The sequence below is a fragment of the Prunus mume genome, linkage group LG2 (genome assembly GCF_029339155.1).
Source record: "Prunus mume cultivar Tortuosa linkage group LG2, ASM2933915v1, whole genome shotgun sequence".
Taxonomy (NCBI): Eukaryota; Viridiplantae; Streptophyta; class Magnoliopsida; order Rosales; family Rosaceae; genus Prunus; species Prunus mume.
The window spans coordinates 16,963,020-17,030,707 of record NC_142699.1 but is presented as its reverse complement, the minus strand read 5'-3'; the positions used below and the strand labels follow the sequence as shown (position 1 = coordinate 17,030,707).

The window sequence follows — 67,688 nt, the reverse complement described above, 5'->3', positions numbered from 1 at the left end:
GAATGATATTTTTCTACAAAAGAGTACTGCTTAAGAAGGAAATTATGGAACCTTCCAGCGACAGATAAAAACAAAAAGAAGGAAATTTCGGAATAAAAAACAGGGATTTGAGTTTTGTTTAAACTAGAGTCAAGGAGAGAAAGAAAAGAGGAGGTGATAAATAGTACTACTTTTTTCTTCTTCTTTTTTTGGGTGTTGTTAAACCAACTTTAAAATTAACTAAATACAATTTATTATTTAAATTAAAATGTAAAATTAATTAAGATACACAATATTTAATTACCAAAAACATCTCTAGTACACTTTGATCACACAACACCAAACATTTCTTCTTGGTGTTCGGCGTCGCCCCACCGAATACCTCCTTGGACTTTCGGTAGTGAACTGTCTAACATTGATTTATTAATTAGAACCTAGCCAGAGTCAGTAGTGTTTGTTCTTTTTGTATCCGAAATATGCACGTCAGCACAACCACATTGAATGGATTGTTTTTAAGGACTTTGGAATTTTTCTACCACACCATCTCCATATAAATTGGTTTCTTTGGATTAAACAGCTTCAAATAATTTAAAATTATCAAGAAAAACCCTTGCAAGCTTAAGCCTCTTGTTTCTATCCTCTTCTTTTTTCTTTGTGGATGGATTTCCTTGGCCATGACGCAAAACAAAACTATTATGGGGGATTCACTATTATACCCAATATAGAGGCCCAAATTATATATATATATATATATATAACCCTTATATGTAATGGACCTAAGAAACACACCTAAAACTCATTTACAACATAACTAAGAGGCTTTTAATTTCTTATAAATTACAAACTGCCGTCGATTTCTTAAAAGAAGCCCGACCCTAAAATTTCATAAAAATAAACCCAAAACACTCAATAGGGTATCAAAGTAATTTAATAATCAAAATTAAATTCAATAGGGCCAACTGTCATTTTTTGGGTTTGTTTATAGAAATTAAATGGTGTAGAGTTTATCTATATCATTAGTGCTAAGAATAGATATATGACTAAATATCTCAAAATAATGTCCATGTGTTTGGTGAAGTTCTCTAATCATTGCACTTTGTAATTTGTTTGTAAATTTTAGTCACTAATTACACCCCCGGTGTTTGTGAAAATTCCTGACCGGATGGGCTTATAATAAGGGCTGCATCAGGTTAATTATAGTTGAATTGGAAAGTCATAAGAAAAAAGCTTCGAAACAATCCATAGTTTTGTCGTGAGGCCGTCGATTTTTCAGGCAGTAACTGTAATTATAGCAGAAGAGGAGACCCATGGAATTGAAATCGCAGATTTGATTTGGTGCAATACAAAATTAAAATGATAATGAGTTCTCGTGAACTTTATGCCATTCGTCTCTTTGGGACAAGGATAGTGATATTTCTGTCTTTTAGCTATGGAACTATTTCATACAAACACTTGTTTGTTTTTTTCATTTCACGTGATGTTCTATTTCGTGATGTCTCTCGGCTAAATCCCAAATCCTTTTTACAACCTGCCAAACAATCCGTCTCCACATTATGCTTCCCATCGCTCTCCCTCCCCCTTTTCACACCAATTAATATTGAATATGATTATGGCCTTCATTTTCAGGTTTTGTTGTGTGTTACGTATACATATATACCATCATATTGTTGAGACATCCAGACCTCATGCTCTCAGCTCCAACATATGGTTCCCAACAAACACTCAATCAACCCTTCATTGCGACCTTTACTGGTAACCAGAAGCCCCTCGGCCCATCCTCGTTAAATAACCCTAAGTTGCAATCATGTCATAAGATTTGTTTGCCCGCGTGCACTTCCAAATTCCAATTCAAGCCACTCCATGCAAACCGATACATGCCGGCCCTAGGGAGGAGTAAGAACCCTAATCTTATATGACGTTAAGAAAATATGTAACAGATGTAACCTAATCGAGCATATGTAGCAGACAGATGAGTCTATATCTTTGTTCCAAGGTGAGACAAAGAATCACGTGTGTGTATTCGAGTAAAGAAGAAGAATAGATTAATTTCTCTTTCTTTGACAGGGCGACGGGCCATTGGCTAATGGCTGCTATAGTCAAACCAGCCAACAACATGTTCTGATATGCCTAGATTTAGTTAGTGTTATGTTATTAACTTAATCAAATAATTAGCAGGTACTAATAATACATTATGTTAATGTACTATGAAAATTGCTGCGTTTTGTTTGTTGTTAACAACAAACAACACCTGTTAAGTGGGGGATTAGTGTGGCCTCTCCTCGTTTATTATTCTTCAAATCGTATTAACAAAGACAGTGAAATTAATGTTGGTTCCGCAAAATACAAAACCCAGAACCAAGTGACAGAAATTCATGCTGGTATAGGCATAGCTTTACCGTAAAAAATATAATATATAATTGAGAAATCTTTTCTCGTTTTCTGTGTCTCTGGTGGCTTTGAACCAAACATAAAGAAAAATTCTGATCGATGACAATGTTGAAGGATTAATTTGTATTGTTGATGTTAGTTTTAAGTGGTAAACGACCTAACGGCTATTTCAACGGTAATCGATAATTTGTACCGATTGTCAAATTCACGCATGTATCTGTTATGATGGGCCAAGTTGCTAATCAACTCTGTTTTTCCTCAATTTTTTTGAACTTGCATTTAAAAACCACAACCTCCACAAGAGAATGAAAGGCCAAAAATATTACAAAACTATTAACTCAATTAAATGCAAAATAATATGCAGGAAAAACAGATCTCTATAGGGATGGAAGACGGAGAAAATGGAAGAGAAGAGAGCAAATATACACACACACAAAAACAACACTAAGTGTTTATGGTGTTGCTACACAAAGTCACTCTGACTGACTCACACAATTAAGCAAGAAAATACGTACAGAGTACTATGTAATTCAACCTCTACTAGCTCTAATTAATTAATTAACATTAATTCCAACGGTCAAAACCAACTCAAACCACTCATCGGGGCGTCGGCGCGCCGGCTCCCTTCTCAGCAAAACTGTTCACGAGCGCAAGCGCATTGCTGGTCACCTTCTTCACATTCTCCACTCGCTTGATCACGTCGGTCTTCAGGGGCCCTTCCGCCACGTCTTCGAAGCCGTCCGTGCAGGTCTCCTCATCCGTCAGCGCGGCGCTCATCCACGTCTGCACGTTGCTCATCTGGAAAAGGAACGACCCGCCGCCGGCGCCGGCGGGGCTGCTCAGCTGGCGCATCTGGGTGAGCGAATCGTGAATCTGGTCCACAGCTTCGTCGAAGTTGGAGAAGCAGTCGTGGAGGGCGGCAGCGGATCGAGGGTCGGCGCCGTAGTCGGCTTGGCGGGAGATGTCGGAGACGTAAGCGGCCATGCGCCTGGCCTTAGCGAGGCTGACGCTGATGGCTACCTTGGCGAGCTGAGCCGGGTTGTTCTGGATGGCGCTGGCGTAGCGGGAGAGAGAGGTGTAGCAGACTTGCGGGTAGAGCGTGGTGCCGCAGCTTGTACGGATGAAATCAGCGTCGTTGGTTGGGGATCCGAGGGTTGGGTTTGGATGGAGGGTGAAAAAGAAGAAGAAGATGATGAGCGAGAGTTGGAAGAGGGTCATGCTTTTGGTGGTGTTCATGGTTTTGGGGGAACTATTGAAACAGAGCTCTCTGCTTGCTTCTGCTTTTGTGCCTTTGTTGTGGTGTGTGTACATGTGAGTCGTGGGGGGTCTCTTTAAGTAGTGGTACAATATTCCTAGCGCCAGAGGGACTTATTTATGTACGGTTACGATAGCCCACTCTCCTTTGACCAATTAACGATTGCCATTGATCTCCTTCCTTCTTTTCAATGGATTCCTATTAAAATCTTGAGATTACTTACCTCAAACAAGGAAAGTCATGGATTATTTCCTTCTTTTTGTTGGTATGGATGCCTACTAAAATTTAGGAAAGTAGACAATATTTGCTTACTCAAAATCAAGGAAGTCATGAATCAGGAAATTTAAATAGAAGAATCAAGAATTTGCAATTTGAGGATATTTGATCACAGATTTTAACGCACAATTTGCATTATTTTTTTATTCATTAAGTGCTACGGTGTTAATGTGGAAAGTCAAGAATTTGAAAAATCTCTCAATACTCACTCATGATAAGTAAACATGTTAATAGTACTTAGATAATTTTTATTGAAAAAAAGAAAAAGAAAGAGTATTAATTACAATTCATCATCTCCTATTTTCTCTCTCCTTAACGAAAATACACAATCCCTCTGTGTTTTTCTTCCATGATTTCATTCTTAAGCAATACTCTTTAATAGATAAATATATGATTCAGTTGTCGTGTATATCAAATAATCCTTTTTTTGGTTTTATCTGGGAGGAGGGAAAATACTGTTTGGAATTATATATCATTAGAGCAATAGGTACTCATGAACAGCATTTATAAAATATCATTTTAACGGTCAGCCGTTGCCCAGACAACGCCATCAACGGCTACGATGCAATGGAAACATCCAACTCCCAATCAAATGATTCAGTGCGACTCGGGTACATAATGATGACCATAATTGTGATTAAATTGGACGGCTGGTGCTCTTGCCATTTTATTCCTGAGGCGGTTGGGTTGGGTGTGTTAGTTAGGAGAGTGAGACATTTGCTTTTGTAGTCGCCCCCCACTAAAACTATTGGCAAGCGTGCAACTTTATAGTGTGTGCGCAACAGCGTAGAGTGTGGTGTGGGGTTCAAAGTCCAAATACACTATTGTTATTTTCACTACGCAACCACAGAATCATTACATCACTACAAGTATCAGGGCGTATTCAGTGTAAACACAAGAAAATACCACACTCGTTAAATCATTAAAAGTCAAATGTATCAGTTAATTTTACGTACGTGCACCATCCACCAAGGAAAGCAAAGCTACGTATGAGAGTTGTATTGTAAGAGAGCTAGCGATGTCTACTGCCTCTTGAGTTTTTAAGTTTGATGTTATGTTTGGTAATTAATCACAATTAAGCTCTTGTGATCCCAAAATTAATATGAATTAACTGTTGAAGCTTCTGGGAAAAGATACATATATATATATGTATATATAAATAAATAATTGATTCACGGGCACACCGGCGTAATTGACTCAAAGCAAGCGAATAGAAATAATAGCGTATGAGTTCACAGTACTGATGATATAGAATGCGGTGGTGGACAGGACGGGACAGGAGGATGAGGGAGAACATCATCAAACCTCATCGTCATGTAAAAGCTTGTAATGAGTTTGTTTGTGGGTTTGTCTGCGGGGCCGCCGCAGATTTTCTTCTTGGTTTAAAGTTGAAGATTTGCAAAAGGGACATGGGTCATGATTGAGGAGGATCACAGAGACCGAGGTTGAGTTTTTAACCTTTGGTTAGTAAATGTTTCTAGAAGAGATAAACCATGGTTTCATTTCAGCTATATGGGCCAACCCCATGGCACGGGGCCATGCATCATTGTCAGATTAAGTCAAGATTATTTGACCTAATTCAGTTGCGTTAAACAAGGGGAGATGTCACCGTAATTAAAGAGCAATTGAATTAGCTAGCTCATATGTTAAAGACCTAGATGCTGTATGTGCGTACGTGATTCCATTGCAGCTAGCTAGGCCTACAGTTTAATGAATATATAATAATTGATGCTTTACGGTTTTTGATTGCTAGCATTTCTAAACAAGAGCAATTTTGTTTATTATTTTAATTCAAAGTGTATCATATCAATTATTCTCAACACTTTCTTTTAAAACATCTAACAAAATATTTTCTTTTTAAACACCGAGTTTAGGTTTCATAAAGACTTTCATTGACTTGTGAACCACTGAGAGCTTTTGGGTCGAAATAATGATTCGATGGACCTGTTAAAATCTTGTGTTCGCGTATATCTTCTTACCTTTCTCTCGGTTGGGTTGGGTTGGGTTGGGTTGGGTTGATAATGAATCAAGTTGCAATTGATTTAATTATGCTTTCCTTAATTAATCTCAGAAATAGCTTTTGGGTCAGGTCACTGCCCCACTCACTGTCATCACTTTTACTTTTCTACTCCAAAGTAAGTAGTAGTTAATTTTTTTAGTCCAATTGGGTGCTTTTATAATTTAATTTTGTACTCATGTCTTGGGTTTGAGCTCATTTTGCGGGTGTACAGTTTGATCTCGAAACTCGCGGGCCACAATTTCGGTATTTGGTTATTCGGTTTGGCAGTCGCTGTCTGTTACTCTGGTACTCCGTTACTGTTAGAATGGCAGCTTTTGTTTTGAGCTGAAATACATACAGACAAAATATTTTATATTAAGAATTAATTATATACTTTTAATTTTAATCGTTGAATTATATTCATTAAATGTATTGGTAGTCTTTTATATGCAATTCAACAGCAATTAAACGTATATAATCAATCTTTAACTTAAATACTACCGAAAAATCATCGCTCTGCAATCTCAGTATGTAATTGTGGTCAAACGATGCCTATTGACAAGTGAAATGACTGTTCTGTTCAAACAAATACCAATTTATTTTTTATTGTGGGCTTACAAGAGTTCGCACTTTTTATGTGAATTTTGTTTGAATGGGTTGGGCTTGGACTGTAGTTCAACTAATGGTTCAGTTTTCTCTGTATTTTGAGACCCATTGAATTGTGGCCTTTTCTTATGTGTTAATTTAGGTGGCCTTTTCATATGAAACCCATAGAGAGGCCCATTGCAAGTTGTTGACACAATTTAACAAGGCCGGGTTCAATTGGATCCATTAGCTTCAATCTTTTTTTGTTTTTGTTTTTGTTTTTTAAGGAGTTTTTCTATTTAGAGAGACGATAATATATTAAACTCAAACACACTACACAAATACAATCATAGTCTTTTCTTGGGAAAAAGGGGTTCATCGTATTCGTATTCATATTATTGATTGACAGAAAAGAAGGCAGGCACCAAATTCTATATGCCTTCCTTTCGGTGGATTGTCTATAGCCTTAGATTGGGCAAATGGTTATGATGAATCACATGATGCCCTTGATTCAACCCAACATTAAAATTCTTTGTTAACATAGATTTTCCGAAAGCTTAATCATATCATAACTACTCATCACAAGTCACATGCACAATTATTTGATTAAAATTGATGGAGAATCAATTTACTGCTCAGTCTTCCTCATTACTTGGGTAAGCTTTGATTGCTTATTTGTATTTATAATATGTATCGTATGACAACCACAAAAGGCTTTAAACAACTGCATATATGGTTTAGCAAAATTCATTAAAACAAATGTGCTCTCCACTTAATACCTAAGTTCAAATCCTCCTCATTTTAAATCAGATTAAAATAGAATATTGTTTGTATCAACTAAAAAAAAGCTCTAAACAACTTAGAAAGGTGCTCGATGCGTCCTTAATTGAGCCGGCAATATATAAGAGCAAACTGCAAGTAGGGAATTACGTTACATTGGATTTTATTTGATACTCTTTTGTTGTAAGACAAGTTTCAGAAAAATATTTTGCAGGCTCACCTCACCTCAGCTTGCCCTTTGAAAAATATTCCATTCAAATTTTGTCTGATTGAAATCCATTTGTGGGAGGACCACAAATACCATATGTAAATAATCTACGAACGTACGGTGGAACCCATTGGAGAATTTTCATCTGAAGTTTAAACACATTTTTTTATGTCCAAAAGCAAATCACAAGAGAGATCACTCAGTCTCATATTCCCATTGGACATTGCTCCAAATTCGTAAAAACACAGTCAACCTTATAATGTAATCTGACGCTTCAGGATCATTCCCTCCTCCTGCCACTCCCACTCCAAATCCAATCAAATCCACAATCCTCCTTCATCACTTTCTTCTATACTTCTGCTTCCTATCTATCTATATCTCCATTGGAAATTGGAATGTAAAATGCCCAAAATCACTGTGGGCCCAACACCGCTCACTCCTTCCACGTGTGACCCATCCATCGCACCCTGGACCATATGCAACTCCATCATAATTAATTTCACAACTTCATCACCGTCGATTCTTTCCCTTTTAAGCAGGCTTACTATGTCAGTTTCTATTACTATTAACTACTCAATTATTTACAACACCGCTTCGGTCCAAGCCGGGTCCAATAAGTCAAAGAACCCGAGGTGACCCAGTCACGCATGTCCTGCATTGGTATCCGAGCACCTCCCAGTAATATCCATCCACGTGTTCCTTTTCCATTGGCCCATGCTCTGGAATCCAATGACGTCTTTCCGTTATAAAGAACCCACGACGGTTGCTCCAAATTGCTCCCACCACCAACAAAAATGGCGCCAAACGTCCTCTGCCTCCGGGGGAATGTTTCCGCATTTCGCGTGACTCTCGCCCTCCTCCTCCTCGTTTCCCTTCTTCTGCACCCAATCAGCGCCGGCCACGACTACCACGACGCCCTCCGCAAGAGCATCCTATTCTTCGAAGGCCAACGCTCCGGAAAGCTCCCCCCAGATCAACGATTGAAATGGCGCCACGACTCCGCATTGCACGACGGATCCACCGCCGGAGTAATTCCCACTCCATACACTCTTCCCCTCCCTAACACTCCTCCCACTTTTCACAACGCCGCGTTTAAATTTAGTTATTTTTTCCTTTGTAACGTTCCGTTTGCTGACTTCAGGTGGACTTAACGGGCGGGTACTACGACGCTGGCGACAACATTAAGTTCGGGTTCCCAATGGCCTTCACGACGACGTTGCTTGCTTGGAGCGTCATAGACTTCGGTCGAACCATGGGCCCGGAGCTGAAGAACACGGTTCGGGCCGTGAAGTGGGGCACCGACTATCTCCTCAAGGCGACGGCGGTGCCCGACGTCGTTTTCGTCCAGGTCGGGGATCCGTACTCTGACCACAACTGCTGGGAGAGGCCCGAGGACATGGACACGTCTCGCGCGGTGTACAAGATCGATAAAAACCATCCGGGATCTGACGTGGCAGGTGAAACGGCCGCTGCACTTGCCGCTGCGTCCATCGTGTTCAGGTCACGTGACCCCGCCTACTCTAGATTGCTCCTCAATCGAGCCGTTAGGGTACGTCGCTGTCACTCACTCCCTGTTTATTCATTAACCTTGGGTAAAAGTAAAACCGTGAAAGTAAATGGACGATATCTGTTTGTAGGTGTTCGAGTTTGCTGACAGGCACCGGGGTGCGTACAGCGCCAGCCTGCGCTCTGCCGTGTGCCCTTTTTACTGCGACGTGAACGGTTTCCAGGTCAGCAACTTTTTTGACTTTCTGTATAAATATTTTTTCTGTTTCTCCATTTGGGAGTTACTGAAACTGATTTTCAGCCGTTAGATCTGGTTATAGGTCCAAAATCTTGGGCCCATCAGCTAGCAGCTACGTTAATAGAATGATTTAACATCGCAGGACGAGTTGCTTTGGGGAGCAGCGTGGTTGCACAAGGCGTCGAGGAGGCGCGTTTACCGAGAATACATTGTGAGGAACGAGGTGGTGTTGAGGGCAGGGGATACTATTAACGAGTTTGGTTGGGATAACAAGCATGCTGGGATTAACATCCTCATTTCCAAGGTACTTATGTTAAGCGAAGCAAATCTTAACATAAATTTCTTAATTAACTTCTTCTTACTGCTTAATCGTTATATTAATAACTTATTTAATAAGTATGTTTGTATCTATCAGTGTTTTTATTATTTTTGTCTTTATGCTCTTGTATGGAATGTGGCAACCATTTATTTATCTATGGCCTTAATGCAAACATAGGTGTATGCTCTGCGAATCACGTGCTCTGGAACTATGTCTAAATGCGGAACCCTATAAATAAAGAAAAATACAAGTGAAGCTATCACATAGAAATGAATTTGTGCAAATTATTATCCATTATCCAATATGTGCAACATGGTTTTGGTGGTGCAGTGGACCCCATGGCCATACGGTTTTCATCAACTTGAATAAGTTAAAGATGTGCGATCCGTACATCTTACTTCGTGAAATAAATTAATAATACATGCTTAGGAATAGTTATGTAAAGTTAAAACTTGTTTGATAAATATAAAAAACAGCGAAAGGAAAATTTGTTGGAAAAGGTTTACGAATCAAGTGGATTATTGCACATGATCGCTGTTAGCTTACAATTAGGCTTTCCCTTCCTGTTTTGGGGACTTTTCTTCTTTTTCTTCATAGTCCAAAATGCCACTGCATTAGCAACGTTTAGATTTTAAACAAGGATGATCCATGAGGGGCAGAAAGGACTTTAGAGTCGATGGATTTTTGGCATTGTGTTGTCCCTTCAATCAGAAAAAGAGCAGTGATGAGCCAGGTGGCGTCCAGGTCTGCACCTGTCTATCTTTAGATCTGGGACTCTCGTGGGTCCCTGAATCAGTGAGTCACTGCTGCATGCATGTGCTTAAAGGCTGAGAAGATGGTTCTTCCCACACGCCTTGAGCCATTATTCCTCTACGCACAACTTTTCTTCAAACCTGGTCAGTCTCACATTTCAAAAAATGTGATCCTTTTCACATGTTTATCTTGTTATCCACTTATGTTTTTTTCTTTTGAGCAAGATACCACGTTATGTTTTGTGCACTGAATATTATTGATACATGACAGACACTGAAAGATTGTAAATGAATTGAAGATCATCTTCTCGAGTGAATACCTGATTGATTGGGTTTTGCAATGAAAATATACACAATTTATGTGTCACTCTCGGTCTCTCAGTCTCTCAGTCTCTCAGAGAAGGAAATTAAAATGTACTTTTGGTTTGTGTAAAAATATGTGGCAGGAAGTGCTGATGGGAAAAGCAGATTATTTCCAATCTTTCAAGCAAAATGCTGATGAGTTTATATGTTCCATATTGCCCGGACTTTCTCATCCTCAAGTCCAATATTCTCCAGGTATTTTTCTTCATTAAAAAAATCGAGATCACAAGCTTTAAATAATAATTGTTAGAAAAACCCAGCGTCCGAGAAAATAATGTGATACCACCAAACCAAATTCTTCGTTCTTGGGTTCATGAGAAAATTTTGTCCTGCTTTAATTGCCTTTGTTTGTCACTAATGGGTTGTTAACCCTTAGTCCCGGTTTACTTTACTTGCTAATCAAATAAGTGGAGTAATTGATCTGGTTTTTGAAAGGTGGGTTGATCTTCAAACCTGGAGGCAGTAACATGCAGCATGTAACCTCACTTTCATTCCTACTTTTGGCTTATTCCAACTATCTAAGCCATGCCAACAAAGTCGTGCCCTGTGGCCAGACTTCAGCCTCCCCTGCTTTCCTCAAACTGTTGGCTAAACGTCAGGTAATTAATCAAAACCACATATATATGTATATGCATATCAATCAGGGACCATCTCTAGATCAGACAAGTTAACGGATAGATTTTGATCTTGTCCTGTCTGAGTCTTACCTTAACTTTCTGCCATATATAATAATAATATATACTTGTCTACATATGTATTTGTACCTACAAGAATTCTATGAAATTGTCCACACATTGAATGAAGGATGAATGATTGAATGGCCTTTGATCCAGAGGGCACCCACCCACGTGAACAAGGGTGCTTCTGCAATTATATTCAAGTTTGGGGACAGTATTGTAACTGATGTTTTGGCTTTTCCTCAATGCAATTTTCAGGTGGACTACATACTTGGTGATAATCCATTGATGATGTCGTACATGGTTGGATACGGTGCACGCTACCCGCAGAGGATACACCACCGGGGCAGCTCACTGCCATCGGTTCAGGTCCACCCGGCCCACATTGGTTGCAAAGCCGGCTCTCGATATTTCTTGAGTCCAAATCCGAACCCGAATTTGCTGGTGGGAGCGGTCGTGGGGGGTCCCAATAGCTCAGATGCGTTCCCAGACTCGAGGCCCTTCTTCCAAGAATCAGAGCCCACAACGTACATCAATGCGCCGTTGGTGGGCCTACTTGCATATTTTTCAGCCCACTATTGATTTGAGCAGCAAGCAAATGTAAATGAGTGTTGTAGTGGTGCGCTAAGGTCACCCACCCCTACCTACCTACCCCATAAAGTCTGAAACATTCTAATTGTTCCCAAGAAATACCCAATCAATGAGGAAACAACAAAGTTGCATTTAAAGTTGTACCCAAGGGGAAAAAAAAGCAGCTTTTTTGTCATGTTGCATTTCAAACTTTAAGTTTGTCGAATGACATGTTTACTAATTCCTAAGTAAATTAGGGGCAATTGAATTGATGCGGAGTTAGATTGAAAATAATTAGCTTTCAGATTTCTATTGAAGTTGTTTATTAAATCATATAAATTGAGGAGAGTTAGATTCCGAATTCCTATTGAAGTTGTTTATTAAATCATATAGAATTGAGGTAGGAGTGGTACTAATTACTAAAATGTCCTTATTGTTGAGTTAAAGTATATAGAAAATTTGAAAATTTTCAAAATTGTGTGAGAATATAATGAGTAAAAAAGATGAATTTCTAATTGATTAATTATCTAAGAATTAGAATACCACATCCCATCCTTAAATTGAATTCCTCCAAAATCAGGAATACAATTTCTAATTCTGTATGTGCCCCACTTACTTTTTAATATTTTAATATGAAGTAAACATAGGAATCCTCTATAGGTGGAATTCAATTCTTGATGAGAATTCCAATTATTGATTAGTAAACACACCATAAATTTCGATCACTAAATAATTTGTAAGGTGATATGGTAATATTTTAGTGGTGGAAAGTAAATAAATTTAAAATTAATTATACCAATCGGTAAATTGGTTATAATTGTGTAGCAACAACTCACAATTATAATTTTTTTGATACAAGCGATATTGAGAAAGAAGGATTCCAATACAGGATCTCAAGTAATTGTTCCCCATTCCTAACTTTGGAATGGGAATGTTGTTTATACCAAAATGAACAGCCTATTAGGATCAGACACGTGGACAAGATTGAGCCTAGAAATGGTGGCCTTCGGCATCTTGCCTACCGATCCAGCGATTAGGGCAACTTCCTTGTTTAAGACACGTGACGTGCCCATAATCGACGTCCACAGTCCTACATTGAAATTCTAAACAATAAGCACACCTCCCAAGGCCTATAAATAGGACCACTATCCCTAATGGAGGTAATCGGAACTTACGGCATACAACCTATTGATCTGTCAGTCTAAGTTTACTAAATCCGAACTTATCTGAAGCATCGGAGAGCCTTGGGCGGTACCACACCGGTGCCTAAGGTCTTACCGAATGTTTGTTATCTTGCAGATGACATGCTCCACAGAGACCCGAGGCATACCGAAGGCCTAACATCACTAAGTTGAGCCCAAAAAATGCTGAACTATTTTTTCGCATCAACAAATGTATAGGCCCATTAGTTGCAAGACCATTGGATCAAACTCCTGAAGCTCAAAAGGCCTATGCAAATTGGATTTTAAATGCGCTTACAGCCTTGACTGGGCTCCTCATGGGCTGTGGAAACAAATGTTTACATGGCATATTGGGCCCGTTATGAATGTTTAATTTATTATACTAGACCAACGTTTTGGTACAAGAGCCGAGTTGAGGTGTGTGGTAAACCACCCAATTGTTTTCAACACCCTCCTCTTTGCTCCAGTATCGTTAAAAGATTCGAATGTTAATATATTGCATGTCCTTTCGCATCCTCTTATATTGATGTTGTTGATGACGATGTCATGAATGATCATCTAAAAATGCAGACAAACTTCTCATAAAATACGCAAGTATTGATGGTGAAAATACATGAACAGAATAGAAGTAGATAAGATTTGTGAGGGGATGGTTGTGTAGGAAACACACGCGAAGGCTGGCAGAGGGGAGACTAAGTCTACTGAGTCAAAGTCAAGGTGGCCTACCAGTGAGAGCAAGGGGCCAACGTGAACCAACCGTTCATTGTTTAACATTCGTCAATAATTAATTGCTGGCTTTTTCAAAGTCTAGCCGGCCTTCATATCTATTTCTCAATTAGGAGAACATTATTGTAGGTAGGTAGCTTGCAAAACCACTCTCTTCTCCCAAAAACCTTAAGGCATTCTTAATCTCTTGTTCAATATCTGCAGATCATCCTCATCATCATCATGTACTCATCATCAAACCCAAATGGTTACAACAAGTACGCATCAGAGCAGCTGCATCATCAGGGTGGGCCGCCCACGGGGATCCCAGTGAGCTCGAGCACGGAGCCCTATTTTAGCACCAGTCAAGATCAAGACACCGACAGCCACAGCCACCCTTACAGCCACAGCCAAGTCCCTCCTCATCTCCGCCCTAGAGCTCCCGTGCCTTGGTCCTCTGGCCTCTGTGACTGCTTCTCCGATCCCAAAAACTGTAAGCTTAGGCTTAGCAAAGCATCATTTTTATCTATTTATATGATGATATATCTTAGGGGTAATTTACTTTGCTTGATTGTACTAATAATAACAACTGCAGGTTGCATAACATGTTGGTGTCCATGCATCACTTTTGGCCAAATTGCAGAGATTGTGGACAAGGGTTCTACGTGTAAGTAGATTAATTACCCTTTTAGCTTGTGTTTGTTGATTCGTTTGATTGTTTAATGAATTAATTAATATAATTGTGGGTGTTATGATGAAATGCAATGGCATGGCAGCATGTGGTGCAAGTGGAGCGTTGTACACGCTGATATCGTGCGTGACAGGTTGCCCTTGCTTCTACTCATGCTTCTATCGATCCAAAATGAGACAGCAATACGCCTTGGAGGAGAGCCCTTGTAACGACTGCTTGCTTCACTGCTTCTGCGAGTTCTGCGCCCTCTGCCAAGAGTATCGCCACCTCCAATCTCGCGGTTTCGACATGGCCATCGGTACATACTACTATACTCAATTCTTGTTCCTCCTCCTTGTTCTTCTTCTAATCTAATCAATCCCACAATTAATTATGGTTAAACTCTATATTTAATACTAATCTGATGACTTGAATACGAATCCGAGGGAGGGAACATCACACCAAACAACATGGACAATCATGTGCTTAATTACTAGACTATTAGTCATCTATCTGTTTCGTGTTTGCATAAACTTTGTCTTTTTCTCTCTTTCTATTCTAATATATATTTTAAAAGGAAAGAAGTACAAAAGAAGAAAGTTTTTTTCGAAGCAAGTGTCCTTTTAAAACCTCTAGAAGCAAATTTCCTTCTCCTATATATATATATTTTTTTGTTCCCTGGTACAAGGATAAATCCTCTCCCAACTCTGCACCCTCGACGAAGCAACCCCGAAGTTGGTGTTCACCAGGGCGGAAGAAGGCAAACCTTGGGCAAATTTCCTTTTTGTTTTAGCCAGAAGTTCAAGTGACCTTTTTCCAATCGAATATATATATATATATATATATGGCTTTGTTTTGGTCTTTAAAATGCATTGACTTAATGTTGACGACGTGTGTGATTAATTAATTGAATAGGATGGCATGGAAATATCGAGGAAAGGAACCGGGAAGTGGCAATGACCCCTGTGCCTCCGGTGGTGGAGCAAGGCATGAGTCGCGATAAATGAAACTTCCTAAAGCATGATTTAAGCCAGAAAAGAAGAAAAAACGCGAGCCTTTATTTATTTTTTCTTTCATATATATATATATATAATATATATATGTATATATATTCAGTGGATTAATGTTTATTCCGAGTTCAATGTCATGATTTTATGTATAATAAAAGATGCATGAAATGTTGAATGTTTGATGTAATTTTCTGTCGTGTAAACAAACATAAATAAATAGATTTGGAGTTCAATATCATGAATTAGTATTCTCAACAATTACTTCAAATCACTATATTATTGGGTCATTTACCGATTTTATGAGATTTTAGTATAAAGTATACATAGACTTATTGAGATATCAATATTGGTATAAACTGTATCTTCTATTAAAATTGGATTTTTATATTTTGATTGGTTGGGAATTTAATTTTCTAGTATTTTTTTAATTGAATTCAAATTGATGATACTTCCTTATTTATATTATAAACTTAAATAAATGAAAATAAGGCAAGGCAATATAAGGCAAAAAAACAAAGAAGAAGCCATGGGCGGCCTATGGATAGCCTGGCTTGGACCGACCCGAAATGTCCACTTAAGCCCAACTCTACAAACGGATTCGAGCCGATTCCTTTCAAACATCAGCTTGACCTAAAGAAAGAAAAAGCCCGACAAATCCTGATCCGAATCAAAAAATTTAGATCCGGCCCGACCGGATGATACGTTATCCAGTGTTCCAATGTCTTTTTTATTTGTGTGGTTGGACAGGTAGTTTGTTTGTCTGTATATCTACGTGGAAAGTTTGAAGCTTGGGTGGGATGAAAACCATGAAGTGGGATCCACGCATTCTGGACTTTAGTCCAGTCAGTCAACATTCACAAAACTTTTCAAACATTATTTATTTCAGAGGGCCCCCATGGACCCTATCATCATTCTTACTTCTTTCCCTTTCTTTTCTCCGCAATTACCGTGTTTTTCCTGGAAAAGGTTGAATCCTATTCCGGATGACTGCCCAGTTACTTGTAAGGTATTCTTGTTAATTTTGTACAACCAATTAAAGTTGTAATAGTAGAACAGAATTTACACGAATGGTACATATAAACAAACATTATAGTTGTGCAGATATTGGGCAGGCCAATGTCGTCTTTTGCACTCGAGTTCGGTATCTCTTTCTATATATTTGAGTAATTAAAATATCACTTTGTAAAAAACAAACATCACACAATTGTTTTAGATGCTTTGTTGCAACTTCCAACATTGAAAACGCCATTCACCCTTTCAGCTCAGCTTCAGCACAAATTATATTTTGGTATTATCTCTTACCCAATGTGCCAAAGAAAATGTTATTATTTTTATTTTTATTTTATTTTTCCTTCTGAGAAAAGAAAATTACAGCATGGTGAAGTGTTTAGAACAGTCATACAGAAATTCTCTCTAAACGACAGAAAACAAAAGAAATTCTTTGCGCCATTACGGCAAGGCTGTTTGTTTTGGTCCGTAGCTTTCAAGTAATCGAAGTATGGAAAAGTAGTCTCCTCTTCACCTAGTCCAACGACCCCGTCCATACGCAACAAACAATGCATCAAAAGAAAACACAAACAAAATTAATATATCAAAATCTCCCCAAACCCAAAGAACATTGCAATCGAGACCCCTCTGTCTGCTCCCTCTCTCTTCACTCTCTCTTTTATATCCTTTTCTTTCTTCTCAGAAACCTTTTTCCAAACATATCGAATGCATAAGCAGTGCCATCCACTGACTCAAAGCAAGCAAGACAGAGGCTTTTTTGACTGATATGAGAGAGTGAATCATCGACACAGACAAATGGAGGGAGCAGAGTTGGAGCTAGAGAGGCGAAGCAAGTTCCTCAGCAGTTTAATACAGAAGAAGAAGTCTGTAGAGCAACAAGACCACCATGAACTCCTCAATGTCCGAGTTAGGGCCTCTGACATGCCCACCCCTTTGCAAAACCGCGCCTTTCGCTCTGCGAGGGACCACCTGGACTCCATGCCGGGGAAACTCGACAGCAAACGACTCGCTCTTGCCCTTAAGAAGGTCACATCTTTGCCTCGATCAGATTATACTTTTTGATTGTCTTTCTGGGATTTGATCCTTTTGGTTTGTAACTTTGTAGTGTGTGTGTCAGAGTTAAAAACTCGAACTTGGTCATGCTTACATTGTTAATTGAAGTATTTTGAGTAATGGGTATAGATCAAATGAGGTAAACTACAAATGGTCCAGTTTCAGTTTGATACATGCACGAACACAAGCACATAACCATAAATATATGTATATGGAGGATTTTCAATCTCAATGTTTGCCGCATAGGTTTCTGGTATATTTCTGGCTATGTTTTCTTTTATTAATCCATCTGGGTTTTTAATGATAAAAAATCAAAGGGGATTTATCTGTATTCAGGATTTTGAGTGTTTATAAGAAAAAGGAAAAAAAAATGAGAAATGAAAGGACTTGGTCCACAGCTTACTATGGGTTATCAAATAAGCAGGCATTTTCTGTCTCTGAGACTTGAATTGAGCTTTGTAAGTCTCAAGAAAATTAGGTTATGCCTGATTGACACCTCAGTTCTCATTCTCTGTTCTTCTACCAGAACAATTTCTTGAATAAAATTGAATTCCTCTCTCTCAGACTCCCACAAACATCAGTTTATGACAAACTTCTTGATAAATTATAGCTTCACATCGTTTTTTGGCTTTGAAAATTGATAACTGAATATGCTCACGTTGTGCAAGCAAGCATTGCAGTGTAAATGCAATTTTTAACTGAATATGCTCACGAGTAACTCTTCTTCTTTAACCCTAACGTGCTGTGCTCTGACATATAGAGAGTTCACAATGTATCTTTATTACTTGACAGGAATTTGACTCGTCATATGGTCCAGCTTGGCACTGCATTGTGGGAACTAGCTTTGGTTCGTATGTCACACATTCCACAGGAGGGTTCTTGTATTTTTCGATCGACAAGGTTTACATTCTTCTTTTCAAAACAGCAGTTGAGCCTTTGGACCATTGAAAATTTCCACCCATTTTAGTTCTATGCTTGTCGGCGTGACGTTTTTATAATTGTGCACTGTCAGTTTATATGTAAAATTATAGACTTCAAAATAATTATGAACATCAGTGTACCCTCTTGTAGTTTTTCATGCTGCGCTCATGAGCTTTATATTCAAAGCAGAAATGAGTGATATTTTCTTCTAATGAGTTGCAGAGACTCGTTTTCCGTTAAGTTAAATATTTGTTGCAGCGAAACGTTTTTGAAGCCATGCCGTGGTATCTGACGTATCCATATCTTAGAATGCTGTTAAAATTTTGATTAAATGTAACATAGCATTTGACAGTGCAGTGTTATTTGCGTGTAAAGAAAGAAAGTTTGAGATATTTTCTTTCTACCGACTTACAACTTGCACAAACTGTTCTTTATCAGTCCCAATCACGAAACCAGAGTTGTAATCTCCTTCTCTCTCTCACCCCAGTACAAACTGTGAAATCTCCTTTCGATTTATTTCTGGAAGAAAAGAAAAAAACCGCTGCGACAGCTGAAACCCAAAACCATGGAGATTTCACAGTTTATGGGGCAGCAAGAACATGAAGCTATTGAAAACTCCCAGGACAAAAAAGCAGGGCCACCACACATGGCTTTATCCCTTATTTCAGCTTACCTTCCTCTGTTCGAGCTTCTTGCCATGAGCGGAGTTTGCACGTCACTGAGAGACGCTGTAAACAAGGATGTATTGTCATGGCTAGATATCGCGGTCAAATCGCCATTGAACTTGAGGCTGTCCGATGAGATTTTGATGAAAATCACATCCAAGGCGAATGGCAGGTTGAGAACTTTGGCTCTAATGGATTGTGCGAAGATAACAGATGATGGGCTTCAAAGGGTTGTAGAGCGAAATCCTCTTATCAACAAGGTATGGATGTTGATTAATTATTTCTCATGTAATTAATTATTAGATGTGGATAAGATACGATTGTTAGGAATTACTTTATGATTTAATAGAGATGAAATTAAAAGTTTATTTATTATTTATTTGTCTCCTATTTTGTGTTTGCTTTTGATTCAGCTCTACCTACCGGGATGCACTGGCTTAACACCTGAGGGAGTCATAGGAGCTGTGAAGACATTGTCTGAACATCATCACGGTTTAAAGAGCCTAATGATCAATGGTATCTACAACATAAACAAAGAACACCTCGAAACACTTCGGCCTTATCTTGAGAAGAACCTATCACAGCAAGAGCAGTCAGGATCATGGCCTCTCCTATTCCACGAGCACAGGGACGTGCCAACATTCAGAAATGACAAAGATTACGCCACAATCGATGTCGAAGTTTGCCCAAAATGCGACGAGGTTAGGATGGTTTTCGACTGTCCAAGAAGGACTTGCAAGAGAAAGATAGGAAGGTCAATGAGTGATTGCAGGGGATGCAACTTTTGCATTCCAAGGTGCCAAGAATGCGGTGGATGCGTGGACGACTCTGAAGAAGTAGAAGAGGCTGTGTGTGCAGATATCCTGTGTTTAGATTGCTGGCTTCAGCTCCCCAAATGTGACTTCTGCAACAAGCCATATTGTAAGCAACACGCCCACAACGGGTCCTGTCCTCCCGGGTCAACAGGTTTCGTCTGTGATGTTTGTTGTGCAAATTTTAATATCCAGAGGACGAGGTCTTGAGCTTGACTGATGATGAGGATCCAATTGTTTTATTTTGATACAAGTTGATAGTAGGACATCTTCAGACGAGGAATGGTTTAAACGTGCAAGGCATGCTATGCGAAGTTCATTATAGATTTGCACTATATAACTGAATAATTTGATTGTGCACTGTCAATTGAACAATTGGATGATTTATGTTCCTCATTGAAGCTAATACCCACAAAACCTACGAAATAACAGCCAGGATAGAAGGATTAAAAGGCAGATTTACATGAAGATACGGTTGACTTGTCCACGGGTCTAAATTCATCACCGACGAATTGAAGTCAAGCATAAAGAATTTTTGCCTTTGATGGAAAATCACGCAAATGAGGTAGTTACAGAAAATAATCCTAAAAGATTCCCTCTGATTTGTTTCTACAAATTCCAACGGACAACTCACTTTCAACCACTTTGCTGGCTATATATGTTCAATCAAGCTTGCCACCCCCTAATTCCTCTTGGGAGGGTACAAAATTGGGTATTGCTGCAAGTTCCCCAACAGGTGCCAAGCTGAATCTCTAAAAAATATTTCAGTTCTATCAATAGAGTTGCAGAAAATACAAATTCACGTTGTTCTACAAGAAAACTGCACTCAAAACTAAGAGACCAATGATCACAGAGCTTGTGAAGGAACCGCCACTGTAGAAAAATAGTGAAAGACACCCAGAAGTTGTGGAATTTGAAGATGGAGCCAGTGATGTGCCATTTATGAAACTGCTGTTTCTTCCACCACTAAATTCACAAAAAAGGAAAAAGGAAGCAAAAGGTTAGTTAGATCATTTCTGGCAGTCCCATGAGAGTTAAATATGATCATAATAATAACACACGAAAGCTTTAACTTGTACCTTCCTGGAAATATACAAGTGCCATGACCTGCAAGATTTGGCAATGAAATATATCAGTAACAAAGCAAGAATTTCACCAACAAAAATGCAGAATATAACACGGGTAGTGCAAAAATTAATCATATGTGAAAGCCCATGCCATAAAATAGAAAACGATCACATGTGAACCCTACGATGTTCTTTTATATTATATTTTTGATGGGGTTTATTACTTTTCTACTTGATCTCTTCACTACCTAAGTTTTAGATGATCTATGCTCATAAACTGTTCTGCCTTATATGATATTATAATAGAAATAAACATGTCATGATGCCTTACTTGGGTCTGTGGTAGTAACCGTAGCCACCCCTTTGAAATCACAAGTCCCAGGAGACTTAGCCATCCGCTGAAAATAGGCATTGACAGCATATGTTGCGTGTGTAAGCACATTATCTGGCTCATAACATGGTTGCCCCTGGAGCAAAGGTGAGCAATCAACTTTCCCCGGTCCACAAGCCCAGTCCAAGGCTGCCTGTAGCATCTTTTGGTCAGCACCCTCCTTCGCAACGCAAAAGGTTTGATTTGTCGTGTCATTTGCCAAAACAGTTCCAGCACCTGTTAAGTGCAAGGTATAAACTGGCACTCCATTTGCATTAAAAAGTCCCCAATTCTTTTCAGAGACTGATCCAGGTCTCAAATCCTCATTGTAGAGTTCATAAATGTAAGTACTAACAGCAATCCCAGGATGCTTAGGAGTCCCTGTGTTGTTAAGCACATGCCTAATTAAGTTACTATTGTAAGTGTTGGCATTATCAAGTGTGGCATCTGGCTCTGATGAGTCACCCTTGGAGGGCCAACCTGACTCGGTCACTACAATGGGGAGTTTAGTGAAGTTTAGATAGGACATTGCAAAATACGCTGCATCAACAATTGCATCAAAGACATTAGTATAATGCAGTAGTGTATTAGCATCCACAGCTTCCTTGTTTGGAGGGAGAGGGCGGAAAAGTGCATAGTCCAAGGGGATTACACCGTTTGATTGCATGTAATCATAATATGGGTAGACATTAAGCATGAGATATGAATCTGTAGACTGCAAAAACTTGAGCAGGGGAACCATGACAGGGTCCCATGAGCGATTGAAGAAGGCTTGGGACGGTGGAAAGGAGTCAAGAATAATGGCTGAAGAGTGTGGAGTAGAGACTTTAATTTGGCGGTCAAGGTTAGACGCGACAAGTGCAGAGTGAATGAATTTTAGGGCAGAAACTAGGACTGGAGCAGCATTTGGGAGGGCACTTAGGACTTCAGATCCAACAGCTATAGAAGTGATGTTGGTGGCAGGGACATGGGCTATCACATTGCGAGCAATCCAGTTGGCAGCAGTGGCATTGGACTGACCAATCCCAAGGAGCTGATCATTGGGAACAGAAACAGTCACTTGGATGCCTGTGTTTGCAAGAGCGAGGAGCATGGCTCTGTCTGCATCATAGAGCCTGATATGTCGAATATTTTGAGCTTTAAGAAGTGCAACCACCTGAGTTGGGCTTGGCATGTCAGAGAGGTCTGTACCAAGGTTTACACCGATGAAGGCATCTGCAAAAGATTAACAAAGAGCGCAAGATTAGACAAGAAATGTGTCCCCGCAATCAGAATCTCTTCCATCTTCAAAAACACTTGATCATGCACATAGAATAGACAGTATAACTCATAAATCTGACATGTACAATAAATATGTTATGATTTTATGGATGCTCAGAAAAGCCACATTGACATTGTCAGTTTAATTGACTTTTAAGGAACAACTGTAATTAGTATGTACTACTTAGGTAGACCCTCATGATCATCATTAAGCAATCTGAGTCTGAGGAATTCAAGTTTGGAATCATCAAAATGCAGGAAGCAATCCTCTAATCTCCGGTCTAGGAGAGATATTACCTCTCTTATCATTGGGTAAGTTCCACGGATTACAATATATAAGATATAGCAGTAGCACTAATTAGTTGAGTTAAAGTAGACAGCCTTTGATTATATCACAGAGAGCGCAAGGGGTATTATTTAAATTCAGACATAAATTTGTCATATTTTGCAGTGAGTCTGGCAGAGAACAATAATTCACATATCTTACTAGCTGGGCATAGATTCCACTATATTCTCTTTCTTAATAGAAATGCATAATGAGACAATCAACCAGCTGTGATTAGTATTCAATACAAGTGGTAAGGGAGAAACAATAATTCATAGAAAACTGACAGTTTACCTCTCCCAGAATAGAAATATTTATTTCAAAGTTTGGAGAAAATCTAGAATCATAATGCCTATAAAGAAGTTGGATCTCTCAATCATTAAAAAGGTGACACCTCATTTCCACTAATGACAAGCTTCAAGGTCATTTTCCAGACTATTGCTCTCTCTTTCTCTCTTGATTTTTTTAAGAGGGAGGGGAGGGGAGAGAAAGAGTCCTAAAATCTTATATCAACAACAGAATCACAGATAAAAATGAATAATAAACATTTGGAAAATTGAAACCATGTGAATTAATGGTATTAGCATCTGGTACACAAGGGAAACATCAGGCAATTACATAGATCAATGAACAGTGAAGGCCTTCAAATCAATATAATCTAGAAGTTTTTTCCGTTTTCTCTTCACGCTTAAAAAGACATTTGAGAATGCTCTGCAGAAAAAGCTCCATAAACAGAACAGCTGAGAGAGGTGATGGGCAAATGCATAAAATATATTGGACCAACTATGGGGCATGTTATCTTCTTGACTAATATGACAACAATGCCCACCGAAGTAGTAGATTTCCAGGACCCAAGTGTTCATTTAACACTATCTTTTGGATTATCCAATAAGGGTATTTTGGTCCCACAATTTTTTGTACATTTATCTGCAAATGTAGTTTAGGTATAAAGGACCGCCAAATGAGCTGGACCAGCTGGGACGCAATAGTTTTGACTGAAAAGCTGACGACAGATCGGAAACTTTCAACAAGGGGAAGATTTCTCGCAGAGACTACCCCTACTTTGGCCAGAGAAGGAAATTTCACCAATCAGCTAAATGCACTCTCTCTCTCTCTCTCTCACCCCTTTTCCAAGTCCGCATTTTTCAGGAAGAACATGTCTTGGTGCAGCAATATTGAAATTTTAAAGAGCAAATTAAAGGATTTGTTTGCTCAAAATCTGAAATACGATGAAACAGAGTAAATAACATAACTGCACCTCAACGACTACCAAAGTCAAACAGTGAAGACCACTCTAAACTATAGCAGTTTAATTTTTGTTCAAAGCTCAACCGCTGACCAAAACAGTGGCAAATAATGTTGTCTAGACTTAAAAGTAATGAAGGAGGGCATTACACAGAGATTGAATCATCATTATGCGGACCTATTATATAAAAATCAGTCACAATAAACTCAATGACGCAGCAAATTTATAAGGGAAAAACTGCTTTTCAGTTTGAACAAACTTAAAAGAGACCCAGAAGAAAAAGGAAGCAAACCCGCATAGGAAACACATCAAGTTCAAGACACAAAAAGATGGAACTTGAAGAAAAAAAGAAGGGTCTTTGGCACATAAACACAATGCGGGAATCCGAAGCGGGAAAAAGTAATCAGAAGGAGACCCATTAGATTATAATCATAACTAACCATTAGACTATAATCATAACTAACCATTGGATTATTGAGAAAATGAAGCTTAAAGTTGCTCAAAACAAACAAGGCATAGGAAGAAAAACACATAAAAGCATACCATGGACAGCAAGTGAAGCTCACCTTCATCAGCGGAAACTGCTGAGACGGCCAAAAGGAAAAACAGTAGCAGAGCAGCCATAGATTCCTTCCTCACAGCCAACACTCTGCCTTCCTCCAAAACCATAGAAACGAAGAAACCCACAGGGGCAATCTCAAAAGAAAACCCTCAGAAAGAAAGATTAAACAAAACCCAGCGAAACGAAAAGGGCAAGAATAAAAGGAAACAAGTCGGGAGGGAGAATAGAGAGAAAAAGGGAAAAGGGAGCTCCTTTTGAGGTTTGTGGAAGAGTGTAGTGTGAACTGGTGAGACAAAGGAGAGAGAGGGTTAAGTTTGTAAATAAAGAGGTGGGTTTATGGAGCAGAAGCAGATGATCACAGAGTGTGTCAGAGATCGGACGGCTAAGATTTACATGCAGTTGCATAGTAACTAGTAAGCGGTACCACAGATCAGATCATTGGGTTGGGCCTCTTATCGGAGGGCTTATGTTTGGCCTCACTTCACAATCCACGAGGGACACCACTTATACTGACGTGGCTTGGCAGCTGGATTCAACGGTCATGTTCTGGACAAGGTGCAGTTCTTTTATTTTTATATTTGTCTTTATATATATATATATATATATATATATATAGAAAATGGGTAGCCCCACGATGGACATTTGATTGTCACTCTTTTACTATAGCAAGAGGTTTATTTATCTAATTTTATTAACAAAAAAGCAACCAAATTTGTTTTATAATCATGTTATTAATGAATGTAATAATAAATTATTTTTCGAACGTAACTAAACAAGCGTCACATTGAACATATTTATTTTCCGGCTCATTAAGAATTACAAGTACTCAAACAAACCTAACGTGGATATTTTATTATAATCTATATCTATATTAAAGATATTTTATAATTATAATATTTTCAAATAAATTAGTTTTAATATTTGATTTTAAAAATGACCTCAATTTATCCTGCTAAAAATAAAGAATTAATTATTATTATTTTTTCGGTAATTTACATTAGTTAGTTTATTTATAAAGCATAAAATAAAGGCAATCAAGTCAGCACGCACGTGTATCCGTATCCGTATGTGATTCGGGTCCCCGGAGCCGCCCCAGTCAACTACCCAAGTATAAGTATTGGCCCAATACAAAGTGAAGCGCCTCTGGCTGCCTGAAGAAAAACGCAACTCATTCTAGTTCCTGTTCACTTTGCCCCTTACTCTTTGTTGGCTTTATAGTCTTTCCTTGGGTTGGCTTGGCTTGGCTTTGTGGGTGCTCCGATTGGAGATGAAGTGAGAAAAATGGATCAAAACCAGAGATCATCATCGTCCTCAGCATCAGCTTCCCGAGCTTACCAGTTCCACCCCGCACGTGCTGCAATTGTCAATCTATTCGACCTCTACTTAGGAGTGCGTATCAGTTTTCCTTCCCTCTTTCCTTTTCGTTAAGTTTTTCTAATGCGATTTCATCTGAAAATTTTCTTTTCTTTTTTCTTTCTTGGCAGAGAAGTAGTCGCCAAAAGCCTGAGGATTCAGTTCGAGAACCTCCGTAAGTATTATATATCCATAGATAAATTTACGTATGTTAGCTATCAATTCATTCGAAAGCGTGTCTATCTATTTGCTGAAAGCTCTGTCTTTTGGGTTTTGGCTGCTCAATTAGTTTGAATCATATGAATTGAAATTAAATTGCTGTTCTTTTTGCTTCCTTCTTTTTCTTTTTTTTTCCCTCACATTGCACCAACTACCAACATGTAGTAGACATAATACTTTTGGGTGCTGAGTGCACAAACCTTACAGTTGATTTGATAACAATTATACGGCTATTTCGAAGTTGGAAACAAACCATTTGTTTGAACAAGTTTTTTGTTGTCGATTCTTCAGGAACAAGTCACAGAAGCGTGTAGTTGCTCTTAATAGGGAGCTTCCTCCTCGAAATGAGCAGTTCCTTCTAGATTTTGAGCAACTGCAGAGCCAGTTTCCTGTAAGTTGCAGAATTTGATGCACCTTTAAGTATCATATGTCTCACCTATTTGTTTAAACCCGTTCCTCTGCCATATTCAACCATTTCTATGACCTTATTATCATTGTTGTTAGTAGTTTTATTTCTTTAAGTTAGTTGGTCTGATGTTGTTCCATGTATTTCAGGACCAAGATCAACTGCGTGTTGTGACAGAGTCTGTTCTTATATCTCTAGTTGTGCAGTGTAGTAATCATGCACCGCGAGCAGAATTTCTTCTTTTTGCTTTAAGGAGCTTGTGCACTATAGGTCACATTAACTGGGATAGCTTTTTGCCCTCCCTTTTTTCTTCGGTCTCCACTGCAGAAATGTCAGTGGGTCAAGGGAGTCAAGCAATGCCTGCTGTTTCATCACAGTCCGGTATGCTTCAATCTTCAAATAACATTCCTCATTCGTCTAATTTTCAAACTTCAAATCCCGCTTCTCCATTACCTGCAGTACATGGTATTGGTTCCCCCGGCCAGTCTGCTATTGAGCCATCATCTTGTGTAACTATGTCACCAGTTAAATCATCTGATATGCCCTGCAATGGACAGCAGGCGACGGCAAGAGTCAATTCATCTATAAGAGATAATGCTATAAGCAGTCTACGTCAGCTGTGTTGCAAGATTATTTTAACTGGACTTGAATTTAATTTAAAACCAGTAACTCATGCTGACATCTTTTCCCATATGCTGAATTGGCTGGTTAATTGGGATCAAAAACAACTGGGGGTTGATGAATCTGATGGTGTAAAATCCTGGAGACCTGGCAAGGCTCTAATTGAATGGCTACATAGCTGTTTGGATGTGATATGGCTTTTGGTTGATGAGGATAAATGCCGAGTGCCCTTCTATGAATTACTGCGCAGTGGCTTGCAATTTATGGAGAATATACCTGATGATGAAGCCTTATTTACTCTAATCTTGGAGATCCATAGGAGGCGAGATATGATGGCTATGCACATGAAAATGCTAGATCAACACCTACATTGCCCTACATTTGGGACTCATCGGATTTTCTCACAGACTACTCCTAGTGTTTCAGGCGAAGCAGTAGCGAGCTTGCGGTATTCACCAATTACATATCCAAGTGTTCTTGGAGAACCATTGCACGGAGAGGTGATGAGTTAATCTAAAAATTCATTATTTGTGCAGAGAATATGAGTATATACCATGTTTGCAGAATAGTTTAGTATCATTGGATGATAAGATGGTGATAATGTACTAGTAAATCTGTAAAAAGAGATAATAATCTTGACCAAGCATGATTACTGTATATATGCTACTTATTTTGAGCTCATTTTTAGGGCACTCAAAAACTTCTATAATCTGGAAATTGCTCTCCCTTGGCTGGTGTAGGATCTTGCAACTTCAATTCCAAAAGGAAGTTTGGATTGGGAGAGAGCGTTGCGTTGTATAAGGCATGCTCTTTGTACTACTCCATCTCCTGACTGGTGGAAACGCGTGCTGCTTGTAGCCCCTTGCTATAGGTCTCCTTCTCAAGGGCCTACTCCTGGTGCTGTTTTCACTTCTGAAATGATTTGTGAGGGAACAATTGATAGGATTGTTGAGCTATTGAAATTGACAAATTCAGGTAATATTTCATTGTTAATTAGTAAGATTACCTGTTGATTAGCTTTATTGTTCATTTATGGAGTACTGTGGACCTTTTTGCTTAGGACATTTTATAGTACTATTTTTTTCAAAACTTATTTTTCAATCCTAGTTGTTTTAGAGCTATTCTACATTTTTGCTTTTTGGTTGTGGCTACTTGCATAATGATTATTTTAGTCAGCTAATTAGTTATATTTTGTTCCTTGCAGATATTAATTGCTGGCAAGAGTGGCTTGTCTTTTCAGATATATTCTTTTTTCTTATAAAAAGTGGATGTGTTGATTTTGTTGATTTTGTGGACAAGCTAGTTTCACGCCTTACAGAGGGTGATCAACTTATTCTTAGGACAAATCATGTCACTTGGCTTCTTGCTCAAATTATTCGGGTTGAGCTTGTGATGAGTGCTTTAAATGGAGATGCTAGAAAGGTTGTCTTAGAAAAGTAAAATTCACTGTCTTTCTACTGAAGTCACTTCATTTTGTATTGCTTCTTGCCACTTTCTTTGTCTACCTAACATTAGAAATTTATAATTTATGTTTTCCAAAGTATTTATATTAGCTGCACTAACTAAATATGGGCATTATTCTTGTTCCTGAAGAATGATATCTGTCATTTTCTTTTGTTTCCTAAGTAATTATTTCCTACTGCCTGATGACATCATATTTATAATCTGAAGCTTTATTGCATGTAGGTGGAGACGACCCGAAAGATCCTATCGTTTCATAAAGAAGATAAAAGCTCAGATCCGAATAGTCCTCAGAGTATCCTGCTCGACTTCATAAGCAGTTGCCAGAATTTACGTATTTGGTCGTTGAACACGACAACTAGAGAATATCTGAATAACGAGCAGCTTCAGAAAGGAAAGCAAATAGATGAATGGTGGAGGCAAGCAAGCAAAGGCATATTCCACTTTAAAACTATTGCAAATTGACCATTGCTGGCAATAAAATCACAAATTAGTATTATAAAATGTCCTATGTATACCATATTCTAATTCTGATACCTGTGGTAGAAAATTTAGTAAATTTTATCAAAGGGACATTTTCCTGGAAATCTTGTGAACATGCATCTGTTGGTTTCTATTTCAGGGGATCGAATGGTGGATTATATGAATATGGATGATAGGTCAATTGGGATGTTTTGGGTTGTGTCTTACACCATGGCGCAGCCAGCTTGTGAAACTGTGATCAATTGGTTATCAGCTGCTGGAGTTGCTGAGTCAGGAACAAACCTACAGTCCAATGAGAGGTTAATGGTTATGCGGGAAGTAAGTCCATTGCCGATGTCATTGTTATCTGGCTTTTCAATAAACCTATGTTTGAAGCTGGCGTATCAAATGGAAGAATCTTTATTTTCTGGCCAGGTACTCTTTTTTTATTTCTTGGTTATTGCCATTTTAAGCTTGGGGTTAGGCCTTAATGATATTTTTTGATAATTGAAAACTTTTTTTTTGTTTTTTTTATTGATGTATGCATGCTATAGGATGGCCAGAGGCTGCAGGCTGTAAGAACATGGATTACATGCACATAGCATAATGAAGGGGAAGGGGGAAAGCAAAAATAAAATAGTTGCCTATATTTTAGTATGCAGATAAAAGTAGTAATGCTTAATATAATGAAAGAAAAGAAGTGACTTGACTGGGTTCTTGAGGGCATGAAAGTTTTCATGTTTGTATTGCCTAATGCGTCTTTCAAACATGTAAACTAGTCAAAGAAGAAAAACAAAGAATGGTTGACCCCTTCTCTCTCTCTCTCTCTCTCTCTCTCTTGCACAGACACGCACATCTTGCACTTTATGGATTGTTTCATGTTTGAGATTTATGTTTGATAATTTGAACTAGTTGCTACTTCAAGCTATCCTTTCTTACTGTGAATCTGATAATATATGATGGCTTCTTAGTAGAAAATCTTTTTTCATATATCAGCTGACCTATTACTTACACTTTTTGAACTTTCTTTTGTTTTGTATTCTTATATTTCAAATGCAGGTTGTACCTAGTATTGCAATGGCAGAAACATATACTAGGCTGCTACTCATTGCACCTCATTCATTATTTCGTTCTCATTTCAGTGTAATTTTCTTTAACTCTAAGGTTTCCGTTCCTTCTCTGATTATTCTCATTTCTCAGTTTTCTTTTAAAATAATGTATTCCCCAAAAGGGCACCTCACTTAAATTTTTAAAGATCAAAGGCTGACTGTAGGCTGCACTATGAGGGTAGCCCTTCCCATATTTATAGCCCATCTCAACTTTGATGCTGGCAAAACTACTTGAAACTTTACTAGTAGGCTTGTTGGCGCCTTAAAAAATTAGCATGATACTGAATAAAGCTGAAATCATATGAAATATATAAAGCAAAAGTCCATGTTGATTATTTGCTTCTCTTGTGGGACTACACAGGGTCGGTCTTCCTGATATATCTTGGACTTTTGCTAGGTGTGGTTCTTCTTTACCATTGGGCATTGGCGTCTGTAACTATTTTGTTGATTTGGCTATTACAGACAAATCTTTGCAGTCTTAACTTGTAGTTTGGAAACTTTTGTTTATACTTTTTTTTTGCCCTTGTCACTGTAAGGCACCATTACTCATATGATTAAAGTCTACTTTCCTTGTTTGTTTCTGAAATAATACTGTTGTAACCTTTTGCTTTTCATTAACTTATAATTTAACAATAATCTTTTTGATACCTCAGCATTTGGCACAAAGGAACCCGTCGGTATTGAGCAAGCCAGGCGTAACTCTTTTGGTGCTTGAAATTTTGAATTACCGTTTGCTTCCACTTTACAGGCCAGTATTTTTACTATCCATATTGTGAAATTACACTTCTGTCAAGTAATTATAATTTGCAATGTTTTGGCATGACTCTCTTGGCTTCAGATGCTGTAAATATTAACGCTATATTTCTTTTATATGCAGTATGATGCCACTTAAAGTTTAAATTTATAAGTTGTCATATCTTCCATATAGGTACCAAGGAAAAAGCAAAGCGTTGATGTATGATGTTACAAAGATCATTTCTGCTCTAAAATCGAAACGTGGAGACCATCGTGTATTTAGATTGGCCGAGAACTTGTGCATGAATCTAATTCTGTCTTTGAGAGATTTTTTCTTGGTGAAAAGGGAAGGGAAGGTATATAGTGCTTTATCCAAACTGCAACCTGTTTTCTGTTGAACTTTCGTAACTGAACTAAGATGTAATTATACGTGTTGTTACTCTTTGGCAGGGCCCAACTGAATTCACAGAAACTTTGAATCGAATAACTGTTGTCACTCTTGCTATCATCATTAAGACACGAGGAATTGCTGATGCTGATCATCTGCTTTATCTTCAAACCATGTTAGAGCAGATATTAGCCACTAGTGAACACACATGGTCAGATGAAACACTACGCTTTTTCCCTCCTCTTCTTCGTGATTTCTTGATTCCTCGGATAGATAAAAGGGGTTTGGCAATTCAAGCATGGCAGCAGGTTCATTGTTGCTTTCCCAATTTTTTAATTTTTTTCACTGTGTTTGTTTTGTTGATCTGCAACTTTGTTTTTCTGCTGTCAAAACTCAGATGTCATTGACAGAGAAGGGAATCGTCCAACTTAGTGCTATTTGGTTTCATTATTGTATCCCCTATTCTGTTGTTTAAAAAGTATCAAACTGAAATATTTTGGTTGATAAAGATGATTTTGTTATCTTACAGGGCTGAATAGAATTTTCTGTAGTTCTTCTATTAACTTCTACTGTGAGACTTGGTTTTGGAACATAGAATATTAGGAATATTAGGAATATTTCTTGGATATACATGTATGGATATACTTTTGCACAGTCCTGCCATCTTGAATAGAATTTACAGTAATAATACTACCAACTTTACCATGAGTATGTCGACTAGACATGACATTACAGTATTTATTCTTTTGATGGTTGAAGATTTTGTAAATACTTTTCTTTTCTTGGATATACCTGTATGGATGTACTTTTTCATACTCCTGCCATCTTTAATAGAATTTGCAGTAGTAATACTACCAACATTTACCCATGGATACGTCGTCTAGAACATCACATTACAGTATTGTTCCTCTTTTTGCTTTTCATAATACTTGTGTAAGGGCTAGTTTGGCATTGCTGTGCTTTTAAAAAAAACTGCTTCTGCTGTGCTGCAATAATAATCTGCTGTGAAAAAAAACAGCTAGGCGTTTGGTAAATTGTATTTGAAAAACTGCTGTGAGTAGTTAAAGTGTTTGGTAAATTTTTATCAGAAGTGCTTTTAGTGTGTATAATGACAAAGAAGGACATGAAGATGAAACTGGTTATATTTTTCTTCATTCCTTTTCTACTAAAAAAAAAAAAAAAACCAACTTCACAAACCTTTTCTTTTTTTAATTTACACTTTTTTTATCAAAAAATTTAATCTAAAAAATATTATTATAATAATAAAATATACAAATATAAAAATACACATACAAAATTAAAATTAAAAACACCACCCCATCTCTCTCTCTCTCCCCTATTCTCGTCGCCGTCGCCTCAAAACACCCCCCAAAAAAAAAAATCCAGATCAAGAATTTTAAAACTAAAAACTCAATCCAAACCCAGATCAAGAGAGCTTTGAGTTCATGGTCCTTTGCTCTATGTATGTGAGTGGGATTGTAAGATTGGATTTTATTTTGGTGGGAAGCTGGTTTGATTTTCTTTGGCTGGGCATGACGGAATGGGGAAGCTGGGGTTTGGATCTTTTGTGGTTGCATGGTTTGGTAGTTGGTAAAATCATTGAAGTTATGGTATATGTTTACAGAGTTATTCACTTTTTTGTTTTTCTCTTGCTCTCAAATCTTAGATTTTTAACTATTCTTCAAGGTTGTAGGGGCTTCTTCTTCGCTTGAGTATGAATTCTTCTTCGATTTGATGGGGCTTCTTCTTCTCTCTCTGCATTTTTTTTTTCAAAAATTTTATCTTCTTCTCCTTCTCTGTGCATTTTGATTCGAAGAGTTGCAGATGGGAGTTGGGTAATTGGAGGGACAAGGATTGTCCATTTAAAAAGTAAGTGAGGGCATTATGGGAAAGCCAAAATTTCATTAAAACCACCGGTTAAATTTTTTTTTAAGCAGCTTTTGAAAGCTGCCTTCTCCCTGCTTTGGAAAAACAGCGGTCATTGACCGCAATTTTTTAAAAAAGCTGATTCTTGCTGTTTACCAAACACCTTAGTTTTGGAAATTTTTTTTTAAAGCTGCTTTTTAAAAAATTTAAGCACTCCCAAACGCTACCTAAGACTCTAGCTAGAATCTATTAATGTGAATCCTGTGAAAACCCCAGTTTGAAAATTTGGGTCTAACTGAAAATTTGTAAGGATTTGAACAATTCAACTTGAAATTTGCAATCCTTCCAAAGCTGCTATCTCTTACGTCTTGGTGATGAACCTAAGGATTATTTTGTGGTAAATATGAAGTATGGCCCCTACCTATTTTCTGATTGCTTGATCATTCAGTCATAATGTTGAAATATCTGCTCCTTTTTGCAGGCGGAAACCACTGTGATTAACCAATGCACCCAGCTTTTGTCACCATCAGCTGATCCTACTTATGTTATGACCTATATCAGTCATAGCTTTCCTCAACACCGAAAATATCTATGTGCTGGTGCATGGATCCTGATGCAAGGGCACCCAGAAAACATTAACAGTGTAAATTTGGTAAGTTTCAGTATCATGAATGACACTATGGTTAGTACTTACTACTGATCCTTTGCTATGACCTCTAAGTCTTGGCAGGTTTCCATTTGTCTTTCCTAAGAAACTGTTGCTTCTTTCTATTCTCTTGTTCTATATTAATCCCTTCCATTACATGGCTTCAGGCACGTGTCTTGAGGGAGTTTTCCCCTGAGGAAGTGACGCATAATATTTATACAATGGTGGATGTTCTGCTTCATCACATTCAGTTGGAACTTCAGCACGGCCATTCTTTGCAGGTCTGTAAATTGTTTGTAGGTTTTCAATTCAAAATCCTATGTATTGCAATGCATGTTCAGTCGTCTTTATGAGCATTGCATTAAAATTTTATTTTTCAGGACCTCTTACTGAAAGCTTGCGCAAACCTAGCATTTTATATTTGGACCCACGAGTTACTCCCTTTGGATATTTTGCTTCTGGCACTTATTGATCGTGATGATGACCCCCATGCTTTGCGTATTGTGGTACGAGCTTTCAAAATTTTATTTTTTTTAAATTTATAATGAATAATCATGATTACATGTACATATACTATTTCAATCTTTGATAATTCAAATCTTTTTTTAGAGCATGATTAGCTCATTTTCTGTAATGGTTATTGTTGTATCTTTGAAACTATTTGTGCCTTAAAGTGATGAGGTGAATTCTTTATTCCAGCATCATTTCTTCTTGTGCTCTGTGTAGCGTGTTACTTCATCTTGATTTTGTGCTATTGCATGTCTTATGTTCAACTAATGATTGCAACCCATTATAAGAATTTCTTATAAGTAAAAGTTCGCCTTGTATCATGTCTGTTGTTCTGAGAAAGGAATACATTGCATTTTTAATGGCAGTGATCTGCCGTTGATTAAGCTTTGGCAGTGTTGTGTTTGACTGGATGTCTACTGTTTGCAGTATTGTGTTTCTTATTCTCTTGACAGCCTTGATTAATTTTTGTCATGAGTTTATATACTGGACTTGGTTATTATATTTCTCTTGTTGGTTTTCTTATTCCTGGGTACTTTGAATTGTAGCTTCCTATTGGTGTTATGGAATTTGTGTTCATGGGTTACTTACCCATTAAACACCTCTTATATATCAATTAATTAAATTTAACTAGGATTGATGTGAGAATTAAATTTTATGTATTAAAAAAACTAATCTTGAAATGTACAACGCTGCAATATATGTTCTTCGTGATGTGATAATGGACTAAGATGTGCTGCAGATGAGTCTACTTGATAGGCAAGAACTTCAACAAAGAGTGAAACTATATTGTATGAATCGAGGTCCCCCTGAACACTGGATTTACTCTGGAGTCTTCAAACGAGTTGAATTGCAAAAGGCCCTTGGGAATCATCTCTCTTGGAAGGACAGGTTGATATGTTAAATAATAACTTTTTCGGGATGGATTATATACGGTTTTTATGCTGAGAGAAGAATTATAACATTTGGCTAAAAGTTAAACTTTGCAAATTGTTTATGCATATTCACTGACATGGTCTGTTACGTTATATAGGTATCCCACATTCTTTGATGATATTGCAGCACGTTTGCTTCCAGTGATTCCATTGATAGTTTATAGACTAATTGAAAATGATGCCAAGGATTCGGCTGAAAGAGTTCTGGCCATGTATTCCCAATTTCTTGCTTACCACCCTTTAAGATTTACATTTGTTCGTGATATACTTGCATATTTCTATGGTCATCTTCCTGTAAAGCTTATTGTTCGAATATTGAATGGACTCGATATCAACAAGGTAATGACTTTGCTCTCCTTTCTATTCTTTTGGTAACCAGTACTACTTTTTTCTCCAATTAGTTATTTAACTCCAAATTCGTTTCAGATCCCATTTTCTGAGTCATTCCCATCGCACGTTAATTCATCAAATTCTGCCATGTGCCCGCCTCCAGATTACTTTGCAACACTCTTACTGGGATTAGTGAATAATGTCATACCTCCATTGCATAACAACTCAAAATCTGGTTCAGTGAGTGATGCTCTAAATAATTCAATGCGTGCCCCACCTAACAAGACTCCAGCAACGTCTCAGTCTGGGCAAACAAATGTGTCTGATGGCCAAAAAGCATTTTATCAAATTCAGGATCCAGGCACATATACTCAACTGGTTCTTGAAACAGCAGTAATTGAATTACTCTCTCTTCCCGTATCCGCATCCCAGATTGTATCATCATTGGTTCAAATTGTCGTCAATATACAACCGACATTAATTCAATCCAGCAATGGCTTGCATGGAGCTCCAAATGGTGTTGGCCAAGGCTCAGTTTTACCGACATCCCCTTCAGGTGGAAGCACAGATTCCTTAGGCACAAGCAGATCAACAGCTTCAGTATCAGGAATAAATGCATCTAACTTTGTTTCTCGAAGTGGTTACACATGCCAACAATTGTCTTGCTTATTGATCCAAGCCTGTGGTCTTCTGCTGGCTCAGCTGCCTTCTGATTTTCATGTACAACTCTATATAGAGGCGTCACGTATAATAAAAGAAACATGGTGGCTCACTGACGGCAAAAGGTCACTGGGGGAACTAGACTCTGCTGTTGGTTATGCTTTGTTGGATCCAACATGGGCTGCTCAAGACAATACCTCAACAGCCATTGGTATGCTACAATATCCAGTGGTTATTTACTGATATTTAAGCTTCCCTATCTGAGAATCTATAGTTAACTCTATGCTAATTAACACATTCTTTAATGATGTCCATACACATTTCTGATTCCTGACCATAAACTCCTTTTCTTGTTGTGATTCTAGGTAATATTGTTGCCCTGCTTCATTCTTTTTTCAGTAACCTCCCACAGGAATGGCTAGAAGGGACCCATCTTATCATCAAACATCTCAGGCCAGTGACATCCGTTGCAATGTTGAGAATAGCATTCCGTATAATGAGTCCATTGCTCCCTAAACTTGCCAATGCACATGCCCTCTTCAGTAAGGTACAGAAATTCACTCATTGGGAACTTTTAATAGAATCTCATCTCACCTAAGGTTTCACTCATTTCCAATGTTGATTTGAATTTCATCCAAGGTAACATGTACCAAACAGCCCAATGTTGATTTGCTTTTTCTTTAATCAAATATAACTGAAAGGGGAAAAGGAAAAATCCCAGTATTTTTCTTTTTTCGTTTGAATGTTATATATCATGGGCATGATGGTGCAAGGGTGCTTCACCTGTGGAGTGCTGTGATTGACTTGATTACTGTATCGTGCAATGCTGGTAATCATGCTTTTTGGGTACTCTTCATGCATAATCTTGGTTGGGTGTCTTGGATGACCACTTTTCACAACTATTACAATTAACTAGTCTGCCATGTGGGGTTCAGATGATGATTAAAGTTTCAATCTTCCGTGTTTAATCATTTTCGTAATTTTTTTGCAGACCCTCTCATTGATTTTAAGTATGATGGTGGATGTCTTCGGGAAGAATACGCAGCCACCGACTCCTGTTGAACCATTAGAAATAGCAGATCTTATTGACTTCTTGTAAGTGCTGTTCTGTGCTGTCCTTGAAACAAACAAATTCTGTGTATGTGGCTTGATCTATGATTTGTCTGGTGCCTCACTACAGCTAACTATGCATAACCCGTTGTGTTTCTCAGCCATCACATAATCCATTACGAAGGGCAGGGAGGCCCTGTGCAGGCAAACAGCAAGCCCAGACCAGAGGTTTTAGCTCTCTGTGGAAGAGCTGCAGAAAGCCTACGTCCAGACATACAGCACCTCCTTTTCCACTTAAAACCTGACACGAATTCTTCCATTTATGCTGCTACTCATCCCAAGTTGGTCCAGAATGCATCATAATTTTAGGGTTTTAGCATTTCTCTTAAGCAGGTGAACTTTCTTCCATTAACACTTTTGAGTTAATACAGAACAATATAAGATTACTTTCTTCATCAAGTATGTAAAATCGTGTATAGGGTAAGATTATATATGTAACCAGCGACAGAAGTAGGAAGGCTTAGGTGGAGTTATTTTTATTAGATTTTCTTTTCAATAGAACTTGAAATCGAATGTCAAATTATTGTTTATTTACCAGAAAATTAAAGATTCAAGATAGAAGGTTGGATATTCAAATATTTGTTCTACACATGAAAATGGAGTGGTGAGCAAATTCGTTATCGTTTCACATGGGATGGGATGGGATGGGTCACGGATGATGCTGTTTAGCATAATTGGCAAAAATGTTGATGTCCCATCCTAAAGATTACACATCCACAAAAAATTAACGCATTAAAACAAGAACAAATACAAAAGGAAGAATCATTAGACCTAGAAACTCTTAACAAAACCCAAAAACAAAAAAGAACTTCCAAATTATTATATGATTTATTTTTATTTTAATAAAGTACTATTTTGCCTATTTGTCTCTTTAAAATGTTCTTAAACAAAGGGATATTTTGTATTATTTAAAAATTTAATCCATAGACATTCCTCCGTGTGCTAAATTGCCAATAATAGGAAGTGACAGCGTAGGTGGCGACAACTAGACCTACACGTCACGCCAATGCAAAATTTAAAGGCATTGATTGGTTAAATGCTTTGACGAAATTGCACGTTATGTTCACAATCGCGGACCCACCACCGGTCCCACTCAACCTCAACCGAAAATTGTCGTTGTAAACGTGACTGATGCTGAAACCAAACTGCCCTCTTAACTTGGAGATGGATTTTTCTTACGTTTTCTTCTTATTTCCCAATTTCTTCTAGTTTTTGGTGCCCACTAAAATTAACCAACTCAACCCAGGCTCAGAGATAGGATGTTTTTCCAGACCAAAAAGAAAAGAAAAGGTTGAAAAAAAAAGGAACAAAACAAACCAAGAAACAGGTTTAATGATCACATCCAACAACCACACAAATCCTGGAAAGAACAGCCACTCATCATATCTCGTGTGCTCCTCTACCATGGTGACAATGATTTTACATCATCTTCCGTGTCTCCCACAATAATGCAACATAGGCTTACAATTTTATAAGTTTCCGGCAGGTATTATTTATTTTCACCACAACTGAATAGCGTAAAACTTATATATTACACAAAGGTGCTCAATGTAATAATTGGGGGGAGAATCCCTACCCTACAACACTTGGGATGAATCTTAGTTTAAGACTTCGAATTCAAGGTAGCAGTTATTTTGAAGAACAATATGCTTTACATATACTACATTAATTTTGCAATAATCCCACCTCCAATTCAGCATTCTACATCATTGTTGTTCTCCCTGCTGGGTGAAATTCACTCCATTGGAGTCTGGGGATTTCTTGCTGAAGTTGTACGGGGCGGAAATCATTACCCTGCACATAGCCACAGACAAAGAAGGAACTCCAAGATATTATTAGCGGTCCAATTACCATCATCACATATATTAATATCTGCCTGCTTGTCAATTTTGAAGTTATATGTTGGGGCAGCTGTTTAGCTGTTCCTAGGAAATAAGCAATGTTTGCACAAATGCAACCCACTGTCCTAATCAACAAACCCAACTTTTAATGTAGAACACACCATACCCACCGACAACCTTCTTTCTAAAAGTTTTAATATAAGAAAAAGAAAGAAATGGTCTAATTGCTCCGAAACAGTGTTACTGTTTTGTAACCTCCTAAACCCGACCACCTACGTTAGTTGTTAGGTGCAGAATTGCGTAAGATAGGAAGATGAAGTCCTAAAGTTTCTCTGGCTTGGGCCTCCCGTCATTTTGTAAACCATATGTCATTCACCAAATAACCACAGAAAAGGCAGCAGACTCTGACAACCATAAGTTCTAACTTATGTTATTTCTTACTACAATGGACAGTAAACAATTCATAATAGTTTTAAAATTTGTAGTTGAGGGGATCAATGAAAAAATCACCTTTCCTTGCGCTTCTCCAAAAATCGAGCCAAGGATGCTTTCCGAGCCTGTGGAACAGCTGCATAAAAAAGCATATGCAAGTTTAAAGTGAAACAATTGTCCAATCAAAAGATAAAAAGGAAAAAAGCCTAACGTTGTGATCACAACTCTACTTAAAAGTCATACTACTGAGGATCAGACAAACATATTGAAAATTTTGATGCATGCTGAAAATAGAAACCTCTGATAATGTTATTTTTGGAATAACTCAAAACTTGTTCATCATATTACAATGTTCAGAAATATTGAATGCCACCAAAAATCAGAGATTTTGTTGAGAAAACACTATTAGAAAGTTAAGAACCAACATTCAATTACAAAGTATCATACCAGAAGGAATCATAGAAGTTGCAGCAACAGATCCAACTGCATTTACTATTTTCGGAGGCTCCATTTTGCTAACAGGACTGGTTGGATGTCCAGTCGTTCTTGGTGCCATTAGCTCATCAGTGTTTGTGGACCCACTTACTGACTGGACACCAGTATGTGAAGAAACAGATAAGGGGCTAGAAAGACCAGATGGTGCTGTATTTGTAGGCTGATTCACAGGAACACCATCTTCCACTGGAAACTTTGCACTAGGTGCTTGAGTTTTTGGAGCATTAGAGGAGATGGAAGAACCATTTCCAGCCAAAAGCATCATAGCCTGAACCTGGAAAGATGTCACAAAACAACTTTTGAGCTCACCAATGACCCAATTGAAGGTTGACAACAACAAAAACCCATGTTTTTATGTGTGCGCGCATGTGTCTATGGATGTGTGAGCAGGAGCAGAAGGAAGGGTACCTTCTCAGGGGAGATATCATCATAGACATTCACAGTGCCGGCATAAAAGATTGTCAATTGTGAAGGAGACCCAGAGTTCTTGGAATTGTTCCTAAAAAGAATGATTTAACAAAACACTCAACAATTTAATAAATTTTGTGAAATGGTCAATCAATAATTCAAGCATAAAATCAAAATTACCATGGTTCGGTCCTCCCTGCAACTGGAAGAATTGAGTAAGGAGCTGTAACAGGAATTCCCTGCAATTGTTGCTTGATGGTAGTGGCAGCAAAATTCTGACCAGTAGTAGCAAAGTGATTCTTGAAGAAAGGGTTGCTCACAGGAACAGAAAATCCTTGATTGGTAACTGAAATCATCTTCGCATCATGGGGACGATGAACAGAATGCACATCGTGTTGCATAGGATAAGCTGTCAGGGAAAAATGAGTGCCATCTTGCCTATCGTGATTGAAGTAATTCTAGATGATAAAAACCAGAAACCAATGAGGGAATGGGCAATAATAATAATACTATCAGAAGACACTGAACCGATCTTATATCTTGATGATACATCAATTGTTGTTTGAAAAGCCATGGAAACTAGCTGATCCAAATTTTCAGGCATGGCAACTGAAGCCAAAATAATGAATAAAAATCGATCTAGAAGTCAAATATGCAAAACAGAAGTACTATCTATTTCCAACAGCCCCCAGTTGCCAACAAATGAATTAACACGTAGGCGGCAAAGCATACCTGAATTTCACATGGAGCCTGTTTTTGACAATGGTCAAATGCATCTGCAGTTGAGATAGGCATGAATCCAGAAGACAAGGACTCAGATACCATCTTTTTAGTCTTATCATCTTGAGCAGCTTTGAAAGACATCAAATGAGGAAGTGCAGAGACCTTGTTCAAGAAGGGCCAATGTGCACCTCCTGCACCTCTAGCATACCCTAAAAAGTGAAACAGGGTGAAGAAACAAAACTTAGTTAAAAGCCAAAAATTACTATAAACTGTGCATGCTTTTTGTTTCCCCCACCTCCCAAATTTGTTCAAAATTCTAAGTTACAGGAAATTCTTAAGCCAACAGAAGATGGCATAATAACATTGAAGAATTAGATTGGGACACTCAAGGTAAAAACTTGAATAAATTTTTATGTCGCTCTTCCTAGTTGCTAGCTATGCAAACAGCCAAACAATTACTCAGATAGAACAATAGGATGTCATAAAATTAAGTCAATCTTCATATTTTAATCTACCAGCCATGCAAAGAAAAATTGCTTAACTAGAACAGAATTTGAAAATAGCACATGATTCAGAGACCAAAAAAAAGCTCAAGGATTCCACACTTGAGAAATGAAAGCCTCAAGAATTGCTGTGGCTAAAATGAAGTGAATGAGAAAATCACTCACCTGAGTCTTTGCATCCATCATTACTAATCTCCTCCTTCACCACTAACACCGACTCTTTTGAGTTCAAACCCAAGAAATCCCTCTCCATCTCAGCCCACAATCACTCAGAAAAAGAAATACAACAAACATACAACCAAATTCACCTGAAATCCAAGCCAATAAACCCTTCAACCAGACCCTGAGCTAACTGAGAGAAACTAATAAAAAGCTTCCAACTACAGCAAACAAAAATGCATAAATAAAGCACCGGACGAGAGAGAGAGAGAGAGAGAGAGAGTTGTTTTTGACAGGGAAGGGAGAATTATAAGAGATCTTGACCGTTAATTTTTTTTTAAAATTAAGATGAAATAGGAAGCATATGTTTGTGTGTGTTACCGATATTATCCGGTGAAGGTGACCGGCTGGTCCGGTAATGACACCACGTGCGCGTAGCATTTTAAGTGACATGGTTGGTTGGTACCAGATTGGGTCCCACCTGTTGAGGTTTGAGGCTATGAGTGAACGGTACCGCAGCAAATGCGCACTCTAAAAGTATACACGTGATGGTTTAGATGAACTCGTGAACAAATAGATGGGCATAGGCTTCTCCTCGACGAAGAGATGTTTCACACAAGCAATATTGAGAGGAAGAAATTCGAACACAAGACCTCGTATAATTATTTACTTGAGTTATAAGTTTTTTGTCTCGATATCTGACCAATTTAACCACGGAACTTGGAGACTCTCAAGTATTATTCATTTGGCAAATACAAGCAGAAGAGTTTATAAAGTGACAAGAGCAAAGCGTGGGTTATTTAAGAAAAATATTTAGGTGTGACTGTAATGTTATAGTATTTGGATGGACAATATTAAGAGTATAAATCAACAGTGTAAATGATTTTGGGTGTCTCCATCCATTTTGAATTTTGAATTCATGAGTACTTCAACTCTAAAATGGTATCAATCAAGAGTCTCTGCTGGCAAGCATGGTGAGATGGTGAGATGGTGAAATGAAAGCACGTTTTTAGTTGTTCAAATTTATATGAATGCATTAGCCAATCGGGTACCAATAGCGCACCCACCACTATAGAGTATGGGCCATCTTTATTCATTCGCTCCTTTCCTTCGAGCTGTGAGCAGTGAGCTGTTCGTGTCCCCCACTGGTTTAATTTCTGTGGTGCACAAGTAGCACGTGTTGCAATTATAAAAGGCTTGGATTGGATCTCCGTTAGATGATTTAGATTAAGAAATAACCATGCAATTATGACAATTACCATATTCATTCAAATATATCGATCCGTTGTGCAGTAAGAAAGATACCTAGAATCGTAATTATCCTCTTCTTCAAGAGACAAGAAGTGGTAGGGTCTTCCAGTTTCCAAACCATAAAAATATGATCCCTTCCCTTTTAACCCACACAGATCCTAGTAATATCGTACTGGTTGGTGTCATTTCCACATATACATATACGTACAGTATATATCTCTTTCCTGTTTTTCTTTGTCTTTGATGGGACCAGACCAGAGTTGTTGTTGACCAATGAAATAATGCACCATGTGAGGGGTTATATCACATACATTATACATACATATACAGAATATTATTAGTAATTAGAAAATGATGGCCTTCAAATTCAATTCAACAGTGAGGTGATGAGGAAGGGAAAAAGAAGAAAGAAACCCCAGCACAGCACAGCACAGCACAGCACAGTAATGGAATGGTGGTTGAAACTTGATGCTTCCTTCCTACCAGAACAGACAGTAAAATGACTATTTATGTATGTACCAATTAAGCATCATCATGGAATGGAACAGACAACAGAAAGCAAAGCAGAGAATTAAACGCCATTATCATTCCAACAATTGAATATCTACTCCAACAATTTGCACCCTTCATGTATACTGAGATGAGATTTTTCACTCTCTCTTATGGTTATGATCTTTTTTTCTTTTCTGGAGTCGGTAGGGTTTTTAACGTAAATTAATTCATATTCAAAAGAATCAGTCAATGTTGTTAATCGTGTCATGCAATTAACATATGTTTGTGATGATGATGCACAATCTTTTATATATATTTATAGATTTCTAGTGTATTATAATGTAATTATATTGCGTGTGTCAAGATAAATTAACCAACAACGACCGAAATGTTATTATAAATTAATGTACATGTATATCATATATGTATTTTGGAGCTCTATATTTTTATATTGCAAATTTAGAGAGCCTCCGATTATTATTATCTTTGAATGAACAAAACCATGTGCTAAGCTGAGGGTCACTTTAACTTATAGAAAAATAGACATAAGGATTTTTTATTTTTATTTTAAAGTTGTGATAAATTTATTCATTTTTTAGTTTGTCCTCCTCCTCCTATATATATAGTGCAAAGTTTGATTTGTATGAAACCACAGTGGCCCAGTGGTTTGACCGCCGTTTGGGTAAGGCTATGAGGTTCGGTTGAGTTTGCTCTCCAATTCGAGTCCCAGTAGTTGAAACATCTAGTGGCTAGTGTCAGGCTCAATTCCGCAAGTGGTGATTAACTAAGGCACACGCAAGCTGACCCGAACACCTCATACTACTTACACACAAAAAAAAAGTTTGATTTGTATGGGCGTGGCACTGACGGCCACAACAGAACAGAAGGTAAGGTACTAAGGTATATATATAAAAGTGGCGGACTCATAGGTTAATTTCGAATCTACACATTTGCAATAGAAAAAAATATTGGGTTTTGATTATTTGAAACAAAACATATATATAATATGGGTGTGCATGATAACTTAAAAAGACCTAATATTTTATTCTCTCATCATCACATTATGACATTATGACATAGACCTTTTGGTTTTATATGAGAAATAGAATAATCAAAATATTCTCTTCCAATTCAAGCCCCGTAGCCCCATGTCAAATTGTCAATGAACATTAAACGACGCATAAGCGTCACTAATCTACGTACAAATGATAAATGATGGTTGGCTTCTCTTTTTAGGGTTTAAGGTTGTTTTTCCGGTTGTTTGTGTGTCAGCTGTCGCCTGTCGCTGATGGGGAGTGGAGTTTCCAGGCAAGCAATTCCCAGTTGAGTGTGAAACAACAGTGGAAAGAAAGCAAGAAAGAAGAAGGAGAAGATGAAAGGAATATTATTATTACTCTTTTTGTCCTAGCAAGCAAAGAAAAGAAGAAAGAAAAAAAAAGCATTTGGAAATGGTGATAATGATAATGAATGGATAGATTAGCAGCAGCAGGACCACATTTCATTTGACACCATCACCATGCATATCTCAACAACTAGTCTAGATGCATTTATTTACCTTCCTTTTTTTTCACTTGTAATTCTCATTCAATAGTTGGTGAGGAGGAGAGTGGGATGCTTCATGATTTTGTATTATGTATAATACAGCTGAGTGAGTGCTGGGTGACCAAGAAAGTTACTGAGTGAGAGAGGATTAGTTGTCTTGTCTTGTGCCGGAGAAAGCACACCATGTTCAAGGCACGATAATAATTGAATTGAAAGGGGGATTTTGATTTTGGGGTCTTGCTTTTGGATACTTGAACTTGAATCAGAAAGAAAGTTCATCTTTTTGAAGAAGTTGCAAGCATAATGCATTGCTGTTGTTGATGGACAATGACAATGGACCCCCGTCTCCCTCCCATCACATTCACATTCACAATCACATGTGCGAAGCTTTCGTTCCTCGTTTTAGATATGTTTTTTGGAGTTTTTGAGATCCAAACAAGATTTTCCATGTGATTTGCTTTCTTGTTCATCAGCTCATCATGCTCATGACTTAAGGACATGCGTCTTTGCAATTCTGTGGACAGGCAGTCATTAGCAATGAATGGATAGCAAAATTTGATGAGTGTTACTTTTGTTTCATGTCTTTTTTTTTAAATTTATTATTCATAGAAAAGAACGGAAGAAACATCTTCCTGTTTTTTTTTTTCTTTTCTTTTAATTTCTTTGCTTTGGGTAAAGAGGGTTCTTCCTGTGTATTTTATTTTCTTTCTTTCTTTCCTAGTCAGAGACACAGAGGAATAAAACTTAAGTAATTTAAAAAGAAGAACATCAACTGCTGCACTTCATTCGACATGTTTTATGGGGTCTGTCTGACTTGACCTCTGAATATTTTTATGGTTTTCTCCCAATATAAAACATGTAAAAAAGGAATCAAAGAAAAGTTGCAGGAGTTCCACTGTCAAAGTTTCAGTGAAAATGCGTATGTGCGGAAGACAACTCTTAAAAAGAAGAATGGAATTCTTTTTGAAGCTGTTGCAGGATGGCTGTAGAGAGACAGAAGCACTAGGCGCATTTAAGATTCATTCGAGTCATAAGGGCTGTTGCATTGCGTGTTTCGTTTTCTTGAAACAAACATGAATGATAAAAATAAAAATTAACACCAAATAATGACTTCATCAAGATTAAAAAGATCAAATTCATCGTACAGACATTTTGGTATTTGGTCACGCACAAATCAAGATCACAGAAAATACATGCTTCATCAAATGTGTGGTCAGGGCTGGTGGTATAAGGTGAAAAATTGATCTCCAAATACAATCTGGTTGAAAATAACAGTATGAGTAGGAGAAGCATATGATATGAAGATGCTGAGAGGTTCATACCAAGAATGGAGACTATAGAATCATGTCTCAGGGCTGCAGCACAAGGGGATATATGCAGCTACAAAGCTTATACAGGAGCAACAGCTGAACCACTTGTAAGCGGTTCACTAATCTCAAGGAGTTCATTACACAGCCCCGTGAAAACAACAGAATCGGTTTCAATAGGTTTAAACTTGACAAGAGCTGAGGGGACCAAATCCTCATCAGCTAGTGTTGCAGCTTTCTCCCCTGCTCTAGGAAAATGAGGGATCACCCGCCGTTTGATAGCTACAGGATTTAACAGCTCAAATTCCAAACTAGGCTCTTTCAATGCCGAGCTCACGTACTGGTTCATCAAGACCAAGCAAAAATTAAAAAGAAAAACTTTTTAAGTTAGTAAACACAAAAGTAAATATTAACTTTGAAGCCAATTGATTATAATATATCCTGTTTCTTTGTGTCTTCATTGTTTTCCCCTTATTTGGGCTGAATACATGATAGTTTTCTAACCAAACTTGTCTTAAACGTCGAAGACTACATCCATTCATACATCAAAGACTAATCATAACTAATCATAATCTGCAGGATAATACATAATATTAAAAATCTGGTGAAAATGCAGATTTCTATAGTTGTTGACAAATAATACAATTTTTGTTTCTTAAAAAAAAAAAAGGAATGGTTTTATAGCAGGCAGTTTTAATAAACCAAGGGAGCAGCTATGGGGAAATAGGAATTAGTAATTCTTATGAAAAGAACCACAACTGTATTTCAAATATGTCACTTGTTCAGAAAAGAACTAGAAACAACATATCTATATATTTACATGTACGGTACTTACAGCATATTCATTTTCACCCTGTTATATATCTAAACTACACTCATAGAATCAAAGACAACTAATTAAAACATTAGGAGGATGGTGAAAGACTAACCTCATATAGAGAGCTAGTTGACTCCCAAGGAGAAAAAACACCCTGGAGCACCACTCCATCAGGAAACTGGATCCGGACAACAGTTTTTCTGTACCTGTTTTTAGCAGCTTTTGCCTGCTTTTCCTTGTATGACCTTGGGATCAACATCTGCGAATCTTCAATCTTCTTCTTTCTCGTTTCAGCTTCTCTTTTTAGTTCCATAGCTGACAGGTTATAGAAAGATTCTGGTAGCTCAATTCTTGCTGCTACACTTTCAGAGACAGAAAAGAAGACCTTGGTCTGAACAAACCAAAAATTTAAGAGAATCGGAAGTAGTTAATTGAAAGAGAATGGATGAGACATAAATACTATAACAGGAAGCACTAAACAATGGTAATACAAAATAAAGGAAGCTTTTAAGGTTATTACACAGAACACACTGAGAATGGAGTTCAGTATAACCAGTTTAATCATTTGAAAGGTTGCCACAAATTCGGAAACAAAAAAACTTAATAAGGACATTGGACGAGAACAGGTTGTCTGTGCAAAGTAGATGAGCTAATTGTGATCATCCGTCTTTCTAGCATGGTAATATCATCATCTAACCGGAGTTTTTGGCTGCAGTGCTTTTCCCATCATTTAACTGGATTTTTCTAACGATATTTCTGATCTAAAATTTAACATACAACAATATCCAATTCTTCCAGAGTGTGCTTTGATTTTCTTTGAAAATGAAAATGCAATCCTCATACCTGGTGAATGGGACGAACTATAAAATATTTCATAAATTTTAGCTTGTGGCCAATAGTACCAACGCTCAACTAAGTGTTTCTTACATTTCATACATAAATTTATAACTTTCAGGGAAGATATGTCGAGGCATATAAAGTAGATGATCATTAATTACTGCCATAAAGGACAAAATAAAGATGAACAAGTGAACACCATCAACAGTAAACGTACCTGGCGGTCGACCTTCTTTGGTTCAATCTGTTCATCCACCTTAGGTGTATCAATTGATGGAGAATTTTCGATCTTTTGAAGTTCTTGTACCTTCGGTGGTTCCAGTAACGCTATTCCATTTTTCATCAAACTAATTTGTTCCTCCGAAGGGACCTCCATCATTGCCCACATATCCCCTTCCTCCTCTTTCAATTCAAACCCCACAAACTCCAGCAACTCAATGCCTCCCACAACCTCACCAATGGCCTCCCTTATCTTTGGATTACTCATCCGAATCTTTCTGAACTTCACGTTCTCCGGTTCCTTAACTATATTCCTCAACAGCCTAAGAACAACCTCCACCGATCCTGTAGCCGGATTTCCTGAGGCAAAGGTGCCAATGCGAGCTTCCAATTCACTCCGAGACGACCCAACCCCGATATCCTCCGACCCTGAAACACCAGGACCCTCTGCACTTTTATTGTCCACCGAAGTATTAACACAGGTATCTACATGTACGGAGACTTCGTCTTCTGACCTAAAAGATTGGCCGCAGATTGGACATTCGTAGACATTTAGCGTATACCCATTTTGGGATCTCTTCCCCGGAGTGATCAGAGAGTCAAATGGATCAAACCCATTTTCCGGTTTGCGATTAGGCTTGGAATTATTCGAAAACTCCGGCTTGTTCTGATCAAGATTCTGTGTTTTCTGAGGCGAAGGCTTGGGATTTGGCGAGGCAGCCGATGAACTAGAATTTGAATTTGAATTTGAAACGGGGTTGGGCTTGGGCTTGGATTGGGGAGCCTGCGATTGGCGGAGGAGGGCCGAATTAGCGGGACCTGATGAAGACGACCCCAAGACTCTACCTTGGCCCTTGAATTTACCAGAGGATGAAGACGAGAAGGGATTCTTGATGAATTCCTTGAACTTGTCACCCATCTTGATGTTAATTCGGCAAGGTGTTCAAACAGACACAAGGAGAAAAGCTAAAACAAGAGGTTTGATATATGAAGCAGAACCGGAAAATGAAATTAGGGTTATAAGGGGGTTTGATGAAGGAAGGAAAAAGTCGTGGTCAATTGGATTGGATTAGGAATTAACAATCAAGAATTATAAGAGCAGAGTTGCTTGGATAGTTCCGTTCTTTGTTGACTTCGCTCGGCCGCGGTTCATTGTCTAATTTTCCCCGCCAAACGGCATTTCGTCCTTAACGGCCGGGTTTCCGTCCCCGTCGATGTATTTTTTTTTATATATTTTTTTTGTGTGAAATCCTTGTCAATGTATTTATTTAATTAATATTTAAAATGCAAATTTTATTTAGCCTTGTGCAAGTTTTCTCTTTATTGTTTTTTTGGCCCTTTGGCCAATTAGTTGTTAGTTTAATTTTTTACAAATTTTCTTAACTCATGTTGCAATATTTCATCGTCACCTGGTTTATACTGAAACAATTGAATGACTGCCTAACTATGATTCATATTGAAGAAGGAGGCTCCAGATTGATGAGCAGACTAGGGGTTTCTAAACTGATTTTTTTTTTTTGGGTCTGATTATTCCAGTTATTTTTCCCTTGATCTTCCTCCTTGTAGCAACAAACTAAACTCAATTTCTGATTTAGTTCTCAAATTTCAATATCCAATTACACATATAGTACTATAAAAGATAACGGGTTGATGCTTCATTCAATCCAAAAGTCATAAAACTACTATAACGTAAGACATTTGATCCATATAATTACATAATTTCAACTTGACCATAATAACATATAAAGAACAAAATCACACTATTGATCACCTTCAGAATCAACCCAGAGGCTAATAATGCAACCAAGCTTTGTAGATCCTTGACCAAAATAAACAACCGCACGGCGATACTCAGTTTTTAACTAAAAATTAGTATATACTCCTTTTTTCTAATTTTGTTTAAAAAAATATTATAGCCGCACGGCTTTACTTTTTGGCACATGGCACACATGCGCTGGTATTTTTTTGAATTTTTTTTAAGAAATAGTATAGGCGTACGGCTATACTGGTTTCTAGTAATTTTTTTTTAAAAAATAGTATAGTTGTTCGACTTTACTTTTGTGACATGTGGCACCTGGGCAGGGGGTGCGTCCTTTTTCTTAAATATATAAATAGTATAGCTGGGGGCTATGCCTTAAAAAGAATATTTAATTCAGGAAATTTCACATAGACCTATGCCGATGAAATTTCATCAGGAAAGTTTTTTTAAAAAAAATTTAAAAAATATATAATTAATTTCTTTACTTTTGTTTTTTGGCATACTTCTTTAATTTAATATATGCAATTAAGTAAGATCTTAGCCTTTTTTAATTACTTTAATTAGTAATTATATTTTAATTATTATTTTATATTAAAAATATTAAAGAAAAAGTCAATAAAATAATTAATTTCTATTTATTAAGTCTTTTGTGAAATCATTTGGGTGTCTTAATTAAATTTCTCCATAGCCCAAGAGCCCAATCCATTACTATTAAGCCATTACTCGAGTCTCTATTTAGCCTTTTTGATTTTTTACTTTACCAAAGTTATTACCTATAGAAAGATTTTAGCACTTTCACGTTTAATAATATATTATACACGTATGCACGTATTTCTCATGTTTAATACACATGTTTTATACAAAAATTTCAATAAAACACACAAAATTCTCACATATTATTGAATAAAAATAATATTGTTTTAAAGGTATAGCTGGACGGCTATACACAATTTTCCCTAATTTTTTTAATGGTATAGCTGCGCGGCTATACTTGTTAATACACATGTTTTTTACAAAAATTTCAATAATACATACAAAATTCTCACATATTATTGAATAAAAATAATATATATTTTTTAAACGGCTATACTTAGTTTTCCCCTAATATTTTTTTAAAAATAGTATAGCCGCTAGGCTATACTCGTAGTATAGCCCCACGACATTACTTTCGTGACACGTGACCCTACGCACTGGGCGCGTCCTTTTTAATTTATAAATAGTATAGTCAGGCGGCTATACTTTTTAAAAATAATATTTAATTTGAGAAATTTCTCCGGCATAGACTTGTGTCGATGAAATTTCGTCGGTAGAGGTTTTTTTTTAATTTTAAAAATATAAAATTAGTTTCTTTACTTTTATTTTTTGGCATGCTTCTTTAATTTAATATATGTAGTTAAGTAATATCTTAGCCTTTTTGAATTACTATAATTAGTAATTATATTTAATTATAATTTAATATTGAAAATATTAAAGAAAAAGTCCATAAAATAATTAATTTCTATTTATTAAGTCTTTTGTAAAATCTTTTGGGTGTCTTAATTAAATTTCTCTATAGCCCAAGAGCCCTATCCATTACTATTACGCCATTACTCGAGTCTTTATTTCGCCCTTTTGATTTTTTACTTTTTCAAAATTATTACTCGTATAAAGGTTTTAGCACTTTCAAGTTTAATAATTTATTATACACGTACACATGTATTTCTCATGTTTAATACACATTTTTTTTACAAAAATTTCAATAAGACACAAAATTCACGTATTATACACATAATTCTCACATATTATTGAATAAAAATAATATATATTTATAATAAAAAATCGTATAGCCATACGGCTATACTCATTTTTCTTTTCTTTTTTTGGTTATAAAAACTATAGTTGTTCAGCTTTACTTTTGTGACACGTGGCAGTGTGGCACCTAGGCGATGGGCGCGTTCTTTTCTTTATAAATAGTATAGCCGCACGGCGATATTGTTTAAAAAGAATATTTAAACCGATAGGAAAGGTTTTTTTTTAATTTTAAAAATATAATAAAATAAGCAAGAGGAACAAGATAAACCTTGTCAAATTCAGCAATGCGGCTCACCTTAATGAGCTTTACCTTAATGAATCACCAGCAAAGGATCGTTTTGCAGCATCAGCATCCTCTTTCTTATTTATTGGTAGGACAAAAGGGTCACGATGAGCAAGGGCAGCTGCAATTGTTAAAGCAGGATTCAGGCATTGAAAGATAGAAATCATTAGAAACATCTTCCCAATGTTTGGATCCAATGGTAGTGTGCAAAGATGGTGACCTGTCATGTAAGATTTGTCAATCAACTACCAGAGCTGATATTTAGTAGAGACTTGCATAACTGATACATACCAAGTGGAGTAAGCCCCTCTATGTTATCTAAAGCTCCAATGGTTTTGAGAAGTTCGATTGCATTTTGAACAGCAAAAGGATCTGGTGGCTGAAGTGCCTTAGCCAAAAAAGACCCAACAGCTCCAAGCTGCAAACTTTTGATGTGGAGGCATAGCTCTTGCAAAGGTGTTCGGAGAATTTCAGGTAACTGATATTAAGGTGCAATTTTGAAAAGCTTAAGTCCCTTCATGCATTCATATCATACATGAAAATTATTTTGTGTAAAAATATTGACTAAGTATGAAAAATAATTTTTTGGAATAATTACTTTTTCAAGATAATTTTCAATGGCTTTTATTCCTTACACATCAAATAAAAAAACTTGATTTTACCTAAATGCTGAAAACGGAAATAAGGTAATCTGTATATCTGAAATGCACTACCACTAGCTAAACAAAGGAGAAATTTGAAGCACCCACAATGGTTTTTCCGGAGGAGGTGTAGCTACACCCCCTTACGCCTTAATAGGTCCGCCACTCACCCCAACACCTTTAAAACAAAAGAAACGACCATATTGGAGCTTTGTGGTATTAGCTAATGCAGATAAGGTCTAGGTCGATAATTCGCAGGATATTTTCGACCTCATTATCATTGTCAAGGTGAGCAAAATTAGCAAAGCATCCATGTTGAACTTTTGGTTAGCCACCACAGCCAACAGTGATCTGCAATCCGCACTGCAAATACATGATAACTTGCAATATATGTTCCTCGATACATAACTTCCAGTGAAAATTTATACTCCCATTACAATTATTAACCATATTATACACCAACAATAAGGATTGAATTAGAATTTTACAATCCTCGATACATGACTTCCTGTGATGTCTAACTAGCCTTCCTCCTCCAATAGAGGCCAAACCTGGATATCTAAGAGTATAACCTGTTCCAAATATTAATCCAGGCCAAGCCAGGATAGCTAAGAGCATAACCTATGACAAACGAACAAGCTCTAACCAAACACAAATGAGTAACAAAGCAACTGCATACCAATGTTATTTTGAAAAGAATGGCTTTCCACTTTCCGGACAAGCCGCAGCGAAACCGACCTTCTCCAACTCTGTACACATGGAGAGGATTACCTCTAAGCTCCAGGTTTACAAGATCAATACAATGTACAATGACCTGTTGCGTGACCAACACAATCAACCACTGCCTTAGTCTTAGACTGCAAAACCCTTTTTCTCCCCTAAGCAACCAGCCAGATTAGTATGATTGGCCTCTCTGCTTGGCAGGAGGCCGAACTTTGGAATTAGAGGCCTCTTTCTAGATCTATATTGCTCTACATGTTATGACATTTTCCTCCCATCAGCACGAGGACGACTTCCCTATTCCAGATGCATGAACCGGTTGCACCTAAGTTTCTCCCCATCAGTACGTACAGCTTAAAGATTGAAATAAAACCAACATAATTCTCAAGTTGAGAGGCTAAGATGTAAGCAGAGACCCAAAGAGTGAGTTAACACAGCCAAGACCCAGGCATAGAATGTTATTATGCAGACAAAAACAAAAAAAAGCCTGCTGGTAGGTTGTAACTTGTAGCAGTCTCAAATTGATTGTGCTTGCTTTAATCTATGGCACCTTAACTTCTAATCATCTACACCAACATTTATAACAGAAAAAGGATCAGTCCCAGACTGTTGTTGTTCACTATCAATACGTAAATACTTGACCAAAAAAATCAATACGTAAATAGCCTATGTATTAAGCATAATCCCAAATTAAATCTCACAAACCCAGATGCATATTAATCCGAACCAATGTACAGGACAACTAGTTGGATATATAAGCAGCACATACCCTAAAACTCAAATATCAATAACACATAATTATAGGGCAAATTTCCACAAATTCACACACACACAAAAATCCCTAATTTCCAAATTCACGAACACATAGCAACAGAAATTTCAAATCCGATTAAAAAGGAACTGTAGTTAACCCAATAATAATGTCTCCACCACAAACACAAAATAAACCTCAGAGCTCCACATCTAAGATCTAACAACAACTAAAACTTATCGAGTGGACTCAGTCGCGATTCTTCAAGCGTTCGACGCGCTGGTTCAAATGCTCGATACGGATGACGAGGTGGGTGACGGTGTAGAGAAGCCAGTAGAAGATCAAGGCGGCGGCGATCAAGAGCGCATTCCGCTGGCTCTTCATGATCGACTTCTGGTGGCGGAGGTGCTCGGAGGGAGTGCACGAGTCGCCCTCGCAACTCGGCCGAGTCTCGTACTTCCAGTAGATGTCCATCAGCAAGAAGAGGCAAAACGGCACCACCGACAGAAATGGTTTCAGGAGATTGCGGGTGACGGCGACGAGGCCCTTGCGGAGGCCGTCGAGGCCCGGGAGCGTCAGGAGCAGGACCATGATGGCCTCTGCAGCCGCGGCGTATCCTAGTACAACCCACTCCAAAGCCATCGGATCTCAGTTGCTTGCTTTCGGTTTCCGGGTTTGGGATTGAAAGAAGAAATTCTTTGCTTCGTGATTAAGGACTTCCTCGCGTTCTCCTCTCTCAGCGCTATTTATGGAGGACAGGGAAAAAGTAAAATTTCTCGATAAAGTCGGTTGATTGATGTTTAGGAGGTGCGGTGGAAGGCCGACACGTGGCAGACTCATTACTTAGACTGGTGGACATTCGTGATACAGGTGGAGACCCTTTTCCCTGGCCCCAAGTCTTTTATGGCGCTTTTTTCAGTCGTTTGGCCCAACCCATGTTTTGGATATGAATAACCCAATAACCCAATTACCCAATTACTCAATTACCCAACCCAAGTTTAGTCGTTTGGCCCAACCAGGTTCAAGTTTATTAGTAGTAGTTTTATTTCTCTTTTTCTGTTTACTTTCCCTAAACCCTAAATTAGAATAGAATCAGCCTTAGCATAAAATAAATTTGATTATCCGTTCATAATTTATACCATCTTGGGCTGACCCTTTTTTTCCCTTAACGATTGGGGATGGCTGGAGGATTTCCAAGTTAAGATATGTACCAATATTAGGAAGATACCCCACTAGACTTTGATTAAAAATTAGTTGGTTGGACCGACTTATTATTAAATTTCCCATATTTTTTCTAGGCTTTGATTAATTGTCATTATCTCACTTTTGCTATGTACCATGAATGTGAAACAGATTTTTCCTTGTTGCTGTTATTTTAATAAACATGTATAAATAATAAATTTTATGAAATAATAATGGAAAGTCTCATACCAACCCAAAGCCTTTGTCTTCCCTGTTGCCATATTGAAATAATAATGCATCACAAGGCCGTTTCTCACCTTTTTCTTTGGTTGACTTTTGAAGTCATAAAGACCCCATAAGAAAAGACTATGTATACGTGTGTGTATGTTGTGTATATATATATATAGAGAGAGAGAGAGAGAGAGAGAGAGAGAGAGAGAGAGCATCATTGCAATGGGGTTTCTGGCAGCTTCTTTGTCATTTTCATATTACATACAGAGAGCAGTTGTTTAGTTTAGTACCCTTTTGTCGCATCCATGACACATCACTTTGAACAAGCCCAACAATTAACAATTACAAATGAAAAAGAAAATTGTAAATATGCCTCGTGGAACGGACTGAGGGTGAAAATGCTCTGCTTAATTTAAAGGTCCACTTGATTGATTAATCTAGTCTGCAGACTGCCGCTTACAATTCAAAATGATATTAATCCCACCCCTTTGTTTGTTATCTCTCTCCCCATATTCAGGGTCTACTCCTTTATTCATTTATTAGTTTAAATAAATTAGATTTAAAACTCGAATTTTGTGCGCACTCATAATTTCTTTAAAGAAACTAGTACGATTTTATATTAAGAATCAAACGTAATTACACAACTCAATAAGAACATCCTTGATCAAATCAGACGGCAATACATTCTCTGCATATACATATTATATGGGGCAGAAATGGTTGAGATATAGGAAGCTTCATAAAATTATCCCAAGTAGATTGGGGCAGAAATGAAAACTCCTATCTTAGGCTAGGCTAAAAGCAAAGGGATAATGGATGAGAGAGAAGGTTGACGAATTAAATCCATGCCAGTTGTGCCTTTAAAAGCATATTATATATCAATGAATCTTGCCTTAATCATTGTTAGGATCATCATCTTTGATATCCAAATCCAATACTAGCTTCTTTTGACCAATTCTATGTTCTTGAATGTTAGGCAGCACAGCAATGCATAGTCAAATACACAGAGAGTTACTTTGGTTAGATGAAAAGCTACACGATATTGTACTGCTTAATCTCTCATTCATATATATAGCTAACTTCACCTAACAAAGAACCAAAAACATACCAGCAGCAATGAGATTATTGAAGAAGAAATGGACATTGAATTGGCATGAAATTAGATGAACATGTCACAACTTAATTTTTGGTAAAGTTTCCCACTCTGTGTATAAAGTTATCAAAAGTTTCATAACACTCAACAAAGACAATAAAGAAAGAAAGAAAGAAAAGCAGCACAAAGTCTACTTTTTTCACACAAATCTATGATGTTTCTACACATTATTTGTAAAACAATCGAATTAAAATTGTTAAGACTAGTTAAGTGGAACTGTGTGGGTGCAATGCAAGGAGTGAGGAATCTTTGTGCCTTTTCTTCTTATTCATCAGAGTTTGATTTCACTTGTTTCAAGGTACCTTTATGGCTTTATCCATATACATCTTTCTATCTACCCTCGCATCGTTTTCTTTACAAAAGGAAATGTGCCAGAAACTTCAAACAGCCATGGAGGGGAGGGAGGACAAAAGCTGGGGCCAACAACTTAGAATTGAAGCAAAAAAGAAGCCACCGAAAGCCAAATGAAATTACCAGGGGGAGAAAGAAACAGCTGCTGTAATTCAAATCTATCCACAATCTGAATTTATTTACCACCTGCAAAAGAATTAATACATAAAACAAGTGTAAGAGTTTTGACGGTGTATATACGCGTGATTGAGAATAACAAAATAATGTTATTTCCGTGACATGCATTGTTGTTGAGGGTATAGAGTGGGAATAGAGAGCAGAGAAAGAGAATATATACTGTACATTTTTCCTCGCACAAATACTTTCTGAAGTAAGAAAGAAACACGACGAGCAGTGCAACCCCTGCTATGACTCCAATCAATATTGCAAGTGTCTTCTCGAGCTCATCATTATTATCATCATCATCATCATCGTTGGGATCATCTGAAGCAGAAAAACATCAAACCATAAGAAAAAGATACCATCACTTTATCTTTATGCACAGCAAACAGAATAAAGTAGCAGTCAATAATAAAAACTGAATTATGAATGAATGAGTATGGTGATTTGATCCAACCTTAATTTAAAATGTTGATATTACTGAGTGTAATCTGTTTCTTTCAAGCCTAAACAGATTATGCAGTGTTTGATTGATACTTGATTTTCACCAATGTGGTAATTTTATTATACGGACGGAGGCTCTGTTTTTTGTTCTCTCATCAGATTCAAGCATTGAGAACAAACGGGTCACTTTTGGATATCATCACTAGCGCCATGGTGTTGGATTCCTTTTATGAATTCCTGATGGGGCAGAAATTCTACGTGGGTGTCCCAATTGAGATGCACAAATTATTACTACAATGAGCTTTTGAAATAGCTTCTTTGTTACACAAGAAAAAGTCCAATTACTTGAGTAATGCAATTTTATTTTGTTTCTCTTTGCATGGCTCAACTATCAATTAAAGAAAAAAGAAAACATGTTTATATTCATACACAATATGAACGAACTTGTTAAGGCAGGGATCGCTGGACTCACAAACTGCAAAATCCATTATCCATCAAAAGCAGAGGAATATAATAAGTTAACCACTCTGGAAAACTAATTAAGTACTTCTAATCACTACCAAACACTCTATACACAGGCACAAATAAAGTACATCAAACCAAACCCTGCTCACTGATTAAACAGGGGACAAGGATTTTTATAATTGCAGCACTCTTCTAGTACTAGTAGTAGTAGTAACGCACACTCTTATACGTGCACAAAAAAGGGCATAAAAAGAAAGATGAATTTACCAAAATAGCCAATCCAGAGACGTATCTCACGCGTACTACTCACTACTACTACTTACATGGGAATCTTGGTAAATTCGAATTCTTCAAAACATAAAAAGTTAATTTTCATTTTAACCAGAGAGAAAATAACCAAACCCCAGAAAGTGGAAACCACCATCCGGGGTGGCGAAACTGCTTACCATGACCGCCGTTGGAGGAGTGGTAGCCACCTTGCGAATACCGCGCGTAGCACTTAGCCAAGTACATGTCCCCCCACGCGCTGGGCCCACAGCCTGATTTGAGCTGCGCGATGGCCTCCGACAGACAATCCTGGCACTCGCTCGGACTCAAGTCCCCAACACACTGCGCCACACCCTGGACATTCCCGGAGCCACTCACCCTGTACGGCCTGTAGGTCCCGTCTCCGGTCCCAAGATACCCCAGCACGGCATCGCGCCTGGTCAACACGTCCGAGTCAAACCCAATCGACTGCCCACATTTCTTGATCACCACGGTCTTGTCCTCCACCCCCAAGAACGTCGAATTGTCGTACTTAATAAAGCAGCCCTCGAGCTGCAACGCGCCACCGCACGAGTTGAGGCATAGGTTACCGAGTTGACTCACCGAGCGGGCGACGCACTGGGCGCAGTCATTGTTGCTGAGGTCGCCGCGGCATTGGAAGAGGCCGTAGACGGTGTCCTGGGAGGAGGAGCCGGGGATGCTGAAGTTGTTGTAGGTGGTGAAAATGGCCGAGTTGACCAGGGAGGTGAGGAGCGAGTTGACTCCGGACTCGTAAGGCGAACCCGGGAGGTATTTTTGCTGGGAACAGCCGCCGAAGACGAAGGAGTTAATTGCAGAGGCGGATGGGGTTGCGAGGAAAGAAACAGTAGCGAGAAGGAAAACCCAAAGAAACACAAGTGTTTGATGAGAAGTTAAAGACATGTCGAATTGGGTTGGAGGCAGGCAGCTCCTCTAGCTAGAGAGAATTTAGAAAGAGAATTTTTGAATATGAAGTGTATGAAAGATATTGAAGAGGTTGTTGATGGGGTGCTGTCAAATAACAAATATGAACAGTTAGAAAGGCATAGGCTGCTACACTCTTTTTCTGTGGGTGTGTAGGTGCGTGCGTGTACGACAGAGAGAGAGAGAGAGAGAGAGAGAGAGAGAGAGAGAGAGAGGTTGCTTTGCTTTGCTTTGAGGGGAATTTACGTAAGGGGCTGAGAAACTTGATGCCTGGGGTGGGTGCGTATGGTATGTCTATGTTATGTGAATAATGAATTGGTTATGATTGGGGTGGGTGCTTATGGTATGTTATGTGAGCGTAACCGAGTCATCAGTGGTTAATTGGGAAGTTAAAATGCATTATTACGAGTACGAAAGTTTAGTGATGAGTGAGTTTAAAAGTCAATTATGGTTGAGGGGACTGGTTTTGGTTGACAGATTGACCACACCAGCCTCAAACTATTCTCTGTATGATTTACCTACTTCTACTAATGATTCTGAATAATAAGGTACTTTGGGCATTAAATTTATACATACATAAATTATTTATGAAATTATGAATGTGTTGATTAGCAAATGAAGCTCCCATGAAACCAAGTATAACGTAAGTTGCAATTTAAAGCTTTGAAAATGATTCGAAAATGATTTGTAAATAGTATCAGTTGAATTAATTAATGATTAACTTTCAACTGCTCCTTTAATTAAGCTAGGGCCGTATTATTAATTGACTTTCAAATCAACGCCTGCGAGTTTAGGTATATACGTACGACGACTAAGGAAAAAAGGAAAAGAAAATGATGTTCATTTTGTGACTTGAGAGAGATGCCCTTTTCTTTCTAGTAATCATTCAACGTTTACCGCAACATAAATTTATTAATATCCGGAAGGTTCATGAAGAAAACAACACGAATGTATAAATTATAATAAGTACAGTGACTAAGGTGCAAAAAGAAAGGATGAGGGGAAAAAGATATGATCTATCTATATGAATATCTAAACTAAATAAAATATATATAATATTAGTGCCACGACTCTGCCTTTTTGTTATATATTATTATTATGTATTGATACCTCAACGTCTCTCTCTTTCTTTCTCTCTCTCATTCCGCAAATGAATACGATATACTCCAATCAGGATCGGAGAAGATGTCATCCTTTTTTATTTATTTATGATTTTGGTTTTTTTTAATATATAATAAATAAAAACACAAGACATGCACATTTTCATGCCAAAGCGATGGAAATGGACTGATTTCTATCTACATGTGTTTTGTTTAGGAACAATCTATATTCCCTTTATCCCGCAATTGACTCACTAAATATTAGAGACTTGACTTGGAAGTTGGGTTGGGTGGACTGAGATGAGCAACAAGGGTTGTTCCATCATCAAGTCAAGTGGAAATTTCGGAAAAGGAAGCAACTGCAAGAGGGAAGGAAGGTCACCTTCAAATTCAAAAATAATAAAAATGAGTAACTAACAATACAATAATGAAGTTTCTTAGTCTTTGTCTTTCCATAGCTTTTGAATATTCATGTGCCCACAATAAAACAATCGGCTTTTTTGCCTCAACCATCCGACCATGCCATTGTCACTTTGCCCCTGCAGATAAGATTTCCCACCACCACTGCTTATAATGCTTGATTGGTACCTTCACCATTCTTTCTGTCTCGACTCTTTCTCAGAGCTGGCCATGCCCATGCCCAACCGATCATGTGCTAGGGTTATGGTTATATATTAAGGAAAAACGTAGCTATCCCCCGTGCTCTCAATTTAATATACAAATACTCTCTCTCTCTATCATGCACTTTGTGGTGCCAACAAAGTCTAATTCAGTGGAAAATGACATTAACTTGCAGATTAAAGGTCTTAAGTTCAAACTCATATGTCAACTTAGCAGTGTGTGTGAGAAATTCCCTTTCCCCTTCCTAACTTTGGCAAAAAAATTTTAAAAAAATAAATAAATCATGTACTCTGAACAAGCAAATCTATATGTCCTATATTCTATAATTTATCTTTGATAAATGAGAATTCAGTAGAAGATAACGGAAATTTTCTTCAAGGGCCAGTCAAGATCAGATGGACCTACGTATCAAAACCCAACTTATTTGCATTCGTGGACCGAGACGAACTGGAATTGGGATGGGTTTGGGCTTTCTGTAAAAATATGTGACTGGTTTCCTCTATTGATAGACAACCCTTTACGAACATATCAAATTATTCATATTCACTATATCAAATACAATATTATCATGTCCCACATCGGAAACTTGAACAACACCCGAAGAAACTGAAGCCAATACAGGGCTGCTTGTGACTATAAAAAATCAAACTATACACACATAACCTAACAAGCACTTCTTCCACAATCTCTAAACGATACGAACAGTAAACACAATAAAAATATACAGTCTTGTTGGTATATTCAGATCATCCACCCAGCAGGGGCAGGGCCAATTGGACCACGCCATCCTACAATTGGCCCTTTTTTTTCTTTCAGACAACACTGCATTAAGAAACAAAATTCCCAATATAATTCATCTTCCTTTGTTCATCATCTACACGTAATGTAGGTAGGAAATAGAGTTCAAATAAATCCATTCATCATTATTAACCAACTTTTCCAATAAGCTAGGAACAAATAAATCCAGTATGATTATAAAAAAAATTATTAGATTACTCGTTCTTTTTAGATGCTGATTTTTCGATTCTCTCCCTCTCCATGCGCTCGAATAGGCTTCCATCATAAACAGCTCTAATTGTATCTTTGCGCAATAAACCACGGCTGTCCTTGCAAAGAACATAGAGGATCTTCCATTCTGTCCAGCTGGCAACCCTACAGTAAATATTGGTTTCATCATCTCCGTTTCACTTCTCTTTAATTAGGGGACATATATAATTAAGGGTTTTCAAAACCTACCATCCTGCATAATCCTTTGGCTCCCTATTGGCCTTGAGCATGCCCATCAGTTCATCTGATGTCAAAGCATCGGGATGCGTATGAGCATGCTTGCAGAAGATGTCTTCAAACTTTGAAGGAACAAACCTGGACAATTATTATTGTAATTAAATATAAAATCCCAAAGAAAAGAAGCTTTGATTCTGCCTTCTGGAAATAATAATAAAAAGACAGAAGCAAGCAACAACAATGTCCAAAAAGCACTCAACTTTCCCTGTGCAAGAAAGCAATATTAAAATATACCTTCCGTGAGAATCATAGACACCGGAGTCGCTCCCGTGTTTGGCTTTATGGATGTTTTTGACTTCAATGGGAAGAAGCGGAGAAGGGAACTTTCCCTGCACCACACCGCATACAACAATTCACTCTCTCACTTGTGCACATGCAACTTAATTGTACATTTCCCTAAAACAAAATATTATAATAGCAGCAGCAAAAGCCAGAAGAACAGAAACAGACCATCATACATTTCCCTAAAACAAATTAATGTTGTTTCTTAATGTCACGTGTATTATTCTTGACAAGTTGATGCTTGCACATTCAACCAAATATTCTTTCATATAGATTAACATAATTATACAAAAGATTAGAAATTTGCAATATGACATTGTAACTTTTATAACTAAACCCATCTAAGTATAAAACCATTTTTAGTTTGGGATGGCGGAAAAACTTGTATGAAACGGAGATAACATGTTTAAATTTGCTATTCTTGATTAATCACAGACTGCCACATAAAAAAATTCTCACGCATAACATACTGTGATTAATCAAGTACAACAAAATAATGTTATTTGTTTCATGCAAGTGTTTCTCATAGGATGAATTCTCTCATAAGGGTAAAGAAACAGGGGTGCTAGCTGTGCTGTGGTGATCAGATCAAACATTCTTCAGCGCCACTAAGTCCAAGTCTAAAAATGCATAGATATTTTTCAGGTTTAGTTAGAAATATGTGGATGAGAAGGGTCCCATGTGTCTAAACTTCTAGAGACTTGGACAAATCTATACTGTACTTTACTTTTAAATATTCTCATCTGAGAAAGCAAATTTTATTCTAATGCCATGATAATCCTCATTCCTTTTTTACTTGTTGTAACTCATTTCGTTATTAAAACAATTTGTTTATTTTTGTAACTCACAAAGTACAAAAACCAGAAAAAGAGTATGGAGAAGAAATTATGAAATTAGTGGGGGGTTGGTTTTTTAACTAAAATCAGTAGTAAGTTGGAGTGGAGAGAGAGAGAGAGAGAGAGAGAGAGAGAGAGAGATACCTCGCGCGTCTTCTGACTGAGGGCCGCATTGATGAGAAAAGAACTTACTGTGGACAACAGAATGCCACAGCCAATTGCACGAAAACCTGCAATTGAGATCGAATTAATACACACTTATGTTTTAATTAAATATCATATATTAATAATGATAATATCTTAGGTAGATTTTGAGGAAGAAACAAATGAAAACCTTGAAAAGTCTCCCATGGATAAACAATGCCATCATGGTTCCTGTCAAAGAAGGCTACATGTCTCTGCAGAACGTCTTGTTCATTGGGTACGAACTTATTGTTAGCCGGTAAAGAAGAAGAACCCATATCTTTGAATCAAAGGGTGTGTGTTTGGTTGGATAGAGGAGGTCGGAGGTTGAAACTTGAAACTTGAGGAAGGTGAATTAACGAATGATGGATGAAAGGAAAGGAAAGGAAAGGCAACCTAATAACAAACGAGCGGAGCAACTTTAGCGACTTCTGGTTTGTTTTCGAAAATGTCAGATTCATAATATATATTTATAAAGACCCCAAAACATAAAAAAACAGGTGCCAATTTCAATTTAAAACTATATGGCATGCTGTGCCGATACATATCTGATTCTTTTTTATTAATTGAGTCGTAAAAGCTTAGCGCTGGCACGCCCCTGGCCCCCTCACGTTGACTCTGGCCCCATGTTTTACCACCTGTTTTTTTTTTAAATTTTATTTTTTATAAATACAAAATTATAAGACATTTATTATTACTTTTTATTGTTAACTTTATTATGACAGACGTGGCAAGCAGCACATAGTGACACATATATGACACAGCGAAGCAATGAGGTATAAACCATGGGCAATGATTTCCATACTCTTATTTTATCCACTTACACTCCTTTTTTAGTTATAAAAAAGGAGTGTAAGTGGATAAAATAGAAGAAAAAGGAGTGGGGAAATCACCACTCTAAACCAAAACCAAAAACCATCTCTCTCCTGTTTTCAAAAGAGAGCATCTTCCCAACGGCACTTTTTCCGAATTCTAATTTTTATTTATTTTTGTTGAGTGATTTACTCAGCAAGGAAACTATTTTTGTGTTGTAATAAAGGAAAAAAACACTATTTTTATTCAAAGAAAAATAAGGTGAAGGAATTTTGGGTAATGTGAGCAAAGTCAATAAATTGATTTTGTTCCTTTTTATTTTCTTCTACAGAATCTATCTATCATTATTCATTATGTGTTTTTTCAAAAGAAGGATTCTCCATTCATGTTTTATTTAATTTTCTTTGGTAATTAGTGCTCTTTAGGCATGGGCTTGGAATTTCAAAATAAGCATGGATGTGTGTGGGGGTGAGGTGAGAGACATTCCTTGTTTTGAGGTGAGAGACATTCCTTGTTTATGAACAATTTAAGGGTTTTGCTCCATTTCTAATGCAATCTAGTTGGAGAAAGAATTAATTACATTAAAAATGGTTAGTTATGCTGAATTGTGGCAACTAAAGCTATCTATTCTAACACTACACGGAAATAACAGTAAAATATAACAAAGGAAGGAGGCGTGATTGGCTGCTTCATTGCTTTTGCTTTTGCTTTTGCTTTTGCTTTACAGGAAGAGGAATAGGAGAAGGAAGAGGGAAAACCAAAAGCCAAAGAGGGAGGAAGCAGCGGGTGGGCACTCAACTAAACTCATATGCTTTTACGTCACTTCGCCCCATCTGTCATCCACAGTGTGAACACTCGTACTCATTCATCCTTTCCTGCCTGCCTTGTCCACACGCACCCATCCAGACCCACAAAAGGAAGCTGCTTTGCATCGACAACAATCACTTTTGGTTGTTTTTTAAGTACCAATAATTGTGAACCCTGTGTGTAGTTGTAGTGTACTTCTTCCGAATAAGGGAAAGAAAACGAATCATTAGCTTCTCATCATCGGATACTGAAATTCACTTCAACATAAATACAATTTTATTAATAAAACTTTATTCAGGGTTATTCCAGGGTTCTCGGCATCTGCTCTGGCCTCGTCTTTTGGGACGCGCAGATACCTTTTTACATTTGCAAACCGCCATTAACTCAAAAGTCAATCCTTCTGAGAAACCTCAATCACCTTGTGGACTTCAACGGCTACTCCCTTTTAGCGGCCCAAATGTCAAACAAATTTCATCTCTACTTCTTTTATTATTATTATTATATATGAAAATTCAATGACATCCCTCCACTTACGCTCTGAACCAAAATACAACATTTCCAAATGAACAGAGAAGAGAACCATTACGCGTCACCTATAAGAGAAGATGCGTTGCATAATTTATACATGGGGGTGGTACAAACCAAATGTAAATGTGCACGCCAACAGAGATTCTGTTTTCTGATTGCTTCAGACGCAAACATTTTGTATCTATATACTAAAGATTTTCGACTTACATTGGATTTTTTGCGGGCATGTCATGTTTAGCTTAACAAACAAGAACCATAAAATGCTCGAGTCTTCTCTTAGCACACAAATCATCATTAGCGTGCGTAATAGCCTAAGGCCATGCTCGATGTTTCTCGTTTTCAACATTATTATTTATTATAAAATATTGGATCATTCATCATCTTTATTAGAATTCATATCCAAACTTTAGGGCTTCAGACACGAAAAGAAAAAAAAACATTGAAGAATCGGTATTTCGTAATTCACTGATTCATATAATTACATATCATTTACCCACAAAAACAAACTCGGTATTTGGTGCGATTTCAAATGCATTCACGTTAGAGAATCAAGAAACAGCCACCCTAACATAACATCCGCAGAAACTTACGGAGTTGTCACCCAATTCTGCAAATACAATAATAGCCAAACAAAATGCAGTCACATTTAGGAAAATTCAAACATTTCTAGAAACACAAGAATTCAGGAAACCTCTCCTCATCAAGGACTTGTATTCAGCTACTGTCCTACGTGTGTGTAATGTTCCTATTGTTTGTATGAAAACATAACAAGTGTGTGTGTGTGTGTGTCCAGCATAGCCATATGTCATAGTAACCGATTAAATACGGCTCAAAGTTCATTGAAATGGGGTCTTGAATTGCCAATCAAGGTTCCTCATAGAACAGTCCTCAATTACATTTTGAACTGCAGGCTCAAAGAGTTCATATTCTGAACTGCAGCCTCAAACAGTAACGGATAGGGTTACATCTCACAAACAGCTCATGGTTCCAGATGGGAGCAATTCTTAATTACATTTGTCAGGATTAGCACAAAGATGCTCCTTAACTGGTATCACTCAACCTATATGCTCCGTAACTGGTATCACTCAACCTATATGCTATATACGGTATCACATGCTCATACAAGTCTCACCTTAGAAAATGCAACATTTCACCACAAGCCCCTTTTGATCACCCCTTCCATCTTCATTGCCTGAGAATTCATATTCAAATATTTAACTCTCCATTTCTACATGATGTGAGCAGAAAGAAAGCAATACAAGCAATTAAATTCAATCAATCGAGACTTAAAAAAGAGTAAAGTATGTGAAGCAAGAAACAGGAATTGACAAACCTTCAGGTGGCTGAGCGAGCTTTCGGTTTTGTGGTGACATCATCTCTTTCTTCAATTGTGTCAATATGTCCTCCATTGTATATTCCCTTCGCCAATTTGCAAGCATGGGGAAAAGACTGGGTTCAACCTGGTAATTTGTTCACCAATCAGCTAGTTTCAACCATACCATAGGAACATA

The 67,688-nt window shown here is 37.6% G+C and overlaps 11 protein-coding genes, 1 long non-coding RNA gene and 2 pseudogenes across 19 annotated transcripts in view; 6 read left to right on the top strand and 8 right to left on the bottom strand.

Moving 5' to 3' along the window:
- Window positions 1–2,687: 2,687 nt before the first annotated feature.
- On the bottom strand, window positions 2,688–3,690 carry LOC103321438 (21 kDa protein pseudogene; annotated as a pseudogene). The gene has a single exon (XR_016124126.1). The product of XR_016124126.1 is annotated as a 21 kDa protein pseudogene (transcript).
- Window positions 3,691–8,238: 4,548 nt separating this feature from the next.
- On the top strand, window positions 8,239–12,105 carry LOC103321421 (endoglucanase 8). The gene is made up of 7 exons (XM_008223216.3): window positions 8,239–8,498; window positions 8,612–9,019; window positions 9,108–9,200; window positions 9,357–9,518; window positions 10,732–10,843; window positions 11,084–11,247; window positions 11,584–12,105. The coding sequence occupies exons 1-7, from the start codon at window positions 8,265–8,267 to the stop codon at window positions 11,905–11,907; spliced, it is 1,497 nt and encodes a 498-aa protein (XP_008221438.1). The 5' UTR covers window positions 8,239–8,264; the 3' UTR covers window positions 11,908–12,105.
- Window positions 12,106–13,776: 1,671 nt separating this feature from the next.
- LOC103321422 (protein PLANT CADMIUM RESISTANCE 2-like) lies at window positions 13,777–15,699 on the top strand. 2 transcript variants are annotated; one of them, XM_008223218.2, is made up of 5 exons: window positions 13,777–13,931; window positions 14,007–14,274; window positions 14,377–14,448; window positions 14,558–14,770; window positions 15,367–15,699. In XM_008223218.2, exons 2-5 carry the CDS (start codon window positions 14,025–14,027, stop codon window positions 15,456–15,458), a joined length of 627 nt encoding a protein of 208 aa, XP_008221440.1. In that variant the 5' UTR covers window positions 13,777–13,931; window positions 14,007–14,024; the 3' UTR covers window positions 15,459–15,699. The 2 variants fall into 2 exon arrangements, with proteins under 2 accessions (XP_008221440.1, XP_008221439.1); XM_008223217.2 differs by lacking the exon at window positions 13,777–13,931 and having other exon boundaries at window positions 13,938–14,274.
- Window positions 15,700–17,016: 1,317 nt separating this feature from the next.
- Window positions 17,017–18,655, top strand: LOC103321423 (Dynein light chain type 1 family protein). The gene is made up of 2 exons (XM_008223221.2): window positions 17,017–17,495; window positions 18,315–18,655. Exons 1-2 carry the CDS (start codon window positions 17,265–17,267, stop codon window positions 18,468–18,470), a joined length of 387 nt encoding a protein of 128 aa, XP_008221443.1. The 5' UTR covers window positions 17,017–17,264; the 3' UTR covers window positions 18,471–18,655.
- A 151-nt stretch (window positions 18,656–18,806) lies between these two features.
- Window positions 18,807–20,287, top strand: MEE11 (RNI-like superfamily protein). The gene is made up of 2 exons (XM_008223222.3): window positions 18,807–19,368; window positions 19,522–20,287. Exons 1-2 carry the CDS (start codon window positions 19,009–19,011, stop codon window positions 20,128–20,130), a joined length of 969 nt encoding a protein of 322 aa, XP_008221444.1. The 5' UTR covers window positions 18,807–19,008; the 3' UTR covers window positions 20,131–20,287.
- A 151-nt stretch (window positions 20,288–20,438) lies between these two features.
- LOC103321425 (O-Glycosyl hydrolases family 17 protein) lies at window positions 20,439–25,042 on the bottom strand. 3 transcript variants are annotated; one of them, XM_008223223.2, is made up of 4 exons: window positions 24,755–25,042; window positions 21,319–22,572; window positions 21,000–21,027; window positions 20,439–20,886 (listed from the first exon to the last, which is right to left on the bottom strand). In XM_008223223.2, exons 1-4 carry the CDS (start codon window positions 24,855–24,857, stop codon window positions 20,730–20,732), a joined length of 1,542 nt encoding a protein of 513 aa, XP_008221445.1. In that variant the 5' UTR covers window positions 24,858–25,042; the 3' UTR covers window positions 20,439–20,729. The 3 variants fall into 3 exon arrangements, with proteins under 3 accessions (XP_008221445.1, XP_016647729.1, XP_088902005.1); XM_016792243.2 differs by having other exon boundaries at window positions 24,732–24,871; XM_089045879.1 differs by lacking the exon at window positions 24,755–25,042 and adding an exon at window positions 23,561–24,119.
- An 851-nt stretch (window positions 25,043–25,893) lies between these two features.
- LOC103321426 (mediator of RNA polymerase II transcription subunit) lies at window positions 25,894–38,134 on the top strand. 2 transcript variants are annotated; one of them, XM_008223225.2, is made up of 22 exons: window positions 25,894–26,139; window positions 26,235–26,278; window positions 26,614–26,713; window positions 26,878–27,109; window positions 27,188–27,849; window positions 28,090–28,324; window positions 28,554–28,771; window positions 29,036–29,243; window positions 29,433–29,707; window positions 30,332–30,415; window positions 31,035–31,129; window positions 31,310–31,472; window positions 31,567–31,812; window positions 33,852–34,022; window positions 34,184–34,297; window positions 34,397–34,522; window positions 35,266–35,414; window positions 35,557–35,797; window positions 35,885–36,659; window positions 36,814–36,995; window positions 37,440–37,543; window positions 37,660–38,134. In XM_008223225.2, exons 1-22 carry the CDS (start codon window positions 26,032–26,034, stop codon window positions 37,859–37,861), a joined length of 4,734 nt encoding a protein of 1,577 aa, XP_008221447.1. In that variant the 5' UTR covers window positions 25,894–26,031; the 3' UTR covers window positions 37,862–38,134. The 2 variants fall into 2 exon arrangements, with proteins under 2 accessions (XP_008221447.1, XP_008221446.1); XM_008223224.2 differs by having other exon boundaries at window positions 25,900–26,139; window positions 26,878–27,849.
- An 891-nt stretch (window positions 38,135–39,025) lies between these two features.
- Window positions 39,026–42,447, bottom strand: LOC103321427 (protein TIFY 6B-like; annotated as a pseudogene). Its single transcript, XR_016124104.1, has 7 exons — window positions 42,126–42,447; window positions 41,467–41,666; window positions 40,915–41,192; window positions 40,735–40,825; window positions 40,279–40,600; window positions 39,910–39,967; window positions 39,026–39,352 (listed from the first exon to the last, which is right to left on the bottom strand). The product of XR_016124104.1 is annotated as a protein TIFY 6B-like (transcript).
- A 1,975-nt stretch (window positions 42,448–44,422) lies between these two features.
- On the top strand, window positions 44,423–45,635 carry LOC148919742 (uncharacterized). Its single transcript, XR_016124103.1, has 2 exons — window positions 44,423–44,749; window positions 45,135–45,635. It is a non-coding gene; the product is annotated as an uncharacterized LOC148919742 (long non-coding RNA).
- Window positions 45,636–46,497: 862 nt separating this feature from the next.
- PUX2 (plant UBX domain-containing protein 2) lies at window positions 46,498–49,833 on the bottom strand. Its single transcript, XM_008223227.2, has 3 exons — window positions 48,583–49,833; window positions 47,641–47,919; window positions 46,498–47,051 (listed from the first exon to the last, which is right to left on the bottom strand). The coding sequence occupies exons 1-3, from the start codon at window positions 49,501–49,503 to the stop codon at window positions 46,794–46,796; spliced, it is 1,458 nt and encodes a 485-aa protein (XP_008221449.2). The 5' UTR covers window positions 49,504–49,833; the 3' UTR covers window positions 46,498–46,793.
- A 4,635-nt stretch (window positions 49,834–54,468) lies between these two features.
- On the bottom strand, window positions 54,469–55,278 carry LOC103321430 (uncharacterized). The gene has a single exon (XM_008223228.2). It carries the CDS (start codon window positions 55,169–55,171, stop codon window positions 54,779–54,781), a length of 393 nt encoding a protein of 130 aa, XP_008221450.1. The 5' UTR covers window positions 55,172–55,278; the 3' UTR covers window positions 54,469–54,778.
- Window positions 55,279–57,121: 1,843 nt separating this feature from the next.
- Window positions 57,122–59,906, bottom strand: PDLP6 (plasmodesmata-located protein 6). Its single transcript, XM_008223229.3, has 3 exons — window positions 58,961–59,906; window positions 57,789–57,929; window positions 57,122–57,632 (listed from the first exon to the last, which is right to left on the bottom strand). The coding sequence occupies exons 1-3, from the start codon at window positions 59,700–59,702 to the stop codon at window positions 57,622–57,624; spliced, it is 894 nt and encodes a 297-aa protein (XP_008221451.2). The 5' UTR covers window positions 59,703–59,906; the 3' UTR covers window positions 57,122–57,621.
- A 2,054-nt stretch (window positions 59,907–61,960) lies between these two features.
- On the bottom strand, window positions 61,961–64,477 carry LOC103321432 (putative peroxygenase 4). The gene is made up of 6 exons (XM_008223231.2): window positions 64,181–64,477; window positions 63,991–64,076; window positions 62,963–63,057; window positions 62,681–62,806; window positions 62,441–62,596; window positions 61,961–62,266 (listed from the first exon to the last, which is right to left on the bottom strand). Exons 1-6 carry the CDS (start codon window positions 64,305–64,307, stop codon window positions 62,257–62,259), a joined length of 600 nt encoding a protein of 199 aa, XP_008221453.2. The 5' UTR covers window positions 64,308–64,477; the 3' UTR covers window positions 61,961–62,256.
- Window positions 64,478–66,506: 2,029 nt separating this feature from the next.
- MMZ1 (MMS ZWEI homolog 1) overlaps window positions 66,507–67,688 on the bottom strand; it is a 3,439-nt gene continuing 2,257 nt past the window's right edge. Inside the window, exons 4-6 of one of the 2 annotated variants that reach the window (XM_008223232.3) lie at window positions 67,511–67,637; window positions 67,310–67,369; window positions 66,507–66,784 (exon numbers count right to left, since the gene is read on the bottom strand). In XM_008223232.3, the coding sequence (XP_008221454.1) occupies window positions 67,311–67,369; window positions 67,511–67,637 (186 nt within the window). In that variant the 3' untranslated portion in view covers window positions 66,507–66,784; window position 67,310. Of the gene's footprint in view, window positions 66,785–67,012; window positions 67,370–67,510; window positions 67,638–67,688 lie in introns of those variants that run through there. The other variant, XM_008223233.3, reaches the window with a different exon arrangement.

Coding starts and splice junctions, on each gene's coding strand:
- LOC103321423 (XM_008223221.2), top strand. CDS start 17,265: ATGGAGGGAGCAGAGTTGGAGCTAGAGAGGCGAAGCAAGTTCCTCAGC. Junction 17,496..18,314: donor TCGCTCTTGCCCTTAAGAAG/GTCACATCTTTG, acceptor ATTACTTGACAG/GAATTTGACTCGTCATATGG.
- PDLP6 (XM_008223229.3), bottom strand. CDS start 59,702: ATGTCTTTAACTTCTCATCAAACACTTGTGTTTCTTTGGGTTTTCCTT. Junction 57,930..58,960: donor CTCCTCCAACGGCGGTCATG/GTAAGCAGTTTC, acceptor TTTCTGCTTCAG/ATGATCCCAACGATGATGAT.
- MEE11 (XM_008223222.3), top strand. CDS start 19,009: ATGGAGATTTCACAGTTTATGGGGCAGCAAGAACATGAAGCTATTGAA. Junction 19,369..19,521: donor GAAATCCTCTTATCAACAAG/GTATGGATGTTG, acceptor CTTTTGATTCAG/CTCTACCTACCGGGATGCAC.
- PUX2 (XM_008223227.2), bottom strand. CDS start 49,503: ATGGGTGACAAGTTCAAGGAATTCATCAAGAATCCCTTCTCGTCTTCA. Junction 47,920..48,582: donor CAAAGAAGGTCGACCGCCAG/GTACGTTTACTG, acceptor TGGTTTGTTCAG/ACCAAGGTCTTCTTTTCTGT. Junction 47,052..47,640: donor CAACTAGCTCTCTATATGAG/GTTAGTCTTTCA, acceptor TTGATGAACCAG/TACGTGAGCTCGGCATTGAA.
- LOC103321430 (XM_008223228.2), bottom strand. CDS start 55,171: ATGGCTTTGGAGTGGGTTGTACTAGGATACGCCGCGGCTGCAGAGGCC.
- LOC103321432 (XM_008223231.2), bottom strand. CDS start 64,307: ATGGGTTCTTCTTCTTTACCGGCTAACAATAAGTTCGTACCCAATGAA. Junction 64,077..64,180: donor TCCATGGGAGACTTTTCAAG/GTTTTCATTTGT, acceptor TCTCAATTGCAG/GTTTTCGTGCAATTGGCTGT. Junction 62,597..62,680: donor CCAAAGGATTATGCAGGATG/GTAGGTTTTGAA, acceptor TATTTACTGTAG/GGTTGCCAGCTGGACAGAAT.
- LOC103321425 (XM_008223223.2), bottom strand. CDS start 24,857: ATGGTTTTGGAGGAAGGCAGAGTGTTGGCTGTGAGGAAGGAATCTATG. Junction 22,573..24,754: donor AGCAGTTTCCGCTGATGAAG/GTGAGCTTCACT, acceptor AATCTTTTGCAG/ATGCCTTCATCGGTGTAAAC. Junction 21,028..21,318: donor GGTTACTACCACAGACCCAA/GTAAGGCATCAT, acceptor CAAATCTTGCAG/GTCATGGCACTTGTATATTT.
- LOC103321426 (XM_008223224.2), top strand. CDS start 26,032: ATGGATCAAAACCAGAGATCATCATCGTCCTCAGCATCAGCTTCCCGA. Junction 29,244..29,432: donor GTGGAGGCAAGCAAGCAAAG/GCATATTCCACT, acceptor TTTCTATTTCAG/GGGATCGAATGGTGGATTAT. Junction 36,660..36,813: donor CAATACCTCAACAGCCATTG/GTATGCTACAAT, acceptor TTGTGATTCTAG/GTAATATTGTTGCCCTGCTT.
- LOC103321421 (XM_008223216.3), top strand. CDS start 8,265: ATGGCGCCAAACGTCCTCTGCCTCCGGGGGAATGTTTCCGCATTTCGC. Junction 8,499..8,611: donor ACGACGGATCCACCGCCGGA/GTAATTCCCACT, acceptor TGCTGACTTCAG/GTGGACTTAACGGGCGGGTA. Junction 9,020..9,107: donor TCCTCAATCGAGCCGTTAGG/GTACGTCGCTGT, acceptor ATCTGTTTGTAG/GTGTTCGAGTTTGCTGACAG.
- LOC103321422 (XM_008223218.2), top strand. CDS start 14,025: ATGTACTCATCATCAAACCCAAATGGTTACAACAAGTACGCATCAGAG. Junction 14,449..14,557: donor TGTGGACAAGGGTTCTACGT/GTAAGTAGATTA, acceptor ATGGCATGGCAG/CATGTGGTGCAAGTGGAGCG. Junction 14,771..15,366: donor CGGTTTCGACATGGCCATCG/GTACATACTACT, acceptor TTAATTGAATAG/GATGGCATGGAAATATCGAG.